We start from the raw sequence: 70,354 nt of genomic DNA on the forward strand, positions 1-70,354 counted from the left end.
AGTTTTACACATTCTTTGGAGAAGGCAGAGACCCGCACATACATCATAGCATCTCTTAGCAAATCATCACACACCTCGGGGAAAATCAAATAACAACTCTAAAACATGATTAGCAGGAACAAGTTGGGTAGGGGTGATTGGTTACTACAAGAGGGGGATTCATTTGAACTGATTGGTTTAAGCCAAAAGGGGTGTTCATGCTGAACTACATGGTTTCCCAACATGTTATCAACCACCATAAACTACTGGGAGGGTCATCTGGCATCCCAGGTATTTCCCTGTCTCATGCTGATTGGTGGCTGCTAGGGAGTTGCTATGGATCCCCACCTAGCCTGACTGAGTCAGGGACACCGGCCCAGCAGATCTCTCCTGTTATTTGTAGATAAACAACTTAGCAGGGTGGGAATGTGCCTAGGAGTGCTCTGTGGGTCTTTCCAAGGACAAAGGTCATGTCCCTTCCTTGGACAGGCTTTGCTCTGTGGTAGAGGCTGGTTTTTCATAACCACTGGGTCACATCCCTAGGTTCCTTTTTTAATTTTAATTTTGAGACAGAGTATCGCTAAATTGCTTAGGGCCTCACTAAGTTAAGTTGCTGAGCGTGGCTTTGAACTCCTGCCTCAGTCTCCCAGCCACTCGGATTGCAGCTGTGCACCACCACACCTGGTGGAAAGGACCATTTCTTTGAGCCTCAGTTTCTGCTGCTGCAGAATGGAATCAAAGGTTAGTATTGTCATTACTGTCAGTTAATAGTTATTGAATGCTGTAGCAGATTGCATTCCTGACAATACTCCAAAAATGCTTCCCAACCTACCAGCTCTCCACCTGAAACCTCACCACTGTTCAAGAGGAGGAGTGTGGTTCCCCAGCAGCAGAATCTGGGCTGGTCTCTGACTTGCTCATAACCAACAGAATGTGGCAGAATAGAAGCCACATGAATAAGGCTGGGTCAGAACAGGCCACGAAGCTCCTCCCAGTTCCCTTAGAAGGCATCTCCTGCTGAATCCCAGGTGCCATGAGGTGAAGACCCTAATTTGCATGGACAGCCTAGGTGCTCAGTAGTCCCAGCTAAGCCCAGCTACCAGCTCAATGAGTGATGAAGCCTCCAGATCATTCCAGCCTTCAGCCCTTCAAGTCACCCCAACCATATGTCTTCTCAGGTGTGGTGGCAGACCTTAGGTCATTGACCCCCAATAACTCCTACCTCCTGATGCCCATCCCTTTGCATAATGCCCACCCCTCCAGTGTGAGCAGCACTGGGACTTGTTTCTAGCTGATTAGATACAGCAAAGATGACTTTGCTTCCTTGACTAGTTACATTAAGTGGCAAAGGTGATGAGACATCACGATGACATCATCTTATATGTGACTCAGTCCTAGGGAGTAGAGCCAGCCCCCGCCACCCCGTTTAACCTCCTATGGAGAGGCCCCATGACGAGGAAAAATGGGCAGCCCTGGGAGCTGAAATGACCCCCAGAGACAGCTGAAGAGAAAAGGAGGACTTCTGTCATATGGCCACAGAAGATTAATTCTGCCAACAGTCTGGAGGAGTTTAGAAGTGGGCTTTTCCCACCTGAGCCCCTGATGAGCCCTAATGAGGCTAGGACCCCAGCTGACATTGGCTATGCAGCCTGGTGATGCCCTGGGTAGAGCGCTCGGCTCAGCCCCTGACTTCCCCCTGCACTACGCCTGAAGTCACTTGCTGTGCAGAAGGTACCATTGACCCACAGCTGACTCCTCCATCATGCAGGCACAGAAACAGTCACTCCGTGTGCCCTGTCCACATTCCTCACCCACAGATTTCACCAGCCTAATAGATGGTGGTTGTTTTCCACTACTACAGTTTGGAGTGGCTTATTACCTAGCAACAGACAAAAAGGAGCAACATCCTGTACTAGGCCTGCTCTGGGCACTCCACAATAACCCCTCCCATAGTCCTCTCTGCAGAGCAGTGGTGAATCAGTGAATGAGGAAACTTGAGGCCAGACTCGTTAAATAGCTGACTGGAGGCTACAGTGAGAATCCCTGCATGCGTCTCCGGCACAGTGCACATTCCACTAATGGCTTGAGCGTTGTATCAGTCATCAGTTACCACGTAACAAATTACCTCCAAAATTTGGTATTTCCAATACCACAGATGGTCTCAGCTTCTGTGAGCCAGGAGAAGGCCTGGCTCACCTGGGGACCTGTGGCTCTCAGATTTCACTCAGGTGATGCCTGGGATGTGATCATCTCAAGGCAGGGCTGCTGGCAGACCTCAGGTCCTGCTGAGAGGCTGCCTGCCTCCTGTTCCTGCACATCTGGGCCTCTCCAAAGGGTGCCAGCTATCTTGGGAGTGAGAAGACAGAAAAGCTGGAGATGAAAGCCACACAGTTTTGTGACAGAATCATGGAGGTGACATCTCAACCCTTTTGCTCTGTTTTGTTAATAAGAAGCAAGGCTCCAGCAAGCACTCAAAAGTAGGAGATTACACAGGGCCTGATTTCCCAGAGGCAGGGACCATAGGGGCATCTCAGAAGTGCCTGCCACAGGGGCTGTGTTGCGCACTGAACCCGGCATGAGAATCAACAGTCCCTCTGACACCCACTCGGAATCCAGCTCCAAATCCAAACCAAGCTGGGCTCCTCTCCTTCCTGGTGCTCAGTCTCTGACTTGAGAAAATCATTTTCTGTGATGAAGATTTTTATGTGCTCGCCAAGAAAGCAAATTCATTATCACTCCGCCTTTGCTCCATCACATTCTTGACACAGAGCTAATTTTCTTTGATGCCACATTATTCTCCCACTGTCATATAAGTATGGCTCTGATTTGTAAAATGCTGTCACCTCATTATTTGACCATTGGAGACTTTTAAAAAGTGGTGACATAAGAATCATATTTCGGTTTTATTTAATTCAGATAAAAATGAGCTTAAGCATGAGGCTTTAATGATGCTTATTTCCAGCTAGTTCTTCCGCCTCTCAGCTCTAAGGCTTCCTGCATGAGTTTCCTGTGCCACTTGCACCCACCTCATCTCCCTTCTGGGTCCCTGTTAGACCTGGGCAGCCACAGAGCCTTATAGTGTTACCCTGCATCTTTTCCAGGTAAGAGCCACAGGAGCAAGTAGATACTTCCAGATGTTGACAAACTATGACAAACAATATTACAGGAAAGCCAAGCATGACAATAATGGACATCAGTTACAGATGCCCACCACAGGGTGCAGAGAAGAGAGCGCCAATAGGCAGGTCATGGATATAAAGTTTAAACTACTCCATGGTGTGTTCATGTTTGTGATTTTTTTCTTGAAATTAAGTTAAATCATAATCTGAGTCCTCAATAGTCTCTGATGGCCAAAAGTACCATCTCTACACCATGTACTACCAACCCAAGGGGGAAGCAGAGGTGCTGAAGTCACACTGGACAGAATGTTCTAGAAGGACCCTGCAATTTTCAGCTCATGCCAAAAATAAAATAAAAAGAGCTGAGGATAAAGCTCAGTGGTAGAACACCCTTGAGTTCAATCCTTAGTACCACAAAAAATAAATAAATAAAATAGACATTATACAACACAAAGGAAAACAGGGAAATATATGCTAAAAGGATAAATTTTTAATTTTCCTTTGCTTAGAAGGGTACTAAACAACAAATATAAGAAGAAAAAAAAAAAACATGACAACCTGAGAGAGAAATTATAAAAAACGGAGTGGTGCTAGAACTCCAGCTGACACCAGCAGGGGCCCTTGGTTTTATAAATTCAAGATGAGTTTCATAAAGTAGATCTTTTCACAGTTAAGCCTCTGATAAGATGTTGGTCTTAGTGCAGTGAGATCCTGGCAGAAGACCCAGTAAGCCAGGCCTGGCTTCTACAGAGATGGTGAATTACAGGGGGTTGGGCGTGATTTTCCATCGGCATAGAACATGAATATAACTACCAGTGCTGTTCACATGGCTGTGGGGAAAGTGTCATTTTCACCTTGTCTGCTTAAGACAGTATCTGAGGGTGAGGCTAAATAGACATTCTCATACTCCGCAACCTTTATGGAATACAATTTTACCATTCCTTCAAATGTACAATTACATATATCCTCTCACCAAGCAACTCCATTTGGGGGAGTTTATCTATAGATACACTTGAATATGGGTAACAACACAAATACTAGGGGGTTCAGTGCATCGTGGTTTGTGATAGCAAAGACGAGAACACTGCCTAACTGTCCACCGACAGGGGACTGTTAAGTGGATTACAGTCCCTAGAAATGCTAAACAGACTTTAAAAGAATGAGTAACATTTTTACATACAGAAACAGAAAAAAAATCAAACATATATTTGAAGTTAAAAAAGTCAAGGTGAAGGGCTGGGGCCGTAGTTCCATGGTAGAGCACTTGCCTTCCATGTGTGAGGCACTGGGTTCAATCCTCAGCACCACATAGAAATAAATGAAGATATTGTCTATCTACAACTAAAAAAAATTTTTTTTAAAAAAAAGAAAAAAAAGTCAAGGTGAAGAACATTATCTACACTACATTAAAAGAAAGGTAATTTCTGTTGGGTGCAGAGCAGGCTGAACTGTGTTGTCTGCAGGGCACGCTGAACAGATGTTGGCTGCAAGATAGCCCACTCACTCAAACCCCCCCTCTATCTGGTCCTTTATCACCTGTTTGCCTCAAGTCTGAACATTCAACCCTGCTCAAGGCTGAGCACTCAACCCCCCTTGGGCCAACAAGGCAGCTTGCAGACCCAGAGGCCCCATTAGATTTGGGCTATAAAAACTCCCTCCTGCCAGGCCCCCCTCTCTCTTGTTCTCTCTCTTGCTCTCTTTATCTTTCTTGCACGCGCTCTCTGTCTCTCTCTTGCTCTTGCTCTCTCCCTGTTCATCTCTTCTCTTCTTTCTCTCTCTCTCTTTCCTTCTTTCTTTTTTCTTTGTTGCACTGCTGCAATAAAGATCTTTTGGTTGCTCCGAATGTTGTGGTCACTTTCCTTTCAATTTCCACATCATTTTTAGACAAAAGAAAAAAATCTATTATTACAAAATAATTATAATACTGTAATTACAGTATTATATTTACTATCACATTTAAAGTGAAAAAATGTGCTTTTCTGATGCCCTAATAATCATACAGCAAAAATCACAAACTCAACTGATATGAAGCTTGGGCAGGAAACTTAAATGAACAAAGAAGGACCAGAGATAGGAAAACTGGAGATTGGGAAGACCTCAAAGTCAGGTGCCATCTACAGGTCCCTGTCCAGAGTGCAGGGCAAGGCTTTTCAAGACCTCACAGCAAACGTAGCTCTCCTCCTGCCCCAGCACTGGGTAAGGTCCTTTCTAAGGACGGTGTCAAATTATTTTCCAATTTCCTGAGGGGGACTATTACTATTCTCATTGAAGCCAGATTTAAAGATGAGTAGTTAGTGTAGTTAGGTAAATCCGGTCTAAAATCGAATAAAATAAAGAAAATGGAGGCCATTATTGAGAATGGAGTCCAGGAAACCAGAGCAACACTAGGGGAAATTGAAATGTTAATGTGCCCAAGGCCCGGAACCCATTCTAAGGAACTGTTAATGAAGCAGCTCCCAGCAAACAGGGAGGTGCTAATCAAAAGCAGCCCCAGGCCCTTCCTGCCCAGATTACTCCTGCAGCCCACCTATCTCCCTTGGGCCTTCCCACCTGCATTCTATCACTGCAGATAAAGGGAAACAAAAGACATGAGTGTGGGAAAGCTGAAAGAAGACCTTAGCTATAAAAAAAAAAAAAAAAAAGGGAAGACCGCCCTCTTCCACAGATTCCACCTTTTGGGTCCTCTTCTTCCTCAGGGGAGAAGTCTTTTCTGCTGTCCTTTAATAAAGCCTTCCACTTTCCACTCTAAACTTGCCTCCCCAGTGCTTCTCTGGTGTTATACCTCAGCATTCGGGGAAGCAAGGACTGTAACCGGTAAACAGCGGTAACATCATTTTACAGATGAAAAGACTGCAATTCAGGTTAAGTGGCTACTCCCAGAACCGCACAGTAGGACTCCTAGGACTTGTTTGAGCACCTGCTCTTAAACTCTCACCACCTACACTTGAGCAGAAGCACTCCCACCCAACTGCTTTGGGACCACCCCCAAATCCTCTAACTGGTGGGGCTGTAACTCCACCCTACAAACAGATAAACAGAATAATGCACACACGTCCAAGTTGATTTCCGTAATTGTAAGAGGTTAGTTAAGTTGGAATGCAGCTAACACGTAGGACTTATTAAACTGTTCCTTTGAGATATAATTTGCATATGTGAGATTGGCCCGTATTAAGTGCCCAATGGCACGAGTTGTACTTATTCAGCTGATCTTCCCGGCCCCAAAAGTCCCATCCGCTCCTGCGCAGTCAGTCCCATCTCGCACTTCCAGCCTCAGGTGCCCAACGATCTGTTTAGATCTCTGAAGTTTTGCCTGTTCTGGGCATTTCACAGAAATGGAATCGATAACGTGCGACTTTGCGCCTGGACTTTCCACTTGGCATGAAAGCTCTGGCAGGCTGCAGCCCTAGGCCCACCCGACCCTTGTGCCCACCCTTCAATCCTACTGCAGTTGAGAAGCCAAGCTTCCGGCCAACACCTGCGGAGACTCGCTCCCGAGGGGCGGGGTTGACGGGCAGGGGCAGGCGCGCGCTTGAAGCCCCGCCCAGAGGCGCTGCGCTGGCGGGACCCGGAAGGCGCGCGCGCCTGCAGCCGGTAAACCCCGGCCACTTCTCCAGAAGGCGGGACGAGTGGGTGGAGCCAGGAAGGAAGAGCACCGTCTCCAGCCCCGCCCATCCGGAGCCCGACCCCAGCACTTGGGGCGGGACCGGGAAGGGCACGCGGGCCCCGGCCCCGCCCTCCTCGCTCCGGCCTTTTGCTTCCTCCCGGGTCGGTAGAGTCGGCACCTGCGCCTAACCGCGCACTATGGCTGCGCTGTTGGCACTGCTGCTCCCGGCGGGCAGGATGGGTGCCCGGGTCCGGCTTCGTGCCACCCGGCTCCTGGGCGCCACCACCCGCTGTCCCCCGCCGCCCCTGGCCTTGGCCCTGTTAAGGCCTGGGCCAGACGCCCGGCTGCTGCGCACCGCTGGTGGGGACTGCCGTGTCCACCAGGTAAGCCTCCCACCTCATCCTAACCTCCGATCCCCTGCTGTTAGAAGCCTAGTGCCAGGGGCAGGCCACTTCCGCTGCAAGGACAATTTGCACTTGCAGCTCCCCAAAACCGATCAGCTCAGGGGTCCCTGAGTCCCCACATCCCTATAAACCAAGAAATGGCTCTTCCCAATAGACAGTAGGTGAAACTGAGGCTCAGAGAGGTATTGGTGGCCTGCCCAAGGTCATACAATGCCCAGCAGAGATCCAGTGTCCAAAGCGTTCAACCAGGACAGTGGTGTAACAAGAGAATCTTAGGGGGCCTAGACTTATTGTGAACTTCCTGATGTGGCCTTAGGTGTTGCCCCTTTGAAGTCCCATTCAGGCCTCCACACTAGAGCACTGGCCAAGGAGAAAGTTCCTCCGGGTGCTGCCTTATCTAACACCTCCTTAGCTTGCTGCTCCACCCTTTTTATCTAACTAGAAGAGCAATCTTCTTCAGGCAGAAAATCCATGGTGTGGAACTGTGTCTTATTCTGGTTGCCTTGCATGATGCTCAATGAAAACTAGTTTCCATTCAGAACAGCTTTCCTTTATTTGTTTTTTTCTTTTTCTTTTAGTGGGTCTCTAATAAAGTAGTAGTGAAGTTTGGAGATACAGAAATAGCAAGTCAGGACCCAGAGCCCCAGTCCTTCATCAGGGTGCCTCTAACTCTGCACTCTGGGTTGTATGCCTGACCCAGCATTGCTGACCTGTCAAGGGCTGAAATTAGCACTTTCCAGACAAGAGTCTGGGGGAAATTCCATGGGCTAATGCAGGCCTGCCTGAGCAGGGTGCCTCACACTGGGGCAGCCCGTCCTGAACTTTCCATAGTTTTCTAGTAAGTAGCAGTGGGATTTGTTTGGCGCATGCTCTTTCTAAGCCTGTCCTCCAGGTGGAGAAACATCCTCCCCTGCCCTCTCCTCTCCTGCCTGGTGCATGGCACAAGGGCCTTGCCTCTAAATCCTTAGCACAGTCTTTGGGATCCGCCGCATACACCAGGCTGCCTCCTATTGATTCTTTATTATTACTTACTTATCTTTTTTAGTTGTTGCTGGGCCTTTATTTTATTCATTTATTTATATGCAGTGCTGAATATATGCCTCATATATGCTAGGCAAGTGCTCTACCACTGAGCCACAACCCCAGCCCTCCTGTTGATTCTTCATCGTTCAACCTAGGCATCCCTTCCTTCAGGAGTCCTTCCCTGACCACCGGTGATGCCTCAGGGGCCTCCACTGGCTGCCCCTTAACCCGTGGGGCCAGGCTTCTCTGCATTCATCATCTGGAATGGCCTTTGCTTGTCTGTTCTGTCAGCTCCATCATCCTCATCCCCAGCCCAAGCCCTCTCCTGATAGGGTTGTGTTCACACAGAAGCACTGAATGTGGCCTCGATTAAATGCTTTCACTTTTCTGTTTCATCACCAGTAAAATGGGATGTTAATAGTTCACACTTCGTAGCGTGTGAATGTAAAATGAGATAATGTTCATTCCTGGCATCTGGTATCTCCTAGATTAACATTAGCAATTGTTAAAATCACAGTAAATATAATATATATATATATATATATATATATATATATATATATATATATATATCTCTCCCCATCTCCCCCCAGGGGCCTATGATCTGTCCTTGGTTGTCCAGCTCTCTAATAGATGGGTGAAGTCAAGGCAGGATCAGAACCAAACTGTAGTTTAAGACAAAAAGATATTGATCTCCTTGAGAAGACCCTTGTCCAGGATGGCCTGGAGCAGGTGAGAAAGAGGGTCTGGCTTTGGATGGAGCCCAGCCAACCCCTCCTCCGCTGCTTCTAGCTGCATGCATTGGAAGCAAGAAGGCTAAGCCCAGCTGGGGTCTCAAAATATATCAGGCATTTCATTAAGTGCCTGAGAGACATGCCCACCTCTGCCTATAGTTAGGAGCTCTGTTAAAGGGAGCAGTAAAGCACCGAAGAAACCAGCCTTTTCCAGTTAATATGATCCACACTCATGTAAAGCCTGCAGGAATAGGCCACTGACCCCTTAGGGAGGGGACAGGATGCCTAGGCAGATGACTCGCCCTCTGAGCCTGTCCTCTCCTCTGCAGCTCTGGCCTCCCTCATTGTAACTTGCAGCTTTCCTGCCAGGAATCCTGCCAGGTGCTCCTCCATAGCACTTGTCACCTCTGCCAGCCCTGGTATTTCACTTTTGTTTGTTGTCCCTCTCCTCCTGCTGGACCATAGGCTCCTGGTGGGTTTTGTTTGTTGCTGTGTCCCCTGTACTTGGAACAGTGCCTGGCACTGAGAAGATGCTCATGAATATGCAAGGAACACAGTACAGTTGTAAAGGCCTTGGAACCAGACTTTAGGTTTGAGTCCCAGCTTGGACAGTTCATCTCTGTGTGATCCTTGGTAAGTTATGCAGCCTCTCTGGGCACTCAGGATTCTCTTCTGTTTAGTGGGGGTGCCAGGAATGCCTATCTCTCAGATGTGTGATAAGGATTGTATGAATCCATATTTCCAAAGTACTCAGAACAGTGCCTGGTACAAAGTAAATGCAATATAGTGTCATTACAATTTAGCCAATGAATAAAAATAAGTGTCAGTCCAAAATACGATGTCAACTTGTAGGCAGGGTCCTAGGTTCATTCTTCCAACCTTCTTGCCCCTTCTCTAATACAAATTTTGTTCTTTAATATTATTGGGGCAGGGCAGGGAGCATCATATATATGTGGATATGAAAGCACTGAGTATGGACCCTCATGAGGGCAAGGAAAAATAATGCACAGTGCCCTCCATGTCCTGCAAAAAAAGGACCATTCCTAAAGGAAGACAATTTTCCAGAACTTTCCACCTCTGAGGAGAAGGAAGGAAAGTGGTTACCAGCCTGTAACTTCCCCCTGTCCTTAAGGTCTGTGACTAGCCCTGCACCCCCAGTCACAATGGTTGCCGAGAGAGGTCGACTTGTTCTGATAAACAAGCCCTACTGCCTCTTGTGGTGATGGGACAGCTGCCAGAGCTGATAGGATGGCAAGCCACAGGCCCTTCCAGGGCTAAACCTGCTATTAAACCGATGGTGGCTGAAAGCCCCTTTCAATTCCCATCCTTGACACTTGGCCCAATGAAACTCAGTTATGTGCCAGTCTGTCCTTTCACCAGACTGAGCATAGTGTCTCTGTGGAGGGCCCTTTTGTTTATACCCTCTAGTTTGGCAAAAGGCCTTCTGGCCATAAAAGAAAAATCAAAAGGCAGCCAAACTTCCAGCTACATTGCAAGACAATGAATGGTAGGAATGAGACATTCCAACAGGATTAACAGTTTCCTGTTAGTTTCAAAGAGGGTGATATTTGATAAAGATCTGAAGGTGGCAATGGAGGACCTCTTGGAGGAGGTGACATTTTCATTTCCACCTAAAATATGTGAAATGGAAAAGCAGTGGGACCCTCCCCTTCTGTCCTGGGGTGAGCAGGAGAGAAGATCAGCCAGGGGAGTATGCCAGACTGATCCCCTTAGAATTACAAAGCCCAGTACCAAGCCTCACCCTACCTCTGTAATACCACACCACATAGAAAAGCTCCCTAGATCCTCATTAGTCTGCAGTGTCCACAGACAGAAGCCTTTGAGAGAAACAGCATCTGGAGCCTCACCCCAGACATGATCAGCAAGAGGCCCTGCTCAAGCATTGGCTGCCAGGGCAATTCTGGAGTAGGCCAGAAGTCCCAACACCTGGCTGCTAGGGCTGTGCAGGCACAGGGGGCGGGTTTGGAGACTTTTGTCAGGCCCATATCATGTCCATGCCTCTTTGCCATCTGAGAGCCTGACCCCATCTCCTGGGCACTGTGGCTGGCATGCTCCTTCCCCTTGCCTTGCAGTGTGCTCAGCTGTGGCATGCTCTAAAACAGGGGGGAAGCAGTGCAGCTGCAGGCTCTCTAAGCAGAGCAAGCTCACAGGCTGTGCTCGCTACCTGCCTGGACCAGCTCTAGGGACTACTGATGAATCTTGGTTAAAAGTGTGAAATATGATATGTCAAGAACTATGTAATGTTTTGAACAATCAACAATAAAAATTTTTAAAAAAAAGTGCTCTCTTACTGAGGTTTGCATTTTCCAACACAGGCATGGTTTGTTTCTCTGTTGTGTTTTTTTGTTGAATGGGTTGGTTTTTGTTTCTCCAGGCCTGGTAGGTGATCCATAAGTATTAACAGATGCCACATTCATTCATACAGACTTCTGTACACATCCTAGTCAATTGTCCAAGAATTTGGGCTGGGGATGTGGCTCAAGCGGTAGCGTGCTCGCCTGGCATGTGTGCGGCCCGGGTTCGATCCTCAGCACCACATACAAACAAAGATGTTGTGTCCGCCGAGAACTAAAAAATAATAAATATTAAAAAATTCTCTCTCTCTCTCTCTCTCTCTCTCTCTCTCTCTCTCTCTTTCCTCTTTAAAAAAAAAAAAATTGTCCAAGAATTTGGACCCTCCCTGTTTCAGATCTGAGGTGTGAGTCTTGGTCCTGGAGTAAATAAGCCATATAGCTTTTGCCCCACTGTTCTTTTTCAGTAGTGTACAGCATGGTGGTCATGTGCCCAACATGACCATCAGGTGACCTAGGCTCTGATCTTAATGACTTTGGGCCAGTGACTGTGCTGTTCCTCTGTAAGGTGGGAAAAACAGTAGTGTCTACCTCAGCAGGCTGCCAGGAGGATGAAAGGAAACCAAATGGATATGGTGCAGTACAGCAGAGGACCACCTGGCTCAGAGAAAGTACCTAAAGGAGTATCACTGATGTCCCCCAAGTAAACAAGTCCTGAAGTACAGGAGTCACTCTTGCTGCTCTAACAGACACATGCAATCACTGCTAGAGGTCAAATCTAACATGGGTCTCACTGGCTAAAGTCAAGGGGTCAGCAAGGCTGGTCCCTTTGGGAGGCTCCAGGAGAGAATCCATTTACCACCTCCTGCAGCTTCTAGAGTCTGCCTAGTTCCTTGGCTGTGGCCCTGGCCTCCATGAGCCAGCAGCATAGCTTCTCCAGATCCCACCTGCCATCCCTTCTCCCTCTCTGGCACTGACTCTCCTACCAACCCTTACAAGGACCCTGTAATGACATTGGGTCCACCTAGATAATCCAGGATTCTCTCTCCATTTCAAGATTTTTAATACACCTACAAAATTCTTTTGCCATGTAAAGAGACAGGTTCATGGGTGCTGGGGATTGGGATTTGGACATCTTTAGGTCCATCATTCTGTCTGCCATACCTAGAAGGTAACCTTTGGTTGCAAAGAGACTAAGTGAAACTGAAGAGAATAACTGACATTTTGGGGGGTGAAGAAGTGAGTATACAAGCCAGTGATGACCACCAACCTAGTCTCCCTTCTTTGGTATATGTATGCACAGGACCCCAACAGAGCCACTGAGACAACAGGCAGCAACACAGGTGGCATAGAAGGAAAGCAAAGCAAGTCACAGCAGCTGAAAAAGGTCTTTCAAGAATACGGTATAATCGGCATATCTCTGCACATTGGGATCTCACTCATCTCCGTGGGGCTGTTTTACATGGTGGTCTCCAGGTAAGGTTTCTGATGGTAATAGGTATATGTTTTAATGTCATGTAAGATCCTATATGAATGAGAACTTGATTCCTAACTTTTTATTCCTCCAGCTACTTTTATAGGATCTTTAAAAATGTGATAAATTTTACAGCCAAACAAATTTATTAACTTAAACCCTTGCTATAGTTGTGTTTTGTTTTGCCTCCCCTCCAGTGGTGTAGACATGTCTGCGATCTTGCTCAAACTCGGATTTCAAGAGTCACTGGTACCGTCCAGTGTGGCAACCAGCACCAGCACGTTTGTGGTGGCCTACGCAATCCACAAGCTGTTTGCACCAGTGAGGATCAGCATCACGGTAGTCACTGTGCCCTTCCTTGTCAGATATTTTCGGAAAGTAGGACTTTTCAAACCTCCAGATGCAAAACCTTGATGGGCACCTTGGTCCTCAGCACTGAAACCCTGTTTCTTTTAAATTACCTTATTTGGATTGGTTTTTAATATTGTAGGTTTTGGGGGGGGTGGTAGGAAGAGGCCTGTTGTTATGTTCTCATGGGTTAATTTTACCTTTGCCAGCCAAAAGCAGGTTTTTTGAATAATTGTAATTTTTTTTTTTTTTTTTTTTTGCTTTTTAGTTTGTTAATGCTACTCATCAGAGGGCTCTGTACATATCTGTCAGCAAGACATCACAAATGAGCTAGCATCTCAACACCACAAACACCTATAGATCATTCCCTCTAGAAAACCGCTGGTAAGGGTGTAACTGCAAAAAACTCAGGGGGCTAACCTTTGCTCAAGTTCTTAAAAAGCAATGATTGATTTAGCTGGTTTTAAAAATTTCCCCTCCTCTTGAGTTACCATCAACGGCCTGCAGTTTAACTTGCAATGTTCTGCAAAACAGCTGCTTGTGCTGCACAGTTAATACAGCATAACTTAACAATGTGTGCTAATTCCACAATCTAAATTTAGCACCAGCCCCATGACCCGCATTACACTTTTGGGAAAAGAAAGCATTTCTGCTGTTTCACTGGTCCCAAAACACTTTCAAATCTGAACATGGGGCCCATCTCCAATGGCTTTTCTGAAGTCAAGATCATTTCTCTGTTCAGGTAAAACATGGGAACCTTGTCCAAGAGCATCACTTGGCTTCCAGTGCCCAGATTCACAGAGGAATTTGGCACATATGAAAAGCTGAGACAATCTTTGCTTAACTCTGTCTCAAACTTGAGATATTCCAGAAGTCACAATGTTTACACTAATTACTTTTTTTCTTTTTTTTTTCTTTTTTTTTACACTAATTACTTTTTTAAGCTAAAATTATATACCTGAAAGATTTATAACACTTCCTTTAAAAAACTAGCACTTAGCCAGGTGTAGTGGTACACACCTATAATCCCAATGACTCAGGAGCCTCAGACAGGAGAATTTCAAGTTCAAGGGCAGCCTGAGCAACTTAGCAAGACCCTCAGCAACCTAATTAGTGAGACCCTGTCTCAAAAATAAAAAGCTCTAAGGATGTAATAAAAGCACTCCCTGAGTTCAAACCCCAGTACCAAAATAAAAAGAAAACTTGTAAGAAGGCAACCTGAAGTAACACAAACCAGGGAGTGGAGGCAGCAGGTATAAATTAGTCCACCAAGCCAGTTTCATCCAGCCAAGGGCAAGTGTCAGGAAGATTAGACCAGAATTAGAAATAACTGAGGCTTCCCCCTCTGTGGGATTCAGCATCAATTTCTTTCCTGGGGGCTGTGCTCTGATTGATACAGGGTCTTGCTCCACACTCTGGGAACCCAGTTTTAACAGTTACTCTGCTGCATGTTTGAAGGTTGCATTTATCTTTCTGACTCACCATACCTTTTTTTTTTTAAGACTAAAGGAACTATTAAGTGACTACATTGGTTTTACTGAGTCTGGCTGTTGACACTTTCCTAGTTAACCCATAGTTGCCCAGGCCAATCAGTATCTGTTAATATTTAAAAGAATTTCTATGGGTCAGACATCCATTTGCAATATCACTTTATAGTGGAACTATATAGTTTTCCCACTTTAAAAATGTTAGTCCACTTCCAAAAGCACTTATTTGAAACTGGAACCTAATTCCAAAGGATATCTCCACAACTGAGCAAGATGCCCAACACCAGTGCTAATTTCTCTTATGGTCTAGACAGCCATTAAACAGTGATCTGTCAGCCTTGGGCTCCTAACCCCCATATGCACCAGTCTCCCAGATACCTAGCAATGCCTATGCAAAAAGCTGACCTTGCCACTTGAGGTGATGCACTATCATCCCTGCTACTTGAGAGAGTGAGGCAGAAAATCGAAAGCTCAAGGCAAGCCTTGGCAACTTAGTGAGACCCTGTCTCACAATTTAAAAAAGGCCTGGGTGTGCAGCTCAAATAGAGCACTCCTGGGTTCAATCCCCAGTACTGCAAAAAAAAAAAAAAAAAAAAAAACTAGTCAAAAGCCTTACAGGACTAAGGGTTTAAATCTGCCAGTAATGGGAATGGAAAAAACAAGCAATAATACAAATCATAACAAATAGCCATATCACTTCCTCACCCCCAATACCATTCTACTCCTGTGGCCAAGACAAAAAAAGAGAACAAGGTCAAAGGATCAGGGAAACCAAGCAATCACCAGCAAGATGTACAGACTGCTTGTATTTACATTGTTTTTAATGGAACAAAAGGAATGAAACTGAACTATTTTAAAAATGCAAGCTGTTTGCCTGATTTTTTAATCTGACATAGTAAAACGCTTCAATTCTGTGAAATAAAGTTTCTGAAGATTTTGTTTTCTGGTAAACCATGATTGTTGATCACAAACAGCACTGACCAGGGTGCCAACATGCTGCCACAGTGAGCTATGGTGCTGGGGAAACATCCTGAGCATACTTAGCTAGCATCACTGCCATCGCATGGCACTGAGACAGACGGGGCTGGATTGTACATGAAGTGTTACTACTCTGGTCTCAGAGTGGCTTGCCTTAAGGGGCTCACCTCTGCAGTTTCACTCAGTCATGTTTTGAAGCCTAATACTTTGTCACTTAGATGTGGAAGTTTCTTTGTGCTGGCCACATTGACATATCTGAAATCTAGTCTCTTGCCTTGATTCAGCCATGAAAGCAACATTTCTCTACTGGGTCAAAGTTAAACACTTCCACCTTTCTTTCATTGCTGTCACCCTATCTTTGGTTGATGGACAGAGGACACCAGGAACTACAGACTATCCAACAGTCAAGAGGGTGAGATATGCTCTCTCTGCCACAAAGTCGGGGAATGTGAATTTAACCTGGAGCATAACCTGTTCACCACAATGAACAGGTGGTGAAAATATTAATTAACCATGCACTACAGGTAGACACCCCCCCCCAAAAAAAAGCCCTTAACATTTAGAAACAACTCCTACATCACACAGCATTAAGGAGGACAAGAAACCACAGGCTTAATAAAGTTGACAGACACTGAATCTAAGGGGATGCCATGGAAGGAAAAAACCATATAAAAACCTTTATTTTAACATTTAAAAGGAAGTCACATATTCATTCCAACAGCTTTCCCAGGCTTGACCACCCAATAAGTTAACACAGACACTCAGGTACTTGAAGGTTGCTATACAGCTCCTTAGCCGACTCAGGGCAAAGTGGTCACTTTTCTTCACAACCAGACTCCCAGTCTGTCTCCTGCAAGGCCACCTTGCTTGGCACAGCTGTGGCGATAGCAGCACGACTTGTGGCTGCTTTCCCTCTGAAGGGTGTGGTTACTACAGTGGAGCTCTCTGGGCAGGGAGGCTGAGGCACTGCATGCTCAGCAGGACACGTGACATTTCCCATAGTGCTCTCTTTAGGTCAAAGGCAGGTAGGTAAGACGAGTCTCAGCAGCATGTTCCTGAAGACTATATAGCAGCCCTGGTTCAACACTTCTCTCCCTGCACAATTATGATTATTTGCTAGTTGACTCTTTGCCTTTTTGGCAATTCAGTGGCTTTGATGAATTTGCTGTGATCCAAGGGTGTTCAAGTACTTCACTTAGAGTTGGCCTCTGGCTTGGATTATGCTTCAACAGTCTTGAAATGAGGTCCCTGGCTCCCTCCGTCACAAAGTCAGGGAATGTGAATTCAACCTGGAGCACAAGTGACAACATGTCATAAACACGAGTCAGAGAGACCAAGTTGCCTAGCTATTCCAACCTTAGCCTAAAGTTCAGGCTGATAAGAAAATAATTCTAATAGTGCTGGTCCTTTTGTTCGTCTTACCCGTGATATTCTTCTGTAGGTCTCTTGGTGTGTGTTTGCCTCAAAAGGAGGCTGCCCAACTAGAAATTCATAGCAAAGAACTCCAAGGCTCCAGAGATCCACCTTCTCGTCATGCATCCGGCCTTCAATCATCTCAGGGGGCAGGTAGTCCAGGGTGCCACAAAGAGTGGTTCTCCTAAAGAATGGAGGCTCAGGTTGATGTGCTCTGGTTTTAAAATCATGGCAGCTGCTAAATCATTAATTATGCTAACACTGACTGAGCGCCCCCACCAGGCCAGACCCCATGCTATTCAGGAAGCACTGTCAACCCCATTTCTGGGCAGAGCACAGAAGAGAGAGATGTGTAAGATCACATAGCTAGCAACCAAGCTTCAGCCCAAATCTGTCCAGCTACAGAACCTGAATAATCTAGAAGAAACTGAAAGTATCATTTAAAAAAAAAAAAAAAAGCTGTCTTACAAAGTTCTCTGTAAATGTAGTTCACGTGACACCATAATCAGAAAAATACATTTAAAAAATGAAAGGGATGGTCTAGATCAAGACCAAAGAATGAAATACCATGGATGGACCTTTATTGGTTCTGACTTCTAAAAATAGCTATAGCAGGGCCTGGTGGCTCACACTTGTAATCCTAGCAGCTGGGGAGGCTGAGGCAGGAGGATCACAAGTTCAGAGCCAGCCTCAGCAAGTGAGGTACTAAGCAACTCAGTGAGATCCTGTCTCTAAATAAAAATACTAAATAGGGCTGGGGATGTGGCTCAGTGCCCTCAAGTCCAATCCGCAATACAAAGATAAAATTTCATGGACAACTGGGGAAATTCGAACATAGATAAAGATATGAACAACACTATTAATTTTCTAAGGTGTGATAATGGTTGTGATTATACAGGACAATCCCTTGGTTTTTAGGTGGTGCTCAAGGATCATGATGCTGTAGCCTATTTTCAAAAAAACAGATGCAGCCAATATGGCAGTATTAAGACCTGCTGAATGGAGGCACTGGGCAGACCAGCATGCTGTCCACTACCAACTCGGCCATTTCATAACAAGGTTAGGAATAAGCTAGGGGTGACAGACATCCAGCCGGGGGGGGGGGGTTCCTGTTGCTTTGAGCTGCGCTCAGCCTTGCCTGGTGTCTCGTGAGCACACAAATGTACATTCAGTGAAACAGGTATGCAGCTACCTGTGCAGATGTCCAAGCTCTCACCCCCACTGAGACTACATCAGGGGCTCTCACACAGTGGTCCACAATAACCAGGAAACTGTTATAGTTATTAACATTCAGGATGCAGGGTGACGTGGCCATCAACATTTATATAAATGATCTCTTCAGAAAAAAATAAGCCTTGTATTTTCTGTCATGGTGACACCACTGGACACATTAAGGTCAAGCTAAACCCTGCAGCCCCATGAAACTACAATTCTAAGAGACCGTAACAGCAGATTTAACATATGGCAGACAACAGAAATGACCTATTAAGACCTCACCCCATGTTGTCTATTTTAGGCTACACAATTTCTTTTAACTGACTTTATCTTAATAACTACCACTTGATGACTTTTAAAGTCCTCCCTCAAAGCTGACAAGCCTGAACAGTAGATGTACACTTTACAATGTCCCACTCAACACCAGACGTCAAAGCTTATTTAAACCCAAATCAATTTAAAACCTGCTCTTGTTGGGCAGGTTCACCTAAGGCCCAATTGTTTCATTAGATGATGTCTCTGTTCATTTTTAAGGGGGTTAAAGAAAGGACTGTTCCTCCTGCTGACAAAAAGCAAACAGACTCTTTTATCACCATCCTCAGTCATCCAGCCAAACCAATTTGGTTTTCAAAGTTCCCCAAAAAACTACTTTCAGCTGTAGATCTCTGTACTGCTGTCTCTGGAACTTTCCTTGTCTCCTTATCTGGGAAGCAACCATTAAGGTGGACTTTTCTCTACACATCTGCATCTTGCTTAGACTTGTCACAAGTTGACTTGTCCATCCTCTTCATTAGTCTCTAAAGACATTCAGCATCCTTAACAGTGGGCCCAGAGTGCCATATATAGCCCTACTTGGCTACAGAATAAAGTTTTCTTAAAGACAACATCTATTATCAGACCTAAATTATTTCTGGGTTGGTCACTTGCCCCAACTTAACAAAATATTTTTAGAGATTTTTGCACTTAGTATATGATCAGCCCCCAGAACTTCTGCTAAACAACTTCCACCTCTATAATGTTACATACCTGGAGGATGGAGCATGTACTGACCACCCAAAATCTGCAATCTTGAGCTCTCCAGTTGATCCAAGAAGCAGGTTCTCTGGCTTAATGTCTCTATGAATAACTCTCTTTGAATGGCAGTAAGATAGGGCGTTTGCTAATTCAGTTATGTACTATTGAAAAAAAAAAAGTATCAAACATCTGTTTTAGGTCTTGAACAACACAATATCAGATCTTTTCTAAAAGAAAATACAATAGATTTTTAACATGTTTTGCAGGTTTTAAACACTGTAGAAGCAATATATGTCTATATAAATCAATTGAACATCAAATTATTCAGTACTTAGTTACCTCTTTGCCAATACAGCTGATGTGACATTGAAAGACAGGAAAGACCGATTATGAACTATAACTACACCCCCTCATGACAATTGATGGCCCAGCTACAATGAATTAAGTAATCAATGCTGAAGAACTCAAATTAGGGATTCATGTAATTTTTTTTCTTTTATATCTTTTAAGTGCAGCCAATTCCCATTTTTTAAAACCAAGATCACTCTACAACAATATAACCTGTTTGAAGATAAAAATTTACTTCAGGAGTATCAGGAAAAAATTATTCTAAACCATAAACAAACTAGACTTAAGCTCACTGGCATATCAACAATGCCATCTATGGTTTCAATGTGTCCCTCAAAAAGCATGAGTTGGAAACTTAACCCTTGATGCAACAGTGTTCAGAGGAGGGCCTAAGGGGAGATGTGTCTGGGTCATGAGGGTACCACTCCAATGAGTGGATCAACACCGATTTGTCAATGGGCTTGAGTTCCCTCTCTTCCTCTGTGGCACTTACTCTGATGCTTTCCTCCATGGATGATACAATAAGACAGCCCCAGCCAGAGCCATCAAAAAAAAAAAAAAAAAAAGTAAAAAGGGATAGGGATATAGCTCAGTGATAAAGCATTCCTGGGTTCAATACCCAGTACCAAAAAAAAAAAAAAAAAAAAAAAGACCACCCTAACCAGAGGTGGGACCCTTGCTGGACTTCCCAGACTCCAGAATTAGAAGAAATAAATTTCATTCTTTACACTGACCCAATCTCAGGTATTCCATTATAGCTGCATAAAATAACTAAGAAAAACTACATTAATGTATATTAATTACTATATTAATTAATGTATATTAATTCATTAGTCAGCATAAAAGTATGCAAAAACAATGTTATTTTTGTTTCCTTAAGTTTTTTTTTTTTTTTAATATTGTTTAGCTGTCAGTGGACCTTTATTTATTTATATGCGGTGCTGAGAATCAACCCCAGTGCCTCAAGTTTTAAGGGGTTTGTTTGTTTTTGTACTGGAGATTGAACCCAGGGGTGCTTAACCACTGAGCAACATTCCCAGCCCTTTAAATTTTTTGAGACAGGGTCTCACTAAGTTACCTATGGCCTTGGGGTGTTGCTGAGGCTGATTCCCAATTTGGAATCCTCCTGCCTCAGACTCTGGAGTTGCTGGGATTAGAAAAAACTGACATGCTGAAATTTTAAATTAAAAACTGCTTTGTGAAAGACATAGATGAGAAAAAACAAGGCGTAGACTAGGAGAGAATATTTGCAAATCATATATAATAAGGGATCTGTATCCAAAACATAACAAGGAACTCTTAAAAATCAGTAACAACAACAAAAAAAAGTTAAAAGTGGCAAAGAGTTCAACAGGTGCCTCAAAGATGATATACAAGCTCAATGTCATCTGCGATTAGAAAACTGTAAATTAAAACAAGAAAATACCACTACACATCTATAGGAATGAGTAAAGTCCAAAACACCAACATCAAATGCTGGCAAGGATAAGAACTGGAAAAGAAGAAAACTGTCACGCCCCCCCCCCCAAATACTGATGAATCTTAAATGCTTATTACTAGGTGAAGGAAGCTAATTTTAAAAGGCTATGTGCTCTTATGGTTCCAATTATGATATTCTAGAAACAATAAAACAATAGACAGTAAACAGCTCAGTGGTTGCCAGAGACTGAGGAAGTAGGACTGAGCAGGTGATGCCAGGTTTACTGGCTGTGAAACTCTTATACACTACATGGTGGATGTATGATGTTACACGTTTCAAAATCCACCGAACTTTATAGCATTAAAAGTGAATACTGGGCTGTATTATACCCAGCAGCTCAGGAGGCTGAGGCAGGAAGATCACAAGTTCAAAGTCAGCCTCAGAAAAATCAAGGTGCTAAGCAACTCAGTGAGACCCCGTTTCTAAATAAAATTAAAAAATAGGGCTGGGGATGTGGCTCAGGGATCAAGTGCCATCCTAGGATATTATGAAGAATCTAAGTATATTACAAATGTATGAAGCAACCTCACTAATGAGTGTAGATGGAGTATGTTGGCCTAAATAACTTTGGAAACAGTGTCTATAAAACATACAAAAGAAGTTGTGTACACTACTCTAGTTGACAGCTGTTCCCATGGGTTAACTGGTTAGCAGTTCTGACATATGCGTACATATGTAGTAATGTAGGTACACTGGACGTGTAAGTAAATGCATGGTAGACGGCGAAATCCAGGTTTCTCAATGCTGGCTTAGTAGTCCTAGATAAGGGAAGGTGGTCAGAATGATCCATGTGGTAAAAGATTGGGTAAAGATTTCAGTATGAACTCATGTTTAGATGGGTAACTATTTAGACACAGGTATATACATGATTACTGTATACATGTATTCCCTTGTGCCCTGTCAACCAAGGTCCCAGAAGCAATGATCCCCCCCCCCCAGTGGTACTGAGCACACCCATTATCCAGAGCTGGAACAGTTTGTTCATCAAAATAAAGTAGTATTGGATTATAAATCAGAATAAAATAATATCCATGAGTCCTTTTATGTATAATGGTTGAATATAATAAGGAAGAGCAAGCAAGTTCTCTGGTACATAATTCCTGATAATTTACCTAAATCCTTCTCCCACTCTCCACTCAGTGTAGGCTTTGTGCAGCAACTTTCTTTGAAAGGATATTAGGGAAAGGGGGAAAGCAGGAGCTTCATGTGGCTACACCTGGCAAACACCTCCTGAGGTGCATGCTGTAGCCCCTCCACCGCCCCAGGTAATAGGTTATGTTAAGAGTGCATATTCCAGGGGCTGGGGATGTGGCTCAAGCAGTAGCGGGCTCGCCTGGCATGCATGCGGCCGGGGTTCGATCCTCAGCACCACATACAAACAAAGATGTTGTGTCCACCGAGAACTAAAAATTAAATATTAAAAATATTCTCTCTTTAAAAAAAAAAAAAAAGTGCGCATCCCAGACATGATACAAACCCACTTGCCCTCTTAAGTCTTCCTCTCAAAGCCCGTAGGCCCTACCCAACAATGAGAAATATTAACCAACTCTGCAAAAGCATAGACTAGTTAATGGTCACATAAATACTGGCTCATTATCTGTGACAAAAGTACCATATCAATGCAAGATGTCAACAGGAGCCAGGCACGGGCACACGGAAACCTCCTATCTTCTTCACGATTGCTGTGAATCTGAAGAATTACCATTCTAAAGTAAACCATCATCTTTAAAAGATGGCAACTGTCTATACACATTTCCACAGAAAAAACAGCTATGGAAACAAACCAGTCACAGCATTCCACCAGGTGCCTAGTTTTATCTGCACATAGGGTACAACTAAGCTCTTTTGATTTTGCCATTTCAAATGTTTGAACCTATTAAGCTACCTTTCCATTAAGAAAGAACTTATTCTACTATAACGAAAGGCAGGTTTGCATTGGAAAATAGGTATAAAGGAAACAATTAGCCTGGACAATAAATGAAAACTTACAGTAGCAGTTCTCTGCTCATCAAACTTGGAAAGTTTCTGAAGTTCTCTATAGACAGTTCCAAGCGGTGCATACTCTAGAATTAGGTAAACTCTGGTGGCATCATGAAAATAGCCATACAGCCTGAGTATATTAGGATGCCTACAACAAAAGATAAGGACTGTAACATCTGATTTCAGAGCTGACCCCAAAGTAACTATCAAATACCAAGAAAAACCCTCATGTAAATAAAACCAGTGGTGTTTCACACAATAGCCTGCTCCCCAACCCCACCTGAGAGTCTGAAACTATAGGCTTGCTCTAAGAAAAATACACACACATTGTCATTTTACACACATTTTAAAGTATCATAGGAGCTTCAGCTCAGACTACTATTTCCTTCCTATAGGCATCACTATTCTTGAGGGGAAAATCTAGCTCAATATTATTCTACATACTAAAAGAAAAGAGCATGACATCCACTCAAAAGAGTATCACAAGAGCAGTGTGCAGTCATGGCAGCAGCCAAATGCCACAGGGCATGGGTGGCACAGCCTGTCTTGCTTGCCACATCCAGATCCCCCACCAGGTGATGGCAGGTGGAATACAGGCCAGATACTGCCAGAGTGCAAGTATTAGCACCTAATTCAAATCTGGAAAACACTGAAAGCAAAAACATCCCGCTGACCAGAGGCAACTTTTACTTAGCTCAGATAAAAGGGTGGCAATCCTCTTAATTATCCCCCCCCCACACACACACACACATGCACACACACCTCAGCAGCAAGCCCCAGGTAAATTACTTCCTTAACAAAACATTAAATCCTCAAGTGATTTTTCAGGACAATAGCACCTAAGTATTTGGAAAATGACATATTTAATGGTTTTTCACGACACTATGAAGCAAGCCCTCTAAAGAGAGATTTCAGCTTTTTAACCTTTAGGAACTTTAAATCCCAAAACCACTCCTCTGCACAGCAGCCTGGACACTCACCGGAGGTGGGACTGGATCTCTACTTCTCTTCTGAGCTGATGCTCCACTCCTGCTTTCTCCAGCTGAGCTTTAAATAACACTTTAAGAGCCAGAATAAACTTGCTTTGTTTTTCTCTTGCCAAATAAACATTGCCAAACTTTCCTTTACCCAGTGGGCGACCAATGTCAAAATCTTCCAAAGTCCATTGCCTTCTAAAAAGTAATTTGAACATCTTAAAGTATGAAAAAAAAATAGTTGCTAACAACTTATCAATTAGTAGCAGACATTCCATAAATAATTTTATATTCAAAATTACTTCATATGTACCCTCAACAAGAACCAAGCCACCAGTAACAAGTTGCAATCAATCATTAAACCCCAACTTCCCCAGCTGCCTTTAGCTCTATGAGGCAGTATTTAGGAATGATGTTGCATTTTTAAAAGAGCAGCCCTCAATGGGAATGTCCTGGGGCTACTCCAGGCTCAGCAGTATAGGCCTACCAACAACTCTAAAAACCAAATAAAAGGATAAGTAACTCCAGAGGAAGAGCACTCAGGATCCCCTGTGGTCCTGTGTCAAACCAACCACTTCCTTCTATCCTGAGGAGCTAACCCTTTCTGAGGTGGAGAGCCCACTCTAGAGGTAGACACAGAAATACTGTTGCTAAGGGAAGCAGGCAGGACCCCACAGGCCAGTGGGGCATGAGAACTACTAGAGTTCAATTCTGAGAAAGGCTGTTAGGCAGCTAAAAGCAAAAAAAGACTATGGAGTCATTCCTGGTCCTGCTCCCCCATGTTCGAGTCCAGTTCAGAGATTAAGAGCAGGTACTTAGAAAATGGGGTAGATACCACAGCCAGCCTCTTCAGTACACAACAAATGCAATAATTATATCAGTACTATAAAATACCTACAGTCACATACACATTTAACAGTTTTACTATGTGACAGTTTTTTAAAAACTTGCACTTTTAACCAGGTGTGGTGGGTAGTCAGCTCTCATTAGACTGAAGCTGGAGGATCACTTGAGCCCAAGAGTTTGCGGCCAGATAGGCAATTAGTAAGACCCCAATTCAAAACATAACAAATACACCTGAACTTCTATATAAGAATTAAAAAAGCATATACAATATATGCAGAGCACATGTAAGTTATACACACTGGTAACTTCTGAGGGTAGAGAAGAACTGCACATTTTCTGTAACAGAGTCTTACAAGTTTTTTCTATATTTAAAAAGCAATTTAAAAGAAAAAGCCCCTAGTAAATACCTATATGGGGAGTGGGGGAGACTTGTTTACAATTCTGGAAACATTTTTCTTCTAAATGAAGATAAATTCTCATGAGCTGGGCACAATGGTGCACACCTATAATCCCAGCTCAGGAGGCTAAGGTGGGAGGATCACGAGTTCAAAGCCAGCCTCAGCTATTGGAGCTGGGAGGATATAGCTCAGTTGGTAGAGTGCTTGCCTTGCATGCACAAGGCCCTAGGTTCAATCCCTAGCACCACATAAAAATAAAAGAGCTGGGGATGTGGCTCAGTTTAAGCATCCCTGAGTTCAGTTTCAGCATCCCCCCCCCAAAAAACCCTCATAAGTCTGCAATGAAATGGTATATTTTACTGGACTAATAGTATAGAACTTGATAAATAAGAAAGCTTACTTCTTTGAGTCTTCATTTTTCTGTTTTGATGCCAGTTCCCTTTCAGGATTATTTCCTATAGTGAATAAATTAAAATACTATTTTTAGAACTATATAGAATAAGGTTTTTTTTTTTTTTTTTAAGAAAAGATCAAAGAACATCCACCAAAATATTAATAGTATGTCACAACTGATAATCTGGGCTTTCTTAGTTTCTTTATAGAACAATGTCTATTAAACCCCAAAGGATTCCCACCATGAGGTCTGTACAAAATGAGTAAGAATGTATACAGTTAGGCCTTCCAGTAATAATTTAAAGACAAAGAATGTGCAAATTTCCATTGAAGTCTCAGTTTACAGTGAAGAGCTTCTAGAGGGTCTTTCCACCCATGACAAACTGTGGCCTTGTCACCACCTCACTACATGGAGCCATCCAGCATCAGTACAGTACATCTCAATCATCAACAGCATGCAAAAAACATAAGACAGCCACCCTCCTTCCAAGGTGAAATATAGAAATACAGCAAGCAGTTGCACAGCAAGAAATTAGAGTCACCATTTCATTAGCTGTGAAAACAGGACATTTCAGCTGTCTTGCTCCAATACCTCAACCCTTCTCAGCACAGTATGCTCCACTCAGGTGTTGGAATGCAGGTCCACGCTGCAATGACCATAGGAAGCCAGAATGTGCCACCCAAGACACTTCTCTGGCAGATTTCAAGCTGCTATTTTGGGGAAGCAGCAGACAGGAGAGCTCAAAAAAGCTAAACTTTCCTAAGAGCAACGCACATCTTTAAATCAAACTGACATAGGAAAGCACCTGGTAGAGGAAGAAGCTGGGAGCAAGGCCATCACCTAAGAGATTTTCTACCAGCTAGCAGCACAGCCCAGGCTCCCCATGCTTTCACCTCCCTGCCCTCTGTGGCCTGGCACTGCCTCCCTCCTCCCAGAAGCCCTGGGCATCCACTACATTCTGCAGCTCAAGATGCAATGTAAATGTCAATCCTCTGGCCCTTGAAGCTCATACTCTGTGATTCCTGGGCAATACATGGAATTAAAATGGCTTTTCTTGGGCTGCAGTTTGGTAGAGCGCTTACTTGGCACATGTGAGGCCCTGGGTTCAATCCTCAGCACCACATAGATACATAAATAAAAGTATTTTTTTTAAAATGGCTTTTCTCCCGTTAATCTGTCTACTGTCAGTATATTTTACAGATCCACTTACCAAACCTTCTGAGGGTGGACAAGTTCTTTTTCTTCCCTACACCATCATCCCTAACTCCTTCTTACTCATCTTTCAGGCCTATCACCCAATTCTCTCAGTCAGCATCCTAAATGAGCTCTTAAATTTATTGGCACCTCTCCCTCCTGGCTGTCTTTGCGTAAGTTAACTACTTCCAAGTCTTGGCTTCCTTCTCTATGAAATGGAGTTAACAACTTTGGCTACCTTCATGAAGTAGTTATGAAGACTGATAAGACAACATGGGTGAAGGAGTCATTTGTCTCAGAGCCTGATGTAACTGTTGGCATTCACCCTGCTCCACCCTACTCGGATCACTACCACCCTGATTTCATCCTTCTTCCTACCTGGGAACCCTGGATCCAGCATTGCTGCCCTCCAATTCACACAGTACCTCCCAAGGAAGCTTTCTTAAAGGCTTACCAGTCCCATCTCTGCTCAAACCTTCAGTATCACCAGGCGTGGCAGCACACACCTATAATACCAGCTACTTGTGAAGCTAAGGCAAGAGGATCGCAAGTTTAAGGCCAGCCTGCGCAACTTAGTGAGTCCCTACCTCAAAATTAACATTTTGAAAATGGGCTGGGAATTTAGCTCAATAGAGAGCATTTGCCTAAGTATGAGCAAGGCCCTGGGTTCCATCTCCAGTACCACAAAAACCTTCAGTAGCTTCCCAACGCATGAAATGAAGCCCCACCCCCTTAATAGTAGAAGCAGTGCCCCATGTGACCTGACCCATCATACTTGTGTGCCTCTATTCTGCTTCTCTGGTATTTCCCTCCACATGCCCAAACTTTACATTTCCAGTTCCTCAAATGTATCTGCTATAAACACCCAATATCCCATTAATAAGCAATCAAGAGAACATGGGATTGGCACTGTCCCTGGATGCCCAACTCTTCAAGAGGATGGGAAACTTTCTGTATTAGCACAGACATTTTACTTGAATGTGGACATCTTATTTTCTACTCATTCTCAATAGATGTGATGTAAAAGACAGGGCTCCAAATAATGACTTCAATGAAACTCAAAAGCTAGCTTACCAGGCCCTGATGGCTGGGACTGCTCACTCTTCTGGGTGTTGTTCACTGGCCGGGAGACAGAACGAGGTATACTGGCTGCCTGCAATTGCTTCTGTCCCAGTTTCTGACTGGAGACGAGCTTTTGTGCGTGCAAAGGAACACGCTGGGAAGAATTTGAAGGACACAAGATCCGCTGAGCCTGGCCACTGCTTGTAGACAACGGGTTCTGAGAAGGAATATGCTGAGTGACCAGAACACGTTTTGGACCTTCACCATGTGGAACTGTAGCCTGGAATAGGAAGGAAACAAGTCTTTATGGACTTCGGAATAAAGGTTGGATGTTTTGAGAATTCCGGAGTTTCCTAGCACAGAAAAATAATGAATAGCACTGATAATAAATGGAAGGGAAAGGCTATTTTAATGAGCATTTCCACAGGAATGAAAATGGTTGAAAGAGATAATTGAATACTTCCTATCCTAATTCCTCACCCCCCCACCAAAAAAAAAAAAAAAAAAAAAAAAACCTCATTCCCTTAACAACACATGTCCATCTACTGAGGGGAACACTAAATATTTCCTAAAAATTCTCAATGCCTTGGAAATATACTCCCTAAACTGCTTTCAAAACCAAACACAAAAATTCCAATCCATTAAAATCATTTTGAGGGCTGGGCTGCAGCTCAGTGGTCAAGCGTTTGCCTCGCATGTGTGAAGTACTGGGTTCGATACTCAGCACCACATAAAAATAAAGATACTGTGTGTTCATCTACAACTAAATAAATATTAAAAAAATAAAATAAAATCATTTTGATAATACGTTTAGAAAAAAAGACTGTCCAACAATGTTTATCTTCAAGCAAAGTTTAAATTTTGTTACACACCAGACTTTCCATAATAAATTTATTACTATTATTTGTCAATGTTTTATTTTCCAAGTGCTTACAAACATAGGCTCTTCAAAAGTTATTACTAAAATGTGTTTATACACCTGTGTGAAGTGTAACGATTAACTCTAAAACCCTGAGCTAATCACACTAAATTGATGGAGTGGGTGAGATTTACTCTAGCTCCAACAGCCCATCTAAAACCAAGGGCCTATGCAGAGAAGAGAAACCTCAAAGCCCATCACCAGTTCATCAGCCTGAATGCTCCAGAGAGGGTGCTCAAGAGTTCAAATGCAAGCCAATTACTTCTGGAAGGAAGCAACCACAACACAGTAGGCTGCAGGCAAATCCAGGAGTGCAACAGGGAGCTAAAGTCACAACCCAAAGTAAAGTTGAGAAAAATTTCAGATGCCAGCCTGATCTCCACGTGAGTTTTATAAATATGATTGCAAACTATTCAATTTACCTTAACGGGCCCGGAAACACAGTTTTCTTTAGATCTGTCCATGATGCCTGCAAAGAAAAAGAACAACCTTTAAAAACAGCCTCCTGCTCCAAAATGTTGTGCTAGGCAGTTACAGTTGTCCATGAAAGGCCTCCACACACATCTTTATATTTCATCCCAATGAAGCTGATGAGGGAGGACTTCTCTCATCTGACACACATGTACAGGCATGTGGCTTTTCTCACCAAGCCAACCCCTCCCTCCCCCATACATTGCATGTCATCCCATCCCTTCAAGCACTCTTCACTCCTGGATTTGACTTCCTGCTCTAATGGATCACTTCCTTCCATGCACAGCCAGCTGGAATTCCTGCTATCTTAGAAGCCCCTCTTACCCCAGAGCTGCCTCAAGCCATAACCCCATTACTCAGTTCTCCTTCCAACAGCAAAGCTCCCTCATCTCTATTTCTCACCCTCCCTGAGTCCATTCCCCATTAAGCTTTTTTATCTTTGCCACTTTAAGGGCTCATGGCTGAACCCTAGCGCTGTCAAAGCAAATAATTCCACCTTCATCTGCATCTCAGCAGCAGCTGGCTTTGTGGCTCACCTCTTCCTACTCCCTGCTATTAAGGTTCAGGTTTATCTCCCACCTCACTAGCTGTTTTTTACCCTTCTTTGCTGGTTTGGCCTCATTTTCCCCCAAACTGTGCTATCTGGGATGATCCAAGAATGAGTATCCTCCACGTCTACCCTTTAATAGAGACCTTCATCCTATGCCTCAGCTCTAAATACCTCTTAATAGAGGTATCCTAATGGATAACTCAAAATGCATCTTCTGCCCTAATCTCTCTTCTGACTGCTGGACTCAAATATCCAAGTATCTGCTTAGGACCTCCCAGAACTGTCTGACAGGCATCTTGATACTAATGCATCCAAAAGGCAACCTCTTCTCACCCCTCCACACTCCTTTCTCCTCCCTGCTTATGGAGTACCCTGAGCTCAAGCCCAGCACTACTATCTACACAAACTACTTACTACCTACACACACTCCCAAGGTGAGTTCACACGATCTCCTTGGCTTTTGTACCACCCACAGGCCGAGGATGCCCAAATACCCAAATATCCAGCACAGACCTTTCTCTAAACTCCAGATTTAGCTTATCTACTTTCTACTCAACATCTCCACTTGGTTAACATCTCTTTTTTTTTTTAAAAGAGAATTTTTTTTAATATATATATATTTTTTTTAGTTTTCGGGGGACACAACATCTTTGTTTGTATGTGGTGCTGAGGATCGAACCAGGGCCACACGAATGCCAGGCAAGCGTGCTACCGCTTGAGCCACATCCCCAGCCCAAACATCTCAATTTTAACATATCCAAAACTGATGTTTTGATCCCTCTCACAGACATCCTCATCTCAGCTGATGGCAAATTCGTTCTGCCAGCTGCTCTGGATGAAAGCCTTAGCATAACCCTTTCTGTAGTTACTTTTCTCTCAAACCCCATACCTAAATCCATTAGCATACTTTGTAGGCTCTACCTTCAAAACTATCACTGCTTACCATCTCTACTGGTACTATCTGCTTTAACCATAATTTTGTCCCCTGGATTACTTGCAAGATAACTCCTAAAGATCTCCCCACTTCCACCCTTGCTTCACTATGGTCCACTGATCCCATCAACGTGAAACATGTTAGTCCTTGGTACAGAAGTCCCCATGGTTCCCCAGCTTCATCAAAACAATGCAAACTCTTACATGCACTGAGAAGCCTATGAACTCATAAAATGTGGATCCTGACCACCTGACTTCCTTTGTCCACTGCATATCAGTCACACAAAGCTTTTCTTCAAAGGTGTCTCCTGGCTCAAGGCCTTTGAACTTCCTGTTCCTTTTACCTCTTAATTTCTTTCTCCACATGTTTAGCTCACTCCAGTTCATTTGGATCTTTGCCCAATGCTTCCTTACTGAATAATCTTATGGTTCTCCATAGCCCTTAACATCTTATATCATCATGTGCATCTGTTTACTGCCTATTTCCCCAGACTCAGATATCCTTTGTTACCGCTCAGAAACTCCACAGAAATAAGTCCCATGAGAGTGAGAGCTTAGTCCTATTGTGTTCACTGTTGCCAGCCTAAACCTAGAATAGCATCTAGCATACAACTCACACTCCAGTGCTTTGGGAATGAACCAATTCACTGACAAAGGAAATCAATAACAAGAGTCTGGCACAAATACCTATCTAATAGAAGAAATACCAAAGAAAGCAGAAAAACCTTCTTGACCTAGGTGTTCTCTTTATTCTAGAATCCAATCAGAAAGTATTCCCCATTCCCAGAGTTTCATATCCACCTTACAAATAATACCTCCACAATGAAGACAGCAACTGGACTAACAAGCCCAGAGCCTTTATATAAAACAGTGGATTAGTAACAGTTATAAAAAGGAAATTCATGTTTGTGCCAAGCAAATGTTTATTTTTTTTTCCACAGAAGCTCTAGGCTTTCTTCACTTTCCCTAATAATTACAAGCAGCAGACTAATGAGATCACATATGCTCAAGGCCTTTTAGTCAACATTCTTCTAGAAGTACAGACATTTGTTCAAATTTATTTTCTTTCACAGTTAGATGAATAAGCATAAAGGAATAATATTCTGATCCACAATTCCCCACTGCTCTTCAGGTGATTCAGATCTGCAACCAGATTCAGGAATCACATGACCAATGACCTTCACAGGCCCAGGCAGTTAAAACTAGAGGTTTACTAATGTGCAGAGGAAAATATTAACAGCACAGCGGGTTTCATAATCTTTTTTTCCTCCTTCAGACCTATGGATATCTTCAGAGATGAAGGGGAGGGACAAAGAAGTGTATATCTTGCCCAAGAGCCTTTATTCAAGGGAACAAGAAGGTTAAGGAGGAAATGGAGACCTGAAAAGTCGAGGGCAGTAGCTCCCTCTGCCTCACCGGATGTCTGTTATCTGGGTCCCAGTCCTAGTCTTCATTTTAACATCCCCCCAGAATTAGCATGCAAGGGCTGCGCTACTAGCTCTCAATGTAAGAATCCCCTGGAGGGCTTGTTAATGACACGGGAATCCCACCCCGAGATTCTGATTGCTGAGCCTGCAGTGGGCTCTAGTTTTTGACCAGGACTCTGAGAAGACCCCACAATGCACCCAGGTCTACAGCAGGGGAGGCCGAACCAGGCCAGCCTCTGCGAGGTCCCCCTAGTACTGCCCTCCTTCATCCAGCCAGCAGGACAACGGACCTTCCAGCTCTTCTACTCAAGTGGCCCCGCTAAAGCTCAGCCCTATTCGCCTCCTTCGCAAGCCCCACCGCGGCCGCCGGGTATCTCCCCAGCTCGTAGACTCCCAGCCCCACGACAGCGAAGGCTGTCTCTTCTTACCAGGTCTCCACCGGCACAAAACCCGGGCAGAAAGCCCACCCCAGACACCCAATCCGCTTCCAGAGCCAGCGGCGAAACCCAGCAGCTGCGTCCCTCGGCGCTCAGCCGCGGGAGCTGGAAGACGGGCTGGGGAGGCGGCCAGCGCAACGGGAGAACACCCCGGCCCTGGTCCGCAGCCCTAGTCCACCGCACCCAGCGGCCCCCCCACCCCTGCCCACCCTACCCACCAGCAGGATCACGCCTCCGACCCCGAGCCGCCGAGTTCTCCCTAGAGCTCAGCCGTTACAATTCAAAGGTTCTTCATTTTAAAGAAGAGTTAAACCCTCTAATCCGAAAGATGATTGGCTTAAACCAGGGTGAGGCTGCTATGTGATTGGTTCACAACAAACGCGACGACTTGACTCACGTTACAAGATACAGGCGGCGCGCAGGCGCACTTGCGCGTGAGATTACGGAAGTGGTGGAGCCAACGGCGCGCCAGACCCGGGGCCGTTCTAGCGTCCATGGTGCCCTCTAGGCTGTGGCATTTGCTCGTGAGACAGCAGCCCCTTGGTGTCAAGGTTGTCGCATAGAAGATACTGTCTGAGGAGGCGAACGAACGTGCCAGTAAGTAAGATGGCGAGAAGGGCAGGAGAGAATGGGACCGATCGATAGCGCAGCACTCGGCGTGGCGCCCTTTGCGCGTGCGCAATGAACTGCGCGCCGAGCGATCCATTGGGCAGGGTTCGCGCCTCCATCTTTCTGGGAGAGAGCGGGAGATCGAGAAAGCCGTATCAGCGGGTACGGAGATGCGGGGACACGGGGCGAGCGGCCGGTGCGGTCGGCTGGGGCCTACAGAGGGACACGTGAAGGAGTGGGCGGGCAGGGCGAGAGCGAACGGGAGACGTGCGCCCGAGTTCTGCGTGCTGAGTTGCCCGACCGGGCCTGCACACCCTTTCTCCCCGGGCCTCGCTCTCGCCGCGACCCGGGCCTCCGTTCGCCTCTGCTGCCCGGTGCTCGCGGCGCGTTCGGCTAGGGTCCCCTGCGCCCTCGGCCCGGTCCGCTTCCTGGCCGGTCGTCGCCGGTCCTGGCCCGGAGTCTCCTGTCCTCGTGCCTCAGTGTCCCCACCTGCGAATTGGAGAAGATAAACAGGCTTCCCCAGCCCTCGAGCGAACGTTCAGGAGGAGCTGAGAAGTGGGGCTTGGGCGCTTTTTTTTCTTTTTTAAAATCTTTGTTCACCCCCCACCCATGGCCGGAGTTGAGAGAGAATAGTGTAGTGGTTAAATTGTGGGCCCTGGAGTGGGACAGCTCTGAAGGCCGCTCTAACCTTGGAAGAGTTACTAGCCACACTTTACTTTGAATGGTGTCCTTTACTATTTGAGCTCATTTCATCAACACTTTTGTGCTCTAATATCGACTGCACAAATGTACTTTTACACTTGTATTTGCGTTATTTTTCAGTACATTGAATGCTTTCATTTAATAAATCAATGTCTATAAACTGCTTAGCACGATATCTGGCAAAGAGGAAATACGTGATAAATATTGTTATTGACACCTAACACTGTGCAAGAACTCAGGCCCTGAGCCCACTTTTATTCTCTGTTACTGTCTCCAGACACCTGCAACCTTCTGATCTGTGCAAGCATTCACATACATATATTGGTATTTGATAATCAAATTTTTTATCATGGCCACCTATTGGAGTCTTCTTGCATAAATCAAAAACCTCCACCTGTGGTTTGTTTCATTTTCAAAGACTGAAGGAGAACTTAGACATTTGTAAATGAACCTATGAGTGCACAGTATGCTATTCTTTTCCATTTTTGTAGTTGTTATGGCCGTATCTTATTGGCAATGTTTCATTAAGCAGTTTACTCTTGAATCTTAACAAATTAGTCAACTTTGTTTCTTTTTATAGTACAATAGCTTTTTTTTTTTCCTTCACATACTGGCTTACTACCTAAATTATCTAATTATAGTAATAAGCTCATTTGCCTTAAAACAGGTTTTAAGAGTGAACATTACAGCCAATAGTAAACACAACTCAGCTGTGGAAACAGTGCATTCAACAGAATAGCAGCTGTCTTGCCTATTAACAGAAGAAATGGAAGGTTTTAGGATAGTAACAAAGAGTAAAAATCATAGGTGGATAGTGTGGCAGAGAAGAAAAGTTGCTGGTGGATTCTACTGCAAATATTGGCTAACATTAACTTGAATAGTTTAGGTATGCTACGCCCTGAGCTCAGTGCATTATATGCACCATCTCATTTGACCTCTAGTAATTTATGTAACAGCTGAGAGACCTGAGCTCAAAAAAAAAAAAAAAAAAAAAAAGGAACTAAAGAAAATACAGCTAGTAGAGCTGGGATTTAAACCCTGTAAGATTATTTGACCAAAGAATCCTAGATTACTTATGTGATTTACTAGTGCCTCCACGCTTCACCATCCACCTTGTTTTCTTGCAGCTGAGAAACGGTTCTCTACTCCAATATGTACAGAACCAAAGTGGGCTTGAAGGACCGCCAGCAGCTCTACAAGCTGATCATTAGCCAGCTGCTCTATGATGGTTACATCAGCATTGCTAATGGCCTCATAAATGAAATCAAGCCTCAATCTGTCTGCGCACCCTCGGAGCAGCTCCTGCATCTCATCAAACTAGGTATCTTATGTATGCAAATTTATAGATCCCATACTTAAGTTTTAGATGTTTTCCCACAGCAGAATTTTTTGAGATTATTCCTATTTAGTTATGGTCTCTAATGGGTATTAAATACTGCTAGACACTGAAAGGGTAAAGTGCAGTCCAGATCATGGAGACTTCAGGCTGGTTCTAATGCATTTGTACACATGAACTCTATTGACTAACTCTCAGCTCAGATGGCATCTCAGATTCCCCTTTACCCCTTTTAAATAATTCCTGAGTGCACAGTATGCTATTCTTTTCCATTTTCCTCATACCTCCCTAATTACTCTGCCTCAATAATTCTATTTCTTTCATGACAGATTTACTGTTTATAAGTTCTTTCATTGTTTTGAGGTTGTTTTCTTGGCAGTTCTCACATTTTCATTCCCTAGCATTCACAAATAAAGACTGCAAGCTCTATAAAGAACAGAAGAACCTTGTCTTCTTCATCCATTTATCCTGAGGCCTACCTGACATTTAATAAGATGTTTAATTATCAAACATATTGTTCTCTTTGGCTTGGTGAAGCCAATTATGACAATTTATCCTGAGGAAATAAAGAGGATAAACTAAAATGCAACTATTAATATACTATTATTTATAAAGTTTTAAATGTCCATAAAATTAGATGCAACAATGTAATAATGTTGTAGATGAATGTTTATTAGCTCAGACAGGGTTTTATTCTGTGTGATTTAATGGACAATATAGCACACAGTGCCAGTCTATTTTTGTTTTAAAAAACAAAACTATTTTGTGCATGGGGAAAGAACCAGAAGTCAGACCACAATGTTGACAGTAATATTTGCAAAAATTTGAGGTCATTATTATTTCTTATTTGTATAGTTTTTCTTTTATAAATAAGTGTATTGTTTATGTGATGTATGTGGTTATTTTTAATTTTAAAATGTATATTCTGAACTGACTTTAGTTAATTTAGCCTACATTCTTTCAAAACCAGTTCACTAATGGTTAACACTCTAGCTGACTACTTTGTATCTGCAACTAACAGATCTCAACTTTAAAAATATTACATTTTAAAGGGAAAAAGATGGATGATTTAACTACAGAACTGCTAGTTTATTGGGTTTCTATAGCTGTAGTTATAGTGGTATACTTTGGAGGCAAGAACCTAGGGAGTTGACTTTGGTTGTGGGGGCCTTTTCTTGCTCCAGCCCAGTGTTGAGAACCTTGGATAGCATGGCAGGGAACATAATTTTGTAAAGGTTTGGGTGTCATGCAACCCACAGAAATTGTAAGTTGATGTTGGTGACCATCTTTAGTTTTGGATCCAGAACTTTGTCTTGGCTTTTAATTTTTTTTTTTTTTCATGTTTTTAATTTTGATTTCTTCTAGGAATGGAAAACGATGACACAGCGGTTCAGTATGCAATTGGTCGATCAGATACAGTTGCCCCTGGCACCGGGATTGACTTGGAGTTTGATGCAGATGTTCAGACAATGTCCCCAGAGGCTTCTGAATATGAAACATGCTATGTCACATCCCATAAAGGACCATGCCGTGTAGCTACCTATAGTAGAGATGGGCAGTTGATAGCTACTGGATCTGCTGATGCTTCCATAAAGATACTCGACACAGAAAGAATGTTGGCCAAAAGTGCTATGCCAATAGAGGTAAAAACCCCAGTAGTGTACTCACCATTTGCCTTGTGTTTCTCATTCTCAAGAAAGCAAGCAAATGATTTAAGCTAGCTCTGATTTACCATAGCTGTGGATTGTATTCTTTGATGCAAGCAGATTCTGTATGTTGAGTGTCTCTGCATTTTTTTTTTTTTTTAATCTAGGTCATGATGAATGAGACTGCACAGCAGAACATGGAGAACCACCCAGTCATTCGAACACTCTATGATCACGTGGATGAAGTCACATGTCTCGCTTTCCACCCAACAGAACAGATCCTGGCATCTGGTTCGAGGGATTACACCCTTAAATTATTTGATTATTCCAAGCCATCTGCAAAAAGAGCCTTCAAATACATTCAGGTTAGGAATATTTGGAAGAGAGCTTTACATTTTTTTTCTAAACATAGGGAGCTATTGAACAACTCTTCTCTCTTTTTTTTTAAAGTAGTCTCTCCATGTCATCCTATAAAACAAGTACAGCAACTGAGATACATTCTGGATGGCACAAGAATCAATTTCCATTGGTACATAGTTCATATGCTGCCATGTGCCTGCTTACTCTGGCTGGTCAGGACCAGTCACAGTTCATGGGACTGGGATTCAGAATCCAGATCACTCTTTACAGGTTGCAGATTCCTATTAAAAACCAATCTACCATCTCCCATATAATTTATAGGAAGCAAAAAACAATACAGAAACTATCAGGTGTTTATTGAAATCATGACATTTGGCACTGTGTTTTGAATGTGCATTGCAGAAACACTGCGGCTCTAGTACTGACTTCCATCTTCCCATAATTGAACTTTATTTTTTACTCAATAGTTATGGCTCTGAAGCAAATCAAAGTTGTTACTTTAAGTGCATTTATCTTCAGTAACCATGTAGGTTTCAGAATCTCTGCTCAAAAAAAAGATTTGATATGTTCCAGAGAGTACTTTTATTCCTTCTGATACATATGTAATAAAAATCCCCTGGATTTAATGTTCACCAATTGGTCACTTAAGTTGATGTCTGTCATTCCAGGAAGCTGAAATGTTGCGCTCCATCTCTTTTCATCCTTCGGGAGACTTTATACTTGTTGGAACTCAGCACCCAACTCTTCGCCTTTATGATATCAACACCTTTCAGTGTTTCGTCTCTTGCAATCCTCAAGATCAGCACACTGATGCTATATGTTCTGTCAATTACAATCCCAGTGCCAATATGTATGTAACTGGTAGCAAGGACGGCTGCATCAAATTATGGGATGGTGTTTCAAATCGATGCATCACAACTTTTGAAAAAGCACATGACGGAGCCGAAGTCTGTTCTGCCATTTTTTCCAAAAATTCTAAATACATTCTTTCAAGTGGAAAAGACTCTGTAGCTAAACTTTGGGAAATATCAACAGGACGAACACTGGTCAGATACACGGGTATGTGAGTAGTTGGTATTAATGTTTCTATAGCATTTTACTGTTTCTAGCATTCTTAGATCTTTGCAGTAGAGCAACACGATACTATGCATTGAACAGGGCAGATGTTATCCTTTTTTAGGTAAGAGCAAAGCAAGGCTTAAAAGGTTAAATCAGCCAAGGCTACAGTTTGAGGTGAGGCAGAGCTGTGAACAAAATCGTGGTTTAACAGCTTTTGCTCTTCTCAGTACTTTACAGTTTAAATGAACTAGGTCTAGATTCCATGCAGGTAACATTTGAGAACCTGGTGGTGTATTTGTAGACTGACTTGCCCCACACCCACAAAAATGTCAATGCAGACCAGAGGGAAAAACTGCAGCTAGTGGATCTCAGTAATGGTATGCACTAGGGAAAGAAGAGCTGGAAGGGAAGATCTTGACCTATTTCTGAGAAAGCAGAGGTAGCCCCCAAATAAGAACACACATGCACTCTCAACACAGATAGAAAATGGGCTGTTCAAACAGAAAAACAAAAGTAAACTTGTAGAATCCTCACTAATTTGTGTTACTCTCATGGGTAACAGGTGTGTCTGTATTTTTTTTTTTAGTTATAAATTTGTTGCAATTCATCCCATTGATAGAAATTAGAAGAGAGTGAATGTTAAAATATTGTGTCTAATTCTTCCATTTCTATAACAGCAAAGATTGTTTTTTGGTTGAAAACCTCGAGGAACTTTATTGGTTTTCTCTTGAGGTTTGTGTCATACAGTAGAATCATCATGACTGTATAGCTCAGAAAGCTTTAAAAAAAAAAAAAAAAAAAACCCTCTTGCACCTTGGAAAAGAAAATCAAAGGATCTGCTGGTTGAGCCACTAGGGTGCAGCATGACCTTCTTCATGTGTCTCATAGTAACTGGTGTTTGCTTCCCTGCCATCTTTCTGGCCCCTAGTGTTATATACAACTAGCAAGTCTGTGGAAGAGCCATTCTATTAAAATTTTTGGCGACTTCACTGAAATACTTTTATACAAAACTATTTCTAAAATGTATCTTATTACTATTGAAGAACTGTGTGCTTGTTGCAAAAAGGATACTAGAAATGACCAGAGTATATGTTGAAGGCCTTCTGCCCCTTCCCAGGAGTACAGCGCATCCACACAGACACCAGGCTGCTGACAAAAACTTAGGTTTATGAATGTTTGAATTTCATGATGATAATGTGGCAAACTGGCTTGTTTTAGGTGAAAATTCGTTTTTTTCAGAAATGCTGTTCTATTGATTTTATGTGCAATTCTCTATTTTTGCTAATTTACAGGTCAACACCACATCCTGTCAGTGCATAAGACTTATATTTAGTTTTGATATTTTTGTCAGAATTCAAAGTGCTCTTGAAATAGTGAAAGGAAAAACTATCCTGACAACATTAGAAATTTGAGACTTAACACTGAACAGTTATAAAAGTTGGACATAGTATATGTGCATATATCAAATGGACCAATAGTCTTAATCTATAAAGAGATCTTAGATGAACCACACTTGAAAGGAACCAAAGGAAATGGAGCCATTTTATAGAAGTTTAGAAAATAAAAAGTGTCCCATAGTATAAATGACCAACTTATTATCAGCCCAAGAATTGAAGGACTTTATTGATGGAGAGTCAGGATTGTTGTATAGACGGTGGACCTAGAAGTGATTTTCATACATTTTTTATTTCAAATTTGGTAGAGATATTTTAACAGTTTTTAAATGCTCTTTTTACATTAAAAGTATTAGAATATTCCCAGGGTCTGAGATGTAAACTTGGTTTGCCATCCCTCAGTCCACAGCCCTTAACCTCTTGGTTTCTGTGGCAGGTGCGGGTCTGAGTGGACGGCAGGTGCACCGGACACAGGCTGTCTTTAACCACACAGAGGACTATGTGTTGCTGCCTGATGAAAGGACGATCAGCCTCTGCTGCTGGGACTCCAGGACAGCTGAGCGGAGGAACCTGTTGTCTTTGGGGCACAACAACATTGTACGCTGCATAGTACACTCACCCACCAACCCTGGATTTATGACATGCAGTGACGACTTCAGAGCCCGGTTTTGGTACCGGAGATCAACCACCGACTGAGCCACCTTCATTACTAGGGTTCTTGTCTCTAGGACTCTGCCTTCCTCCCCTGTGTCCTGTCACCAGCTTCCGTAGTAAGTCATTGCACCATCTTTGACAGTTGTGCTGCCAGCTCTGTCTGCATCCTTCTTGGATTTGTACAAAAGAATCTTTTTTTACCTTGATGTAGAATCATGGTGGAAAAAGTTGGAAACACAGATCTGTGCAGTTATTCTACATTCACTGATTATTACAGTGTGACTTTCATCGATTTTGTAAATACAGGACTTGCCATTTCTTTGGAATCTCTTGATCATTTGGAGAAGGATAAAATATTAAAGTGCTTTCTAGATTTCAAGTGAATCTGTCATGAGGAACTTTCATTTGGTACTTTGTCAACTTCCATGCCTCTTCCACTACACTCTGTATCTTTCCTTCCCAGATACATTGGCATGCGAGTAGCCATGTGGCTCTGAGGATCCAGTTTGTGCCGTGATGAACCATTTTTGAGACACTGGGTTCTATCATAAAATGACATCATTCTGATAATAAAGTTCACATATGCAACTTCAGTGTTACATACTTTTCACTTCAATAAAATGAATGGCCAGTGCTCCCTGAAGATCTGTAGGAACCATATCTGTTGTCAGACCTCCCATGTTATCCTTTCAGTGCCAGCAGAGCTCATCTTTAGTGAATGTATTTCCAATAAAATTACAACAATTTGGAAAACAATAATAAAAATATATTCGATCTAAGCAAATTAGGGAAGCCTGCCATTGCTCTCAGGAATTTCTGAGGTAATTTAAAATCTTTCGTTTCTCTTTAACAGGACTATAACTTATCACAGATACACGTGGCAGCTGCATTCTTCAAAGATTTGTAGTGAACCACCTCATAGAGGTTCTCTTTTTTTTTTTTCTTGAAGTTTTTAGAATGTGGCAGTATTTCTCTAGATTCAGTTCTATCTGGGTAAGAGAACTTACAAACATAAACTTTGCTTTATTCCCCAAAAACAAATAACTCACGATCTGGGTAGGAGTACTTAGAAATAAAGAGTCTGGGATCATTTCATAAAAATAGTAAATAGGTTAAAATAAAAATAATTGCTTTATATTATAGGAATTTCTTGAAGTTATTGCATAGAAATTCTTTAGTCATCCTTGAGGACTATTTTAACTCCTTGGTCTATATAAAATCATTTATTCATTAAGTTTTCTTTTTCTTTTTGTTTTTGTTTGAGATAGGGTCTTACTGTGTTGCCAAGGCTGGTCTCAAACTCCTGGGCTCAAGTGTCCCTGTTGCCTCGGCTCCCAAGGAGCTGGGATGTCAGGCATGTACCACCATGCCTGGTTCATCTTAAACATTGTTAACATGTTAAAACACAAAATTTTAGTTGAGATTTCCAAAGAGCTATATTTTTGGTCCATAGTTAATGTAAATTTCCAGTTTTATTTTTCATTCTGATTTCCAGTATTTAAAGTTGGCTATCTAGGAGTGACTTTGATAAGATTAGAAGAAAGCTACTGAACAGGAACAAGGATAACCAGTTCTACCAAAAATTATCAAGCAGAACTCCCCAATTTTTTTCAACCTCCCTTTTGCCTCTGAAACTGTACAGCAGAGGTTTAACCCTTCTGTATTCTGCTCTGGCTGGTGTCCTGAAGTGACCACACTGCACTCCTGATACAAGCATCATTGGATCTTTTCAGTTGTTCATGAAACAAGGTGGCAATGCCTTTTTTTGTTTTGTTTTTAGACTAAGCAATGGCTCCATAGTTTCAGAACTTATTCAGAAGATTTTGAGATGGAGGTACTTTTGTGTTTCCAAAATAGGTTTTGTTTTTGTTTTTGAATTTTAAAAGTTAAAAGTTTTGAGCTGGTGTAAGTGCCAAGAGTATTGTATGGACTTATATTTGCACCTCATTCACTTGTACCACATAACATCCTGGCATTCAAGTGGTGAACAAGCTGGGCACAGTGGCACACGCCTGTATCCCCAGCAACCATGGAGGAGACTGAGGCAGGAGGATCACAAGTTCGAGGGCAGCCTCAGCACCTTAGCAAAACACTGTCTCGAACTTTTAAGAATAAAAAGGGCTGGGGATATAGCCCAGCGGGAGAGCACCCCTGGATTCATTCCCCTGTACTGGAAAAAGAAAAACATGATAAATAATACCTGGTTAGAATGAGAACGTATACCTTCTGTGTTATTTTTTTAAAAGATGTGGTTTCTAAAATAAACTTTTTGTATATAAGATAATTTTTTGGAGCTTGCTTTGAGTGTTCCCATATTTGAACATCACTTCTCAAAAGGTGGTCTTCACCGATATTTTCCACACTTCTTTGGTGCTTGTTCTCGGACTCTTATTTGTAGCTGAATCACCTTGAGCTCTGTATCTACTCTTCTGTCTGTGAAGTTAAAGGACTCAAATATAGTTTAATTTCTTTGGATCATTAGGAGAGAACTCCTTTGTCTTATAGTTTGGTTTCCCTTAGGACAGGTGATGTGTGAGGGGTCTGGTCTCTGCTCTGTTACTGGCTGGGTAAGTTGTCAGGCAGGTCATTTGTCTTCTGGGCTACAGCAGCTTTTCTTGATGAAATGCCTTCATCACAGTGATCTCCAGCAGGCACTTCAAGTGAAAAGAGTGAAGCACCTCTTTTTTTTTTTTTTTTTTTAAAGAGAGAGAATTTTTTTTTGAATTTTAATATTTTATTTTTTAGTTCTCGGCGGACACAACATATTTGTTGGTATGTGGTGCTGAGGATCGAACCCGGGCTGCACGCATGCCAGGCGAGCGCGCTACCGCTTGAGCCACGTCTCCAGCCCCTGAAGCACCTCTTTTTAATACTTGGTGAAACAGACTTGGGAGAGAGGGAGGCATTTGCTTTTATGGGGGAGGCCTACTTCTGAAAATATAGCAAACCAGGTACATGGAACCCTTTCAATGCAAAACTAAGTAGAGTCTATTTTTTATTTTAAATAGATAGTTGAGCTAACAAGAAAGGGAATTCTTGAGAGCCAAAAAATAAAGCACAAATCCAGAGGATGGTCAGTGCTGGAGCTGACAGCTATATCAAGGGCATTTGTCAGTTTCTTGAACCTAACGGTTTCTGAGCAGAAGTCAAAGCTGTGAGTCTTCACAGGGCAGGAACTTTGATCAAAACCCAGAGAGTCTGGAACTTAAAAGGTGCCCCCTCAATAAAAAAGACAAGCTTGACCATAAATTTGCCTCCTCAGCAGTTGGCTCAGGCTTGCAGGGAGGCGGGATGGGACAGTGGCATAGGGAAGATCTCTTGAGAATCTGAAACAAGCTGTTCCTCAAGCAGGTTTAGAACAACTGGGACCACTTGCACACTCAGACAAAACCAAGTGTAAAACTTAAAGCCACCTCAGGTTGGCAGTGGTCACTGTGACTTGCACAACCAGCACAAATTCCCTGTGCCAGAACACTTCTCACCTCCATCCTAAGGTCATTTTCCAGTAATGCAGAGGATGGAGTTCAGTCAGATACATGGGGAAACTAGCCACTAGGAGATCAGCAAGAACACAAAACTTGGACCTGAACACGCTGGCACTGTTCAATGTACAATGTGTTTAAAAACTGAACAAGGAACTGCAATGACACAGTAGTCAAAGAGTGTATTTGAAGGGAAGAATAAAACTCGTGGGAAATAATTCAACATGTCTACCGCTCTCGTACTTAATGCTTCTCACCTTCTTCTGGAGCCATCTGTGGCCAGTTGATTCCTGGCTGCTTTATGTGCCCTGCCCCATGACAACTTGCCTGAGACACCCCTAACTGTGCCATTTGGTTGGCTAGCATTCAGCCTTTGCCAGGGGCTTCTAACCTGGGCATCAAAATTCGGCTAGGAAACTGAGTTCTCATTATTACAGCAACTACAAAGCCCCAGTCCTCCCTGCATTATCCCTACACCACTGTAGTTAGTGAGATTTTTGGCAATTTATAAAATTCTATGACCAGAAGAATTGTTTTTTGAATAATCTTCATGAGAGTAAAACCTGCCAGATAATCTCGGATGATTTTGGAGCAGTACCATCTGAGACTTTCAAGTCTTCAATGTTTTGAGTGTTCTCAGTCTCATTCAGCTTCACCTTCCAATTCAGGCACTGAGTGTCCCATGTTTGAATACCACCAGACTCAAGAGACCTTCATAGCTAAAAGTTGTCAGGCAAACAGTACAGACATGTACAAAAAACATAAGCAACTTGCCTCCCTACACGTTTATCAGACCTTATAGAAGTAAAGTAATCAGACTCACCAAGCTCAGGGAAAAAAAAAAAAAATTAAGCCCAGAGTACTGTTCTAAGTAACCCACCAGAGTCTCAGACGGGTATTTCAAAAGCACCCTATTTCCTAGAATAATCACTCTCGCAATACTTGCAGTATAAGTGGATTGTAGCAGTGTCTGAGGAGCTTCTCACGCCTTTCATTCATAAGAATCACAGAGGGATCAAATCCCACAAAAGTCCTAGCTAGCTATGTAGGAAGTAGTCTAATTCCAGGGCCAAGTATCATTGCTTTTGCATCTTTGTTTTGTTTTCTGGTTTAGGTTGAGTTCCTTAGAACACATGACGTGCAGATCATTGCATCGCCGTATGTAAGGCAAACCGGAAGGCAAGCCCTTCGGTATGGGGAAGGTCACTGTGGGAAACTGCCAAGGTGATGGGGACCACTTGAACTTCAGTTAGAGTGGAGCCAAGTCTTCATTAGGAGACTGTTCACTTCACTGTGACCTTGAGCAAGTTTGTCCTTCCCTTTTCTCCCCCCATACCCCTCTTTCTCTTTTTTTATTATAGAAAATTTTGGATGTACACAGAAGTCTATAGTGTAGAGACTCCCCAGAGAAGGGGAGGGAGAGAAATGAAGAGTGACTGATGGGGATGAGGGTCTCTCTTTGAGCCAATGAAAATGTTCTGAAATTACTGGGGATCGTTGCACTCTGTACTAAAAACCATTGAATTTTATACCTTAAAAGTGTGGGTTTTCCCTCTGGGCATGGCAGCACATGTCTATAATCCCAGCGACTCAGGAGGCTGAGGCAGGAGGATCTGGAGTTCAAAGCCAACCTCAGCCAAAATTGAGGCACTAAGCAACTCAGCAATACCTTGTCTCAAAATAAAATACAAAAAGGGCTGGGTATGTGGCTCAGTGGTTAAGAACGCCTGGGTTCAATCTCTGGTAACAAAAAAAAATAGTGAGTTTTATGGCACTTGAATCATATCTTAATAAAGCTGTTTTTTATTCTTAAAAAATGTCTACAGAACAATAAACCCCAATACATCTATCACATAGACTCCCTGACCGTCACCAACCTCAATTTACCTGTATCTCTCTGACTTTCCCCTTTTCTGAATCTTTTTGAAGCAATTTCTCAGATATATTTTATCTACAAGTATTTTAATACATATGTCTGAAAGATAGGACTTTTAAAAACACAAATCATGGTAGACACAGTGGTGCACACCTGTAATCCCAGTGACTCTGAAGTTTGAGGCAGGAGGATTGTAAGTTCAAGGCCAGACTCATCAATTTAGCAAGACCCTATCTCAAAATTTTAAAAAATTAAAAAGACTGGGGATGTAGCTCAGTGGTAAAGCAAGCCTGAGTTCAATCCCCAACACCAATAAAGGGAAAAAAATTTATAACATTATTACACCTGCTAACATCAATGTTAATCATCATAACATTAACTAATGAATACCATCATGTATGTATTCAGTGTTTAGACTGCCAGGTAAATGGTTTGTTCTGAATTCAGATCCAGTTCAGGCCCATACAGTGTGATCTGATGATTTCTGTAAGTCTCTTTATCTTTAGGTTTCACCTTACAGTCTCTATTTTCTCCTTACAGTCTATTTGTTGAATAAACTAGGTTATTTGGCAAAATTAATGTCCCACCACTACCACCAGGTTCCTCATCAGCAAAATAGGAAGAGTAGTAGAAGCTAACTTCCAAGGCTGCAGTTGGACTAAATAAGGTAATCTCTGCAATGCATTTGGAACAGCACTTCATGGCCTCCAGGGTTCAGAAATCCAGCCCTTCAGGTGGCCAGAGAACCTAGAGCTTGCTCTTCAGTCCTGGCCCGATCCCAGTGCTTCTAGGGGTTCTTTTTCTCTTCTCTGCTAGCCTGGCCCTGTGTGGGTGTCATTCTCTAGCAGACACACACCACTTGGTGGCAGAGTCAACCAAGAGAGCCTAGCCTGCCACTTGCTCCTCTTCCTGGCCATCTCAGGGCAGAACCTTTCTAAGTACCTTCAAGACAGTGAAAACTGCCTGGGAGCACTGGCTTCCCCTGTCAGGAGTGGGGAATGAACTATAGTCCATGAGCTGTCTGGTGACAGAGGCAATCAGTGCCCCTCTTGGGAATTCTCAGTGTGAAGACTGTCCAGCTGCTGTGGTGACGCCCTGGTCAATGGGAATTTTCGTGCCAGCCATGGAAATATCAGTTCATGACCTAGAGTTCAGATGCCAGCTGCCCAGGGGGTAGAGAATTATGGGCGCAAACTGATAGTTCTAATTGGTCTATTTATATCCTCAGCTTCAGTTCTGTTTATCTTGAAGCAACTTTCTCACAATAAATCCTTTTGATGTTAAAACCTATATAATAAACATGCTGAGCTTGTTCGTAGTCACTGCTTCCCAACCAGGGTTGTTAGTGAACCACGGGGACCTAGCTTTTTCTCCATTTGTGTGTCTGTTTGTCTTTTCTCCATGCTTTCATCACCCCGTTTGGTTACCTGAACAAACAGCCCTGCAGGTTGTGGCATACCCCCCGCCCGCACCCCCCCCCAATGTGTAAGCCAATCACTGTGTCTCGAGTTTGGGTGCTCAGATTAGCATGGAGCACCCTTTCCACCTGCTGCTAAAAGTATCTCACCACATGAAAGAACGGGGTGCTAAAGGAGCAGAACAAAACTCTGTAACCAGAAAGCGGCACTGTGGTGCTCTAGACATGCCAACGATTGGTATTTTGCCTGTCCTGGTACCAACCTAGTACTAAACAGTATTCATGTATTCAAAGATTTTCGAGTGCTATGTGCTCACCACTGTCTAAACGTTGGGAAATCATCAGTGACCCATACGGACGGGTCCCTATTTGGAAAGCCTCACATTGAGTAATTTATTATAAAGTAGCTTCTGGGCATTTTAAAAAGAGAAACAAAAAGTTGTGCACTGGGGAGTTTTTGCGTGGTGTTGAAAGCATGAATGAGCGAGGCCTTCTGTAGCCCTGCCATTTAACCTGTTACATCCCAGGCATTCAATTCTGCAAGTACTGCAAAGAAATGACACAGGTGCATTAAAATAGGTTGGAAGTCATAATCTAGAGCTCATACATAATTATATTAATCAATATTGTATTGTTATATAATTTTATTACATTTTATATTCTACACTTGAGTTAGTGCAGGTTTCCCACATCTGGAATGATGAGACAAAACAGGTTAACCCTGCCCTGTTATTCTAATGTAAGCCCTTGCTTTTTGTTGTCTTCCTTTGGTTTCCCAAAAAAAAGTAATGGATTTTTGTTTTTGTTTTTGCTTTTTTGTAATTTTAAAATCCGTGGTTATCTCTGGATGTGACTAGATTTCTACATTACGTCTGAGTCCCTAAGTGTTAGAGATATCGATTCTTGATTTAAAAAATAATTAATTGTAGAAAACGAATGCTCAAGTTAACACTGCCCTATCTAAAATTTCTGTTCCCATGGATAGATAAGCCTGGCAGCATAGGACCCAGGTCCGGTAGGGCCCACCCTTGCAACATGAGGCTCCAGCAGGCTTGATGAAGCAGCCACATCGTCCTCACCTGGGATTCTGCATCACCCATCCCACCAACAGAGGACCGTGGAGTTCGCAGAAGGCAGGAGGGAAGGGGCGGCCTAAGGAATGTTGACTCAAGTCGACAAACAGATGGCCTGCCACTGTGTGCAGCTTTTTACAGTCATTGACGCAGTGCCCTGGGAGTGACTGTCTCTCTGCAGAGACCAAGGGCATCCAACACTTCTGAAGTCCAGGCCTCGTTCCAACCCCAGCCTTTCCATTGCTCTTCCTAGGGATCTGCTTGTCTCCCTTAAGCAGGACTTGCTGCTTCTCATCCTAGTTGTTTTTTGTTTGTTTGTTTGTTTGTTTGTTGTTGTTGTTGTTGTTTTGTTTTTTTAAATCTACGCTGTAGAGGAGCAAGCTCTGCCTCCTCGGATTCACCAATCCAGTCTTCCAGGGGTGAAGCCGCCCCCTCCTCTAGGCCTCCTCTCTGCCCACCTCCACTCTGACCTGGTTGGTTGCAATCTTGGTTTGTCCCCTCCCTGTCATCTAGTCCCATCCACACAGCCTGTCAATTGCTTGACTCTCAAAGTTCATTTCAAACAGGGATAACATTTTGAAATATAGATGGTCTCGTCCAAAAATAAGTCATTTGGCAAACAAACATTCCGGCGCTCTGAAGTGGGGACCTGGATACTCAACCCAACCAAAAGACAAGCCAATACGTGCTGTGATGGCAAGAGGGGAGCAAGGAGAGGAGAAGGAGCTGGCTGGGGTGAAGCTGAAGCCAGGCTTGGAAGAATAGTGCCCTTTTGTTTCCATGAAATAAAAACGCAGGTGCGTCTTTGCAGTCTGTCCTACAGCAGGTTGTCTCGAGATGCTGGGAAAGCATAAAGACTTGGCAAGTCCCGAAGACTCAGGTGTATCAGCACGGTGGTTTCAAGTGCAGACCACAGTGGTGAGATTTCAGAGATAGGGACAAGGGTGGTGTTGAGCTCAGTACTTGCTGCAGTCCGAGCTCAGAAGATGTTCACCCAAGCACTGTGAGCAAATGCAGCCGGTGGGTGTAGGGCTCACAGCAGGACAAGTGTGATGGGGAAGGCCACCTGGAGGGAGGATGGTCCTCTAAGGCACCCACCTGACTTGTTTTACCCTGGCTGTCAGAAGGCAAGATTTTTTTTGATGGGGGTGGGGCATGTACCAGGGATTGAACTCAGGGGCACTCAACCCTGAGCCACATTCCCAGCCCTATTTTGTATTTTTTTTTTTTTTTTTGAGACAGGGTCTCACTGAGTTGCCAAATGCCTTGCCAAGTTGCTGAGGCTGGCTTTGAACCCACGATCCTCCTGCCTCAGTCTCCCTAGCCGCTGGGATTACAGGCATGCGCCACCACGCCAGGCTATAAGGCAAGTTTTAAGAAGCCAAGAGGAAGGCATGCTGACCAACACCAGAAATATTGCCAAGTGGTCTCTCACCAGGGAAATGAGCCAGGTCTGTCCGGTGGGAGTTATTCCACAGTGTTCGAGGGACAAAGTGCCCTGTATGACTACCCAGAGCGCTTCAAAGTAGGAACTTCATCCTGTAAAGCAGAAGAATTTTTTTCTTCCTCTTCTGTGGTTTTACACAGCAAATGAGTGACAATCTCCACTTATAGACACAGTGAGACGTCAGGCATTGAGGAGGGAGTGTGGCCTGTGTTTCTGGTCCCCCCTCCTTCGGTCCTCTCATTTTACTCTTATCGCACTTTCCAGAAAGTTTGCTGACTGGGAGCGTCTTCTTGATGATTTCCCATGTGTCAGATAGATAGCTCCATAGAATTCAGCTTCTGAGAACCAGCCAGAAGCATGCAGTGACATTGCATAACCTGCCTCTGAAGCTGGAGATAGCCGTGGAGCTCAGCGCAGCTGGGTCACATACTGACATGAGGGGAACAAGCATCAGGGATGGAGGACCCAAGGTGAGCTGTGGGGTCTGTGTGCGGGGGGAGCAATGACGGCTCAGGATGCAACCGCTCTTAGTTCTGAGTGTCTGATGAAGGCAAAGGATGAATCCTAACCATGTGCAGGTTGGAGAAAGGAAAGCTGAGTGTGTGTGTAACTGTGGGGACACACGGGCTGTAAAGCTGCCTACAGGTTGGCTTCCCAGATGGGTGGAAACGACTTTTCAGTAGAAATCAGCTTACACGCTGGACAACAGTGCCTCCCCCCGTCCCTCTGTGTCCAAGGAACCTGTTTAACAAGATGCCAGCCTCTGCCTCAGAGCTTCCCAGTCTCTTCTTCTTCCTCTGGACCCTGGAAATGCTGTGTGGCTCACAGGTGTCCTGGCTCATCTCTTTGCTCATTTACCGAGAGCAGAACCCAGGCTCAGGGCACGCTGGAACCCACATTCTGTCTTCACGGTAGTTTGGGTCTTGCGGGAGCCACATGGAACGTTCACACAGATATCAAGTCTGTTGTGAACCAAAAAAGATTCCCTATGTAGGAAGTTAAAGTGGCTACCAGGAACAGACACTCAAACACAGGAAAGTGAAGCTTGGGTTGATGTGTGTGTGTGTGGTGTGTGTGTGTGTGTGTGTGTGTGTGTGTGTGTGTGTGTGTGTGTATCTTGCTACATCGTTTTAACATGTTAAATACAATAGGAAAATAATAAATGAAACAATTACTAAGTGGGGAATACTAAACCTGGTGTATATTCTTGCCATAATAATAATGTCAGTAGGGAAATTGGTGGCTGAGTAGCTTGTGATACCCTCTTAAATACATTGTGTGTAAATATCTAAGCTTCTGAAGAATTTTGTCTTCAACTATTGCCTTTGAAATTTTTCAAAGTATTGGGAAAAGGGGGGTGGGGTGCAATTCAGTAGACCCCTACGTTTCCTTCCCCAGATTCCTCAGTTCCCGGCACGCTGTCTTACATCTATTTGTATATATGTAGACATAGGCACAGACTTTGTTGTTGTCATAGTTAAACCATTTGAAAATATGTGGCAGATATAATGGCGCTTCATCTCGAAAGACCTGCCGTGTCTCCTCAGAGCAAGGTCATTCTGCAGAACCACACACCATCTTCCCACCTACGGACATGTCACCTCAATTGCTTAATGCCGTTTGGATATTCAGTCCACATTCACATTTTCCAAAACTATCCTTTTTTTTTTCTTTTTTTGGATCTTGTTGGTTTGTGTGTTCACTTGTTTTTTTCTACCCCACAATTTATCCTGGGATTACACTTTATATCTGGGTCTCAGTAGTCCTTAATCGAGAATTATCGCTACCTGTTTTTTCAAAACATCAACATTTTTTCCAAATAGCCTAGATTTTGATGACTTAGACTTTTTATTTATGTGCCACTTTTGCTACCTAAATAATATACAGGGCACTTTAAATATGTAAATAACACACATCTGTGCAGATAATAGAACAGATATTCCCAGCATGCCTGTGGAATCCGCTGCTCATATTATGCAGGTGAGAAGAGCTAGCCCTTTTCCCATCACCCATACACCAGGCCCTGCTGAGTCTCCACTTACATTTTCTTATGTCCTCACAGCCTTTCCATTAAGCAGAGATACTATTCTTATCCCCCTGTCACGGATAAGGAAACAGCTCAATTGCCTTGCCTGAGGACCTCTAGCTCCAGGGACACTGCCAGCATCCAGCGAGGCAGACTGCACCTCAGGTTCTGGTCCTGAGCCAGCTCCCTGCATTCTGACCCTTAGACTCAGGGTCAGCCAACTTTCCCTGCAAAAAAGCCAGATCACATTCCTTGCTTTTCGAGTCACATAAAATCTCTGTTGCGTAGTTTTCTTTATTTTTATAGTGCTTTTAAAACCATAAAATCCCCTTCAATAGATGAATGGATAAAAAAATGTGGCATTTATACACAATGGAGTATTACTCTGCATTAAAAAATGACAAAATCATAGAATTTGGAGGGAAATGGATGGCATTAGAGCAGATTATGCTAAGTGAAGCTAGCCAATCCTTAAAAAACAAATGCCAAATGACTGCTTTGATATAAGGGGAGTAACCAAGGACAGGGTACGGGCGAAGAGCTTGAGAAGAAGATTAACATTAAACAGGGATGAGAGGTGGGAGGGAAAGGGAGTGAGAAGGGAAATCGCATGGAAATGGAAGGTGATCCTCAGGGTTTTACAAAATTACATATAAGAGGAAATGAGGGGTAAGAGAAGAATAATACAAGTGGAAGAAATGATTTACAGTAGAGGGGGTAGAGAGAGAAAAGGGGAGGGGAGGGGAGGGGAGGGGAGGGGGGATAGTAGAGAATAGGATAGACAGCAGAATACATCAGTCACTAGAATGGCAATATGTAAATCAATGGAAGTGTAACTGATGTGATACAGCAATCGGTATACGGGGTAAAAATGGGAGTTCATAATTCACTTGAATCAAACTGTGAAATATGATATATTAAGAACTATGTAATGTTTTGAACGACCAACAATAAAATAAATAAATAAATAAATAAATAAATAAATAAATAAATAAATAAATAAAATCATTGTAAACCCAGGCGTCCACTGCCTAGACTTAGAGGCCAGGCCAGTTTGCCAACCCAAGTCATCTTGGTGGTGTAGGCGACTTTCCCAGTTACATTGCAATGAGCAATGACTTGGTCTTCGCTTCCTAGTACTGAGGCACCCCAGTTTCCTCAGATCCTTGGGTATCCCTATCAACACACGTGTGAGACAATACACTTTTTTCTCAGCCTTTTTTTTTAACACAGGTAGGAGAGGTGAACAACCATCCAGCTTCTTGCCTTTTATGACTAACAGTGAAAAATAAACATAATATTAGCAAATAGTACAGTTGCAGCCAAGAGAGATCCTTACGCACAGCAGAGTGGTAAATGTGACGTCCCACCATCGGCTTATCAGGTTCTAGTCAGCTGGCTGCATTTGCAAATTCACTCAAGAAACACTAGAAAGTTACTTCTAAAATAAAGGTGAGGCAGGAGGGTCACAAGTCTGAGGACAGCCTGCAAGATTTAGCAAGACCTGTGCTCGCTTCGGCAGCACATATACTAAAATTGGAACGATACAGAGAAGATTAGCATGGCCCCTGCGCAAGGATGACACGCAAATTCGTGAAGCGTTCCATATTTAAAAAAAAAAAAAAAAAAAGATTTAGCAAGACCTTGTCACAAAATAAAGTAAAGCTAAAAAAAAAAAAAAAAGGCTGAGGATGCAGGTCAGTGCAGAGCACTTGCACAGCATGTGCAAAGCCCTGGGTTCTATCCGTAGCGCCACCAAAAAAAAAAAAAAAAAAAGAAGAAGAAGAGCATAAGTGATTTTATCATACTTTTATACATGAGTCCTTGTTTTAAAATTTTTGGTGGTTTAAAACTGCCTCATTTATGAAAATGTAGTTTGCATGCACTTTGCTGATTGAGTCCTGCTTGTCCCAAACTCTGTGTGTGTGTGTGTGTGTGTGTGTGTGTGTGTGTGTGTTTGTGTGTGTGTTGTGCAGCTTGTGCCTGCTCACCATCAGAGGCAATTTGAAGTTAGCAACTTTGTACACAGTTCCTTTCCCCCCCAGAACGTGTTTTTTTTCCACTGGGGTAAATATCCAGGGCTTGAAGTAGGACAACCAAGTCAAATAGGCATTGACATAGGTTATCAGCGGCTTTCCGAGAATTTCTGAAATTCCATTCTGCTTTGAACCTCCTTTCCGCAGTGTTTTCCCCACAGTCCGTACTTTCTCTTTTGTAAAGACAGCTGTGTGCTCGCTGCCTTGAGGGCACTTTTCAAACGTGGGCTTTGTTCACATGAGTGAAGAACTAATGGTCCAACATTTATCTCTAAGAACCTTTAGATGTGCTTAACATTTTGGATTCTGCCTCAGTGAAAGAGCAGGTATCCTTTGATCCTTTTTTCATCTCAGCTCTGATTGAATGGTTTTAGACCCACTCCAGGAAGATCAAAGCAAATACTTAGAATTAAAAGAGAGAGAGAGAGAGAGAGAGAGAGAGAGAGAGAGAGAGAGAGAGACTTCAACAGCCTCCGGGTTGGGTCAGGCCCGGCAGGGACTTTGGCTTGCCCAGTGCTTCCAGCAAGAAAGCTTAGCAAGGCTTTGTTTGTGAGTGCAGAGCCCCCAACACTGGGTTCTGGGTGGTGATCAAGACATTTCAAACCCAGTCTGTCAAAGAGGGCCAGTGGGATCGTGCGCAGGCCCGGCCCACAGGCCCTGGAGACCCACTCCCACATTGGTTCCTTCCCCAGCTCCCCTGCTGAGCCCTGCCTGTCCTTACCAACCATGCTGATCACTGGGTCCTCTCCTCCGGCATAAGCCCACCCTAAGGTAGGAGGCCTCAGGACTTGCCTATTCAATCTAGCCTCTAGTGCCTACAGCAGGGCCTGCACACAGTAGGTGCTCAGAAGATGTCCCGTGGTGGAGTGTGAATGAACAGGAGGTCACAGGGCATGTAGTTGTAGCCCTTGTGACGCAGCCCCACCACGAGGACAGAATTGAGGAGAGGACCAGCACTTCCTAGTTGCTGCGTCTGGGAACAGAGGCCATCCCTGACTCTCAGCTCTCCAACCCCTCTCTGGACCCAGCTTGACACCACTCAGCCTTGACTCAAGAACTGACCTCCACCTTCTCCCACGGTCAGGCATTGCTTTACACTTTACACTTGCACCACTGGATTAAAGTCAAGGTCACAAGGACCCATGGCCTCCCTCCAGCCTTGCCAGAACTTTATCCTTCACCCATCTCACAAGGCAAAACAGCCCCATGCAATACCCAGCTTGAGAACAGCTCACCACCACCCACTGCTCAGCCGCTCACCAGCACGTAGTGGGGCTCTGGGGCTCTGGGTGACAAAGACAGGGCTGACTCTGCCTTGGAGTAAGCACAACAGATAGCCAGTAAATAGACACAATGATACCTGGGTGCAGGGTCACCTGCTATAAAGAGAACAAAACAGGGTGATCAGATAGAAGTGAAGGTCACAGAGGGCTACTGTGGAGATCTCAAATGACAGGAAGAGCTTTCCAGACCAAGGGAGCAGCAGGTGCAAAGGCCCTGAGGAAACAGATTCAGCAGAATATCCATAAAAAGGCAGAGGGCTGGAGCCGCAGAGACAAGGGGGAAGTGGTCGGAAATGAGATGGGGGGGTGAGCAGAATCCCACGGGGCCCAGCTTGCTGTGTCACAGCTTTGAAGTGCGTTCTAATTGAGAAGGAAGCCACTGGCCCACTTAAGGGAGGAGATGACACAGGGTGGCTCCTGTTTTTGAAGATCGCTCCGGCTGCCCGGCAACAGACTGTAGGTGGGCAAGGGCCGGAGGCAGGAGGTAAACTGAGAAGCTCAGCGGTGGGCAGTTTCATTTTTCCATTTTGGACAGAGCCATACCATTCCCAGTGGGCATGGAGAAGAATCCTTTGCTCTACCTTTTGTAAAAATCAAAATGTTCGTGTCTGAGACTCTCCCGGCCTGTGAGCAGAAGGAAGAGCAACAGCTTGTACTTAACTACTCACGTCGCGTACTATTTAGGGAGTCCATGCGTCTTCCACTCATTCAGTAAACACTGAGTGCCTACTGTGTGCCAGGCACTGTTCTGCCACCCAGGACAAAAGTATCTGGTCCCCTTTCTCAATGCTTAATGAACTGTTATAGTTAATTTTAAAAATGCAGTGCGTGATTAGTATTCACAGCACGGTCTTAATCACCTTCCTTCTCTGAACATTGTGTTTCCTACGGAACATGCTTTTAAAATTGGGGGGGTGGGGAACAGCTAAATAGAAAGTCACCACTGACCCCACAGCTTAAGTCCACCTGTGGCCAACTATTCAAGGAGAGCGGCCACGTGATGATGGAATGGGGAAGCGACCCTAGGGACACACACCGTGGTCATTTTGGAACTGCGATGACTAAGGGAGGAAATGACAAGGACCTGGAGGGGAAATAACTTAAAAAGGGGGGAAGGTGGAGGGTGGTGAAAAGATGCTGCTACGAGTGAGATTAGACTCCAACATAATTTGCAGAAAGGGGAACTCAATTTTTTAGGAACCATTTCCAAACATGTATTGCTCATGAACCATTTGCTCAGAGGAAGAGGAGTCCTGTACACACACCCACGAGAGGCAGAGTGACACCGAGAAGAATGCAGTGGCCTCCTGCCCCTGGGACAGCAGCACAGCTCTGGCATGCAAGGCTGCACCCTCGGAATCCCTGGAGTCACGCCTGTGGACAGGAAATGAGTGAAGGGTGAAGTTTTGCTCTTTTCCTTTGAAGTGTTGCTTCTCCTTAGGGTGGAGAGCAGCTTTTGTTTGTCCACATCCATTGCGGACAACCAGCAGTCTGTCCTTCAGGGGAACAAAAGTGAGGGAAGAGACTCATAGCAGTGCCTCTCCCTTGAAGATGTTTGCTGTCCAGTTAACAAGTAAAAAGGGCTTTGTGGAACGTTTGCTTTGGGTTCAGAACTTAAAACTCATCCCAGTTGAAAGGGGAATTAAAACCTGACTTAGTTACTAATGTACACTCCAGAGTGCTCACTAACTCAGAGGTGATTCAGTCAATGAGGAACAGCAGCGCCAGTAATGTGACCCTCTGACTTTCCTCTGTTGGGGTGGGTTGATCTGTGGCCCCTTATTGACAACAAAAGGAATGCATCCAGGGAGCCGTCCTGAATTCACACCAACAGAGTGAGAGATGAAGAGCTTCCCACCTTCCAATCATCTCTAAAACAACAGGCCACAGGAGGTTGCTAGACCTGCCACACTTGGGAATCAGACTCCAACCAAGTTTTCTCCTAATTGAAGTTGGCATAATTGCTCATGGCCATTCAGATAATAGAGCTCCTGCCTCCTTACCTGTTGTTTTGTTTTGTTTTGTTTTGTTTTTTGGTGGTGGTGGTGCTGGGGATTGAACCCACGGCTGTGGGCATGCCAGGCAAGCACTCTGCCAACTGAGCCACATCCCCAGCCCCCTGTCCTCTCTCTTTACTGTCAAAAAAAGAAATAGGAAAGGAAAAGAAATTCGAATGCAAAATCACCTCTGTGCTTTTCCTTGTAACCCCTTGATGGCTTTCATCATCTAAGAGGCAAGAGGAAGAGAAGCTGTGCAAACTGCAGGTTTTGCAGCAGGACAGGAACCTGGGCTCACCCTGTGAAGTCATCTCCCTATCAGATGAAGAACTTGAGGCTGAGAGAAGTTCTCAGTCTCTTGCTTTCCTCCCTCCATGAGCTGCTCGTGAGCTGAGGAAGAATCCTTGACACTTACTTTGATCCACATTCCCTTGAACCCTCAGTTCCCCAAACCAAATGTCTTAAGTCTTACAATTACTTGGGGATGCACCTGCAAGGAGTGGACTTGGAGGTGGCGGTGGAGAGGAAGGCTTTGAATAAACCCAGCAGGGTCTCTACAGAATGCAGTCCCTGTGATGTGGGCCCAGCTCAGGCCACACCCAAGAAAACCAACTCCCCCACGGCCTGGGAGACCTTTACTGTTACCTCATTTCAATCCTAAGCCAAGACCAAGGGAACCTGGTCACTGGTTCGCCCAGCATACCTTCTCAGCAGGTGCCTAATAAATAACTTCCGGGTGAGGGCAGTTCTGCAAGCGCGGTTTAGCCAGGTTCTCACGAGAAGGGGGATGTGTACTCGAGCCCAGGTCCTGGGCCAGACACCGACCTACTGTAAACCACAGCGCTCAGGCATCAGGGAAGAAAATGTTTCATTTCCACTGGTGGTTTTGGAATTTTTTTCTGACCAGGACCTCTTCCTCAAAGTCCCATTAGTAGGTAGTGGCTTCTCCACTTATGGAAGTCCCTGTGATATGTGGCTTTTGCATCTGAACTGGGAGGAAGAATTCAAGGCTGAATACATCAGAGTTCCCTGCTACTGTAGAGAAACAGTTGTTTGTTCACAGAAGGCGCCATTTCCCAGGCATTGGGAAAACAAGGACTCCTTCCTTTTCCGCCCTTTCCCTCCTCACATCCAGTGGATCAGGTTTATTTTCCCCTTTGTCCCTGTGTGGATGGATAAGCCAGCAACTACGGCTCTTTGCATCTAGTTGGATGGGAGAGAGCCCAGGAGAATGTCACAGGCTCACACTATGCACCTGGCCCCTCCGTGGCTGCTGTCAGCTCAGAGCAACTGGCAAGAACAGCTGCTAAGGGCACCACTCAGGCACATGCCTTGTAGGACCCAGAGCTCCTGCACTCTGCACACACCACTGCAGGGAGATTTCCTTCTCCAAGAGATCACTGCTGGAGTTTTCCAGGGTCTGGAGTAATCACCTCTGAAAAGCATTTCTTCAGAGGATCAAGATGAAGGAGAATGTGAGTACACAGTTGTCCCCCACATCCTTTTCCTGCAACCATTGATTGCTGGGGACTCTGAGTCACCTGCTTAAAGGGTCTTTAATTGGTTGGCATTAAAGATACTTTTCAAGTAACTCTCATTCTTTGGAAGCTGTTGAGTGTCAAGTTTTGAAGCAAAAAAAAAAAAAGAGAGAGAATCTGTATTTTGAATGTATATTTTGTTAATTTTTTTTAAAGCTTCAATGTTATTTTGTATCTAAAAGTAGCTGGGGAAAGAGTTTCAATATCACATTTCCGTTAAAGGTCTGTAGATCATTTTCAGCACATTTTGGAACTATTCGTTCAAGCCCTTTCTGCTTTATCAAAAGCAGAACTGAGACCCTGTGTCCCTAGCCTGTTTGGCAAATCAATATCGCTCACAGGGGAAGGCAGAGCTTTTCCTCGGCACTCTCCTTTGACGACTTGGCTACATCTTTTGTTACAACAGCTCCCTCATGTTGCAGGATGCTGCAAGAAGTTATTTAGCTGTCACCTCATTTTAAAAATTCCAAATATTTTGATAATGAGATGCCGATGCTGGAGCGAAGCTGTCGGGACAGCATAGCTCTGTGACCTCGTTCTCTCACCACATTAGACGACTTGCAGGGAAATCACTGAACATGGTTGCAAATTCTGGGGGCAAGTTCTGGTTATGAAATAAACCATTTGGTTATTTTAAGTGACTCTCGGTTCCCCATAGCTCATGGAATTTTTCTTTTAAGTGGAAATGTTGATATGGAAAGCCACTGAAGTTCACCATGGAAGATAAAAGTTAAGAAGCAGCTCTGCTCTTGGACAGTAACAAAGGAAGTGATTAAAGAGGAGAAAATGAGGAAGAAGGGACAAAGGGAAGACAGGAATCAGATGGAAAAGATGAGGGAGGGGAAAGGAGAAAAAAATAAATGACAGGTGGGGCGAGAGAAGACAGGGGGCTTTGGATAATGTTCCCCTTCCAAAAGTAGGTCTCCAGGAGGGGGAAGGTAGGCAAATGCTATCGTCAGTGGAGTCCCCAAGGTCACATGCATATAGCACAGAGCAATGCACATGCTAACTGGCCTTGGTAACATGTTTTGCTGTGGGAACCCCTCTCGCCCTCCCAGATCTTTGTGCAGGAGACCCAAATTGCTCTATAGCTGGCTGGAGAGGGCACAGGAGGGCCAGGGAGGCGAGGTCCGTAAGCATCTGCCATTGCTTAGGGACTCATCCAATGTCTAGAAAGAGCAACCTAGAAAGTTCTCCCAGACAAAATTTGTTTCTGAAGGTCTTCATGCCCCTTCAGGTAGACCCCATCTAATTTAGCAGGGAGTCATTTGCTGCCTTCTCTGTGTCCCCTGTCTCTGTCTCCAATTCCCCAGTTGCTGGGGAGAGGCAAACACTCAAAATCCACTGGTTCTCAAGAACCATTCAAACACTTCCAACATCTTCCAAGCCATGCGTGGTGCAGGTCCGCAGACGGACACGCTGTGCGTTGTGTGATCCACTAGTCCCCCAGCAGTTGAGGAAGGGTTCCCCATATGGGAGACATTTTCCTCTGCAAAAATCAAACTACTTTTGGCCAAGACCAACAGGGAGCCAAGGTTTTTCTCTGTCACCTGCGGGAGCAGGAAGCTGAGAAGGTAACAAGAAGCAGCTGCTTCAGTTCCAGTGCAGGAGTCATGCTCTCCCAACAGAGGAGATTCCTTCTGAAAAACTCAATCTTTACATTCAAATAGCAGAACATCTAGACATGACTCAAAAAATTCAAGCTATGGCAAATGAACACGGACCAAAAGCATCATCCTCTAATCCCAAAATCTCTAGCTCTCCAGACTGCTGTTGCCCTGTGCAGAGGGAACCCCAGGACTTCTGTAACCTTCCATAATGTCACTGTACTTGCAAGGGGTACAAAGAGGGACATGGCACACGCATAGTCTCTCATCTCACTCTTTCTCAAAAGTTTACTCCTATACTTTGGAGGTCATTCTATCCCAGCCTGTCACCTCTATCTAGCTCTTCCTAGCAGCTCTATCACGTTCCATTATACAAATGTACCATTTTGTCAGCTTCCCATCCTCCGGTGAGGAGATACTTTTTGTCTTTCATTCATCCAGTATCCATTGAGGTGCGCATGCCATCCGTGAGGTTTGCAGACTTGAAGGGCAGATTCCAGAGTCAAAACTGCCTGTGTTGCTATCTTGACTCTGACCCTCCTTACTTTAGATGACTTATTTACCCTTTCTGTGCTACAGCTTTCTCATCTATTTAGTGAGATGTTAGGTAATACTACCTGCTTCACGGGGTTGAAGATATTGAGTGAAATGATCAGTGCTAGTTACTTATCACAGTGCCTAGCACATGGTTGGAAGCTGGGAGCGAACCTCATTGGTGAGGTCTTCACTACACAATAGACAAGAAAATGAACACAGCTCCTGAGGAACCGGTGGAACAGACACAAATGTGTATCTATAACAGTAAGGAGAATTTCCCCCCTTTTTGGTTAAGTATAGGAAAGTAACATTGGCTGGCACACACAGTTGTAAGAACTTTGTGTGGCTGTGGGAGGTTTGCAAGTGGGGACCTGGCCGGTTCATCTTGGCATGTTTCACCTCTCTACACCCCTAGCCCCCACCCCCGTCTCTCCTGAGGTCATTTCACAGAAATCACACCAAGACAGTGTCACACAGGTATCCAGCTTTTCCCCCAGACTCGTCCTTCCTCCTGTCTTTCTTCTCTTTTTGGAGAAGTAGATGGGAAAAAAAGGTGGGAGGGGGTTTTTCTTATGCCCTTGGAAACTGTTTTCTTCTCATTCAACACAATGTGCTCTTAAAACATGGTGAAAAACAAATATTCACAAGCCAAAGCCTCTGCTTTGATCCTTCCTGGCCTGTCTTCATGTTTACATAATATGAAATATTTCCAAGTAACCCAAAGGACCTTGTCTCTGAGGATGATCAGAGAGCTCCCCCACCCGCCTTGGCTCCGGATGTTCTGAGTCTGAGCTCTGCTCCCTCGTAAAGATAAGAAATAGACCGTGTCCCCGATCTCAGAGGAAAAGCTCCTTCATCCATGGAACTTCTTCTAGGACTTCAGCAATTCACATCCCCAACCCCCACCAACACATACACCAAAGGATTTGTAATATTTACAGTGTAAAATTAAAAAAAAAAAAAACATGACCCTCAGAGGGGGAGAATGAGAAGTCCATCACTCTCCCTTAAAACTAAGAATTCTTGAAAATAAGTCATGGGATCTGTGAGAAGGAAGCTGAAATACTAAACAGGAACATGTTTCAAAGAAGGGTTTTGTAAAGAGGAAAAAAATGAAGACCTTCTCCTTGACCTTGGAGGCTACATCTTTGTACGAAGCCAGGGCCAAAAGCCACTGGCATCTCAGGGCTTCTTACACATTTACCACCATCAGCTCTTTGGGGTGCTCACTACCCACTGCTGCTGGTGGTGACCTCATCACATGATTTATCCTTCCAAGGAAACATGACATTCTGGGGCTATTTGGATGGAAATTATGTCATGACCTCTGCTCTTCATTCCTTAGCTACTAACCTTTTTTTTTTTTTTTTTTTTTTTTTGAGACAGAGTCACTATTTTGCCCAGGCTTATCTTGAACTCTTGGGAAGGAAGCAGCATAGGGGGAAAGAGCCTCCAGCTGTGGGACGCTGAGCACAGGCTTGGCACCCCAGCAGGGGGCTTTGGAAGTGTCCTGTTATAAGCTGAAATGCTCAGGCCCTCTGGCTATTGACTTCTGGTTTGCAAGGGAAGGAGAGTGCAGCCTCTAAGACCACAGCAGTGAGCTGGACTTGGTGGCACAGTGCTTTACTTGGTCCCAGTAGTGATGTTTTGAAATCTGCCAATGCATGCCACAGTCTCCACCACTCCCACATGTCTACCACCTGGCAGAACTGATATAAATATTTCTCTACATCCCCTACGTTCATTTGAGTTTGCTGCTCCTGTCTATGGAGATTCTTAAACAGGACCCTTCCAGATTTATATGCATCTAGTTTAAGAGTTAGCAGATTAGAGTAGAAAACAGACTTGGGCTTGGCGAGGAGGCTGTCTGGAAAAATGCCTATAGTAGGCTCCAGAGTTAGACAGACCTGGCGAATCCCTGCTCTGCTGGCTGCTGCTGTGTGCCCTTGTGCCAGTTGCTTAACGTCTCTTAGTGTCAGTTGCCACAGTGAAGCCAACAGAGAAAAGGTGTCCAGCCCTCCCTCTCCCAGCTCTGACAGTTTCTGCAGCTCTGTCCCTTCAATAAGTGGGAGGGATGGAAACAGAAGGTGAAGCTCTTGGTGGATGTGTGGGCAGTCACTAAGGGGATGGTGTCCACTGCCTGGCCAGGGGGTTTCCAGCCCAGGACCAGGGATGATGGAGAGAAGCTGCCCAGGTGGCTTTTCCTCGCACTCCTGCAAGCCGGTTCTGCTGAGAACTGTGACTATTCGTGTCACTGCAGGAAACAGAAAAAATGCAGATGTCAGGTCTCTGCTTCTTGCCTTCCTGGTGTCCCTCCCTCTCAGGCACTTAGGATCCTGGTTGCTTCAACTCTGCCCCAGGCTGCTGCAGCCCTTCACCTGCGGCTTTGGAGCAGCCTTGGCCCACACACAGCCCCGCCCACCCGCTTGGAGCTGCTGATGCTGGCCGAGATGCCCCTCTCTGGCTGCCTACTTGCTGGTGCCACCCAGCAACTAAACAGGAAAGGCAGCCACTGCAGAGAGTAAGGCCCCAATCCTTGGGCATCTCTCTCCTGGCAGCCTGCTCACTTTTCAGTTCCTCCAACTCCCCCACTCACACCCCACCCTCTCGCCCCAGCCATCCCACAGTTCTCTTCCTCTGGCCTAACTGACCCCCGCCTTCATCTAACTCCTACTCACCCCCTAGAAGCTTCCAGAGCCACTCTCGCAGGGAAACTTTCCCTAAGCCCTCTCCCACCTCCACTTCCCAACCTCAGTCACAGTCATTCACTTCCTGTATTTTCTTTCCATTACTCTTAAGAGAAGTAAAAACTCATTAATTTTTGTGAAGACGGTATGGGAATTTCCTCTCTTCCTACCCCAAAGCCTACATTCAAGACCTGAGATCAGGAACGGTCCGGCTCACCACAGCCTCTCCAGAGCATCTGGCAGATACGGACGTCCACGCCTACAATCTTGGTGACTGACTGAGTGACTGAGTGATGGAGTGAACGCCCAGCTTCCCAGATTCCCCGGAACTGGCTAAGACAGCACCTGCCTCTGCATACTAAGGGAGGATTGGCACACTGCATCCTGGAACCCCTGAGGTCCCCTGTGGTCATCATCCTGATTCTTCACCTTTGATGCCCAAGCCCCTCCTCCTTTTTCCTTGAACGCTTATTGGTTTTTCTTCCCCTCTCCCAGCTGTTGTATGAGTGTGGGGAAAATGTCCTTTTTGAAAATCAATTAAGAATGTTTCTTCCATTGTATTCTAAATGTCTGTGCACCCACAAGGATCAAACATATAAATATATGTCCTCTTAAATATGTGTGCAAACGTTTCCACCTTGGCAGGCTATGGATGAATGAATACCTTGTGAATTGACCTCAGCCACTGTTGTGATCTTTATCCCCAAGGCACCTCACCATGGCTAGATGCAGTGTGCCAATCCACACTCAGCAAAGAGAGGAAAGCACCATCTCAGCAGGGACTGGGCAATCCGGGAAGCCAGGCATTCGCCCATTCATTCATTCAGTCACCAAGATTCTGGGTATGGAGCATCCTTAGCTGTGGCCATCAGGTGTTTCCGTCTGTGGTCTGTGACGAGCTCAGCACAGTGCCAGGAGCCCAGTGCGCTGACAGTGCATGTGTGCTGCTGCTGATACCCACAGGATGTGAGCCTGGCTGGCACCTGCTGGATCATATCCCCAGTGTGAGAAGCTCAGCATTGAGCTTGGAGGCGCCAGTCATGCAGAGACCTGGTGGAAGAGTGTTATGGGCTGATGTGCAGCAGGGGAAAGGTCCTGCAGTGGCAACATTCTAGAAAGGTCAGAAAACAACGTGGCTGGAAGGAAATCAGTCAGGGAGGAGTAGGGGGCCAGGCTGGTCAAGCCACACAAGGGAGATTAAGTTTTGCTCTAAGCAATTAGGGGTTTCTAAATAAGAGAGCAACATGATTGATTTACATGTCTGAAATAGCATTCTGAGTAGGATCTGGAGAAAGGATTGGAAGGGGAAGGGGCAAGAATGGATGTGAAGAGACCAATTACAGTTCAGGTGGCCTTGCACAAGTCATTAGATCTCAGTTGCCTCATCTATAAAATGGGGATAAGAGAGGACATGCCTGAGGCTTCTTCGAGCTCTGATAGAATGAATCAGTGCACCCAACAGACCACAGGTGCCCTTCCTCCTTGGCTCACCATTTCTCTCCTTTCCAGGCAAGGAACTCCCCACATAATTCTCATGAGTTCCATTCCTGGAATTAAAATTCTGAGACATTATTAATTAGCTGCTTGAGCTGTTCAGAGACACTCCCTGACAATTATAAGGACATGTCATATAGAAGACACTCATGTCATGGCAACATATTTAGGGTTTCCTGTTGCTGAGAGCTCACTTTCTTTGAAGACGTGGCCTGCTGTCCCCCAAGACAGCAGGCTATCAGCAGGAAATACACTATATCTCAATAATAAGACTGCTGCTGTCCATCTTGAGCAGCTGCGGGTGCCTAGGAGGGTGGGTGGCCATAAAAGCCCATTTTTCTCTGGAAGAACTCCCTGCCATTTACCAGGGGCAAACCCACCAGAGAGCGTCTGCCTGCCTGGACCCTGCAGAGCAGCCACTCTTGTGCAACAGCTGCTCTGTCACAGCCCCATTCTCGTTCTCGTTTCTAGACAAATGTAAACAATTTTTGGAGCAGGGGCTCCTTCTCTTCAGACTCTTTGAATGTATTTTATGGAAATTGGGATGACTGGTTAAAAAGTAGGTTGCTATTTTCCTTTTCCTTCTTAATGTAGAACAGTTAAAGTATAATTGTCAAAAAGGTAAAATTATGCCAGGTCCGATGACATGCCACACCCAGCGACTTGAGAGGCTGAAGTAGGAGGTTCACGAGTTCAAAGGTGGCCCCAGCAACTCGGGGAGGCCAGAAGCAACTTAGCAAGACCCTGTCTCAAAATAAAATATATTTTTTAAAAAAGGCTGGGGATGGGGCTCAGTGGTTAAGCACCTCTGAATTCAATCCTGGTACTGAAAAAAAAAAAAAAAAGGTAAAACATGACCCTCTTGCAAATAGAAAGTGAACTTGTGCTAAAGATTTTAATCAACTGACTAATTAATGAGGGAACCATTGAGACATTAAGACCAGGTTGTATATCCTTGAAGAGTTAAGTATTCATAGGTAATTTAATTAAGGATATTAGAATTTGATTGCAGAGCTATTTATAAAACTAAAGTCCTACAAGGTAAGAAAATGTAGCCTTTCAGATTATCTTTCCGTATGGGATAGAAATCATTTGCCTCTTTAACTGAAATCTACAAAGTAGCATGTAACTTGACTACTCTGGACCTTTAGTCATAGATTCTGAACTCTGCTCCCTTACATGTGTCCCCTTACATGTGTCACCCTCATTCATGGGAAACTACTCACAACACGCTCGGGGCAGGGACTCGGTGTGCATACTCCCTGGGCCTAGGGGCTGGCCTCTGGTTTCTGGATGTCTTGATGTTCATTCTTAGTGAAGGTCAACCCGGAGGGTGGGCAGAGAGCAGGTCAAAGAAAGCTTCCTTCCTCCCCTGCTCCAGGGGCTCTTCTGTTGGTGCTGAGGCTTTTGACCTCCTAAAGTCTTGAAGCTGGGGCATCAACTTGACAAGTAGCTGATGAACACCTATCAACTTGACAAGTAGCTGATGAACACCTCCTAGGTGCCAAACCCTGGGGGTGCAGCTGGAAACAAGGCAGGTGCAGAACTGCTGGCCTGGAGCTCATGTCCAGGAGTGCAGGCACTAAAGAAGATGGCACACTCAGTGAGTTAGACACAAATGTGATAAGTACAGACAGGGAAAGATAGTGTGCAAAAAAAAAAAAAAAGGGTTGGGGGAGAACTATGGGAAAACTCATAGTTTGGGGGAAGGTGTGAGGGAATCCATTTTCTGAGGAAGTGACATTTAGAAGGATGTGTGGGATTTCACTGAGTGACTGCAATAGAGGAACAGCATGTGTGAAGGACTCAGACCCCCAGGAAGAGTGGTGCTCATGGATGACCAGTGAGGAAGCGAAACCCGGGAGGCTGGAAGTGTGCACAGGCGCGAGCTCATACCGGTCTCGAAGGCTTGCAGATTTTTGGTTTTCATCCAAAGGGCACTGGGGAGCCACTGAAGAGGGGTAGAGATTTGTGTTTCTGAAAACCCACACTCTGGGAAGGGGCCCTATGTAGTGAATATTCAATAGATGTTTGTGGAGGTGTGGAGGGACACGCGCTGACATGGAGAAAGGCAGTCAGTGTCTGGTGGCTCTAACTCAGTTCCCTGCTTTTCAGTTGAACCTTCTAGACCCACTGGCCTCGGATAAGTGAAAAAGTTCTCTCGTCCCTCTGTTAAAGATTTCTGGTCTACCAAGGAACAGGAGGAAATTTCCACAGTAGGAATGGCCTCTCACAATGCGTGCGCCCAGGGCTCTTTAGGAAGTTCTACCTTTTTGTAAAAATGAGTTAAAGGGGAGCACCTTTAACTGGGAGGCCAGGGAGGCCACCCCTTCCGATTGCACAGAAGCTGCCCACTCATAGGAAGCTTCACGCACCGCTGCACTGAGCCTTCCATCTTCTTCAGTGTGGTCAGTCTTGGACAGCTGGCCAATCCCAGGCTGCGGAGGGTAGGAGTGACAAGAGAGTGGGGGTCTGGACCAAGCACACAGCTCCTGAGTCACACTGGGCTGCAGCAGGCTTGGCAGTTTGAGTCTGTTTCCCAGACAGGTTAAGACACTCTCCAAATCTCCAGATTTCCTTGGCAATTACAAACAAAGAGCTGATGCCCAGGTAGCCTGGGATGCAAGGCCAGAACTTCCACAAATTTAAAAAGGGCCATGAGGTTGCATTAGGGCTACTTGGCCTGGTCTCAGGGTACACAAAACCTCCCCTGAGAGTATGGCATCTCACCTGAGACCTCAGGGATACAAAGACATAGGCTAAGCAAAGAACAGGAGTAGTAGCCTCTGGGGAGGAAGAAATGGGAGAAACTGTGAGTGTGCACCAGGTTCCTGTGGTGTTGGAGTAGCTGGCAATCATAATAACAGTGGATTCTTTCTTCCTACTTCTCTAGACACTGTTGGCCAGGGCTCTTTATGACAACCATCCTGACTGCTCCGATGAGCTGGCCTTCTCTAGAGGAGACATCCTGACCATTTTGGAGCAAAATGTGCCGGAAAGCGAGGGCTGGTGGAAGTGTCGGCTGCATGGGAGGCAGGGCCTGGCCCCTGCCAACCGCCTCCAAATCCTCCCGGAGGCCCCTGAGGATAGATCCTGTCCCCCATTCCCAGGAGGCTTGGAAAAAACCATCACTAACTCAGAGGAGACCTACCAGGTGCCCACAGTGCTGCCCACTCCACCCCCAGGCCCTGTGTATGAGCCGATGAAGAGCTGGGTGGAGGAGCCTCTGCCACCTGCTGCCCAAGTCTACGAGTTTCCTGACCCACCTCCCACCGCCAGAATCATCTGTGAAAAGACTTTAAGCTTTCCAAAACAGGTAAGACTATTTCCAAATAAGAGAGATGGGTCAGGGGGTGTGGGCTTCAGAGCCACTCAAGTCACCACTGTCTGTTCATCCAAGTGTGCCAAAGGAAACCCAGGTCATTGGTGATCATGACTGAGGAGCTGTGTGCTTGGCCCAGGACCCCATCCTCTTGTCACTCATACACTCCACAGCCTGGGATTGGCCAGCTGCCCAAGACTGACCACACTACAGAAGACGGAAGGCTTAGTGCAGCAGTGCATGAAAGCGCTGTGGGTATTCATGGCCTGGGGACATCAAGGCATCACTGGGATCTCTAGTGGTAATGATAGGCCTGGATTTCTGTCACATCCAAGTCAAGTGACCTACCACATTTAAAACGTGTATTCCCTTTTACCCGGAAATATTGCTTCTAGAATTGCTACAGAAGCACACGGGAAGGCAAATACTGGTAGGAATGAGGAGGCCCTGGCCTTCCAGAATCATTGGAATTAGGGAAAAACAAAATCCTAAATGTTAGTGTATGGGAGGATTAGTGAGTGCATTGCCACAGCAAATTACCATACAGTTGTTAAAAAAGAAAAAAAGATGAGTCATTTCTATAAGGTGTCATTAAATAAGTAAATAATATTATTAATAAGTAAATAATATGATCAAAGACCAGACAAATGATGCCTCAAAGAAAGTATCCTGTGTCCCTGTACATGTCTAAGATCTGTGCCCCATCTCTGCCCACACGTAGGAAAGACCCAGAAACACACAAGAAGGGCTGCCCTCAAGAGGTGGAATTGGCTAAGGAGAAAGTGAAGGAACTTTTACTTCTTTCCCACCTGTGTCCCCAGCACCTGGCACCAAGCCTCGCATGCAGTGTGTCCTCCATCAGTGTTTGATGAGCAAACAGATTAAGGGGTTAATTTGCATGTTCTATGGAACATGTATGACATCTGTAGCTTTTATAATATCAGCTCTTTAAAAGCAGAGGAAAAGGAGCACTTAGTAAAAGCCGAAAGAAAACTTTATTATAAAATAAAGAAAGGAATGTGAAACCCAGCCTGGGTGAAGTGGAGGAGCAGAACGCATTTGTAGCATCCAATGGCCTTGGACACTTCCTGCCTGCCATGATGCTTGGCTTTCAGCTCAGAGGACACATCCCACCTGACCTCAGCTCTGGCAGGGGTCTTGGCAAGGTCTGTGTCCTGGAAAAGGCCACTTTCCTGACTTGTGTGCCGAGGGGACCCCAGGAAGGTGCTGCGCTCCTCTCGGGCTTCCTCCGTATCAGCCTTCGATGCTGCCTGCAAATGAAAAGGGGTTGGTGCCTTCAAAGGTTTTGAATACTTCAGATTCTCTAACTTCCTGGGCTGCAAGGCGTAGAACTAGACAGTTGTTACTTAGAACAGCTGCCACACACAGGTGCTGACTCCAGGCGCCAGGAGGAAGCTGGCTGGGCCTTCATGGGGTGAGCACTACCTTGCTTTTCTGAAACAACTGGCTGTGTCTAGGCCTGGCCTCTCAGCAGCTGTCAAAACAGCTGAGACAGAGTGGGGCCTTGATGGTGTTTCTTCTAAGGACAAGTGACACTGGGTGATATTGATTTGAAATTCTTTCCAAAACCAATGAAGAAAAAAAAATCAGGGGTCATTTCCCCCTCTCCCTAAAAGGAAAACAGATGCAAACCCACCTTCGGCCAAGCACCCTCTGCACCCAGCACAGTGCCTGGTGCTCCTCTACCAGGTGCTCCGGGAAACTTTTGCCAACTGAATGAAGTGACCCTACTCAATAGAATGCTTCAGAAATGTGACTCACTGCCACCTTGAAATCACATTCACATAAAGGAAAAGACAAGTTACAAATGAATTTTAACTCAGAGGGATGGTCAGGGCTGTAAGAGGGTTCCTTCCATGAATCTTGCCAACCATTTCCATAAAGCATGTCTCCATGCCCTTGCGGCAAGGAGAAGCCGCAGCTACCCAGGGGAATTCAGGGCCTTTTTGCCACTGAGCAGGACTCAGCAGGTGGCCACAGAGAACCGCTGGGGAATTTTCCTGCCTTTTTTTTTTTTTCCTTCTATAGCTCCTTCCCTGTCTGTCCTGGCTACATTCTTGCCCTTTTGTGTGTTCTCTGTCACCCAGTGGTCTGGCCCTCTGGCTCCCTTGGCTTCCTGTGCAGCCTGTCACTCAAGGACACTCAGAACATGACAGACCCCCTGTGTTTCTCTGTCCTCCTCTGGGTCAGGAGAGGTCGGAGGAGCATTTCTAAGGTCAGCTCCAGATGTACCG

At 44.5% G+C, this 70,354-nt stretch overlaps 4 protein-coding genes across 7 annotated transcripts in view; 3 read left to right on the forward strand and 1 right to left on the reverse strand.

The window, feature by feature from the left end:
- The first annotated feature begins 6,646 nt into the window (after positions 1-6,646).
- On the forward strand, positions 6,647-15,421 carry FAM210B (family with sequence similarity 210 member B). The gene is made up of 3 exons (XM_081293583.1): positions 6,647-7,085; positions 12,479-12,651; positions 12,847-15,421. The coding sequence occupies exons 1-3, from the start codon at positions 6,900-6,902 to the stop codon at positions 13,061-13,063; spliced, it is 576 nt and encodes a 191-aa protein (XP_081149709.1). The 5' UTR covers positions 6,647-6,899; the 3' UTR covers positions 13,064-15,421.
- Positions 15,422-16,354: 933 nt separating this feature from the next.
- AURKA (aurora kinase A) lies at positions 16,355-32,826 on the reverse strand. Of its 3 annotated transcripts, none has more exons than XM_081293580.1 (9): positions 32,736-32,826; positions 29,122-29,168; positions 27,793-28,060; positions 25,531-25,585; positions 23,893-24,084; positions 22,922-23,060; positions 19,117-19,265; positions 16,885-17,059; positions 16,355-16,751 (listed from the first exon to the last, which is right to left on the reverse strand). In XM_081293580.1, the coding sequence occupies exons 2-9, from the start codon at positions 29,161-29,163 to the stop codon at positions 16,572-16,574; spliced, it is 1,200 nt and encodes a 399-aa protein (XP_081149706.1). In that variant the 5' UTR covers positions 29,164-29,168; positions 32,736-32,826; the 3' UTR covers positions 16,355-16,571. The 3 variants fall into 3 exon arrangements, with proteins under 3 accessions (XP_081149706.1, XP_081149708.1, XP_081149707.1); XM_081293582.1 differs by lacking the exon at positions 32,736-32,826 and adding an exon at positions 32,509-32,673; XM_081293581.1 differs by lacking the exon at positions 32,736-32,826 and adding an exon at positions 32,371-32,485.
- Positions 32,827-32,957: 131 nt separating this feature from the next.
- On the forward strand, positions 32,958-42,525 carry CSTF1 (cleavage stimulation factor subunit 1). Of its 2 annotated transcripts, none has more exons than XM_081292723.1 (6): positions 32,958-33,114; positions 34,956-35,149; positions 36,530-36,807; positions 36,978-37,175; positions 37,839-38,229; positions 40,060-42,525. In XM_081292723.1, exons 2-6 carry the CDS (start codon positions 34,981-34,983, stop codon positions 40,317-40,319), a joined length of 1,296 nt encoding a protein of 431 aa, XP_081148849.1. In that variant the 5' UTR covers positions 32,958-33,114; positions 34,956-34,980; the 3' UTR covers positions 40,320-42,525. The 2 variants fall into 2 exon arrangements, with proteins under 2 accessions (XP_081148849.1, XP_081148848.1); XM_081292722.1 differs by lacking the exon at positions 32,958-33,114 and adding an exon at positions 33,180-33,288 and having other exon boundaries at positions 40,060-42,519.
- A 7,262-nt stretch (positions 42,526-49,787) lies between these two features.
- The window catches only part of CASS4 (Cas scaffold protein family member 4), a 34,313-nt gene continuing 13,746 nt past the window's right edge, over positions 49,788-70,354 (forward strand). The window contains exons 1-2 of the mRNA XM_081290241.1: positions 49,788-50,042; positions 67,671-68,093. Of these exons, the coding sequence (XP_081146367.1) occupies positions 50,007-50,042; positions 67,671-68,093 (459 nt within the window). The 5' untranslated portion in view covers positions 49,788-50,006. The remainder of the gene's footprint in view (positions 50,043-67,670; positions 68,094-70,354) is intronic.

The sequence above is a fragment of the Spermophilus citellus genome, assembly GCF_964194105.1.
Source record: "Spermophilus citellus genome assembly, chromosome: 4".
In the NCBI taxonomy this organism is placed as follows: Eukaryota; Metazoa; Chordata; class Mammalia; order Rodentia; family Sciuridae; genus Spermophilus; species Spermophilus citellus.

Coding starts and splice junctions, on each gene's coding strand:
- FAM210B (XM_081293583.1), top strand. CDS start 6,900: ATGGCTGCGCTGTTGGCACTGCTGCTCCCGGCGGGCAGGATGGGTGCC. Junction 7,086..12,478: donor GGGACTGCCGTGTCCACCAG/GTAAGCCTCCCA, acceptor ATGTATGCACAG/GACCCCAACAGAGCCACTGA. Junction 12,652..12,846: donor TTTTACATGGTGGTCTCCAG/GTAAGGTTTCTG, acceptor CCTCCCCTCCAG/TGGTGTAGACATGTCTGCGA.
- AURKA (XM_081293580.1), bottom strand. CDS start 29,163: ATGGACAGATCTAAAGAAAACTGTGTTTCCGGGCCCGTTAAG. Junction 28,061..29,121: donor GTGTTTCCGGGCCCGTTAAG/GTAAATTGAATA, acceptor TTCCTATTCCAG/GCTACAGTTCCACATGGTGA. Junction 25,586..27,792: donor GTCCCAGCCATCAGGGCCTG/GTAAGCTAGCTT, acceptor TATTCACTATAG/GAAATAATCCTGAAAGGGAA.
- CSTF1 (XM_081292723.1), top strand. CDS start 34,981: ATGTACAGAACCAAAGTGGGCTTGAAGGACCGCCAGCAGCTCTACAAG. Junction 35,150..36,529: donor CCTGCATCTCATCAAACTAG/GTATCTTATGTA, acceptor GATTTCTTCTAG/GAATGGAAAACGATGACACA. Junction 36,808..36,977: donor AAAGTGCTATGCCAATAGAG/GTAAAAACCCCA, acceptor TTTTTAATCTAG/GTCATGATGAATGAGACTGC.